Raw genomic sequence first — 72,089 nt, 5'->3', positions numbered from 1 at the left:
AAAGAGCATCCTTTACTCGTTTTGTACATCACTGTGCAATTCATTAGTGCTTGGTTATTAAATATAATTAATTATTGTTAATACTGCTTTGGTTAACTTACCATGCAGGACATTTAGCTTAACAAGCATGTATTCCCATCTGTATTAGATATTAAGTATATGGATGCTACTTTAGGCAGCCAATGAGAACAGCAATCTGTGTACATTATATTCTCCAGCCAAATAGTCATCTGCAAAACAATGCTCCCTCTCACCACAGAGAGCATATAGAGATGCAGAAGACAACGTGGGACTGTGTTGAGAGAATGTTTAATAGCGTTGTTCTATGTATTTCATCAGCTATATGCAGACGAGGAGGAGGGGAGGAGGGGGGCTGTGGAATTTCATTCCAAGAACAAGGCATGTTTCTTAGATTCAGAGATGAAGAGCTATTATTAAAGAGGAGTCAGGATGCAGAATCTTTCTTTGTGCAGGGTTCAAGGAAATGTGCCGTCATTTGAAAAACGTTATATAAAACGCTATTGTGCAACATAATAGGTGAACACACAGCATAAGATGAGTGTACACTTAGCCACCAAAACCCTTAATTCTTTACTGCGAGGCATACCACAAGAAGTTAAACTCACTTTCTCTGCTACAGATAAATCATCTGACAAGAAGATTAGGGATGTCATGGACACCCAACTGGGTCCAGGAGTCCAATGGACACCCCCTCACGTCTGCCACCCCCAGGACCCAGACGGGTGTCTGTGGCAGTGTGACATGTTCACGGGCCCACGAGTCAAGCGCCCACACAGTCTGACAAGTGCCTGGCAGCCATCTTTCCTCATCCAAAGCCTCCATTGAGGCTCCAGAAATTATGCTTGTGATGTTATCGGATCACATGGTTCCGCGAATGGTAGTGGAGGTGGGGCGAGCAGCTGACAAATCAGATCCGGGTGAATTCACCCATCCCTAGAGAGGATTCAGTCCACCACACAGCAACCCCAAACCTGTCATTTGTTATTTTTGCTTTCTGTTCCACTTCTGAACTTCCTTGAATTAAATCCCATTTTATCCTCCTAATAACCCTGTGAAGTCAGAAAGGCTGCATATTTTGTGTAGCTCTCTGTGCCTTTTTTTTTATTAATGGAAACGTGATAATCAAACCCTGTGAAGTCCTATCCAGGAGGACTGAGAGCTGTATTTATGACGTTTTGGTCTAGACCGTAGGTGCCAAACCTCTTTCAAGTCCAATTCAATGCTCAATGAGCTCTCTGTGTTAACATTCATTCCAGAGGCAAAAGAGGTGTGGCCCCAATACAAAAAATACCTGCATACTTTAGGATAACGTTTTCACTGCCGATACATAAATCTTCAGAGAAGCATGACAACCTTTTAGAATGGGAAAACCCCACATAAAAGCCAGGAAACCAACGAACAATTGGTGGTGGGCAAAATAAAGTGAGGAGGTTTCAAATTCTGTACAAACCCACACAACCATAGAAAGGAGAGCTGTACCTTAAACCAGTGGAGGCTGGTGGTTCTGATGTCAGTGGGGCTGTGAATCCATTTCGGGTTTCAGTCGGAAGCAGCCAGAACTCTAAACAAGCTATTTAATAGGGATGTGCTCCACTTCTAATCGGACCGGAGAAGCAGTAGCGGAGCGGGGGGCTTCGCCTGCCCTTCAGGCGGAGGTGAAGAGGATTGGGGGGCCGGCGGAGCGTGGCGAAGAGGATCGAGGTGAAGGTGGATCCTTCGCCTCGATCCGGAGCTCCGCCGGAAAGGTAAGTGGGGTTTACCGGGCCTTGCCGCTGTCACTGTCGCCCATGCAGCGACGGCAGCAGGACCCGGTAACGCCCCCCGCCCTCCTCTCCCTTACCTGCCTCCGTCCGCGGTCCGTCAGCGTCTCCAATTGAGCCCGTGGTTCCAGCAGGAAGTCTGGGCCGCACTTGCGGCCCAGACTTCCTGGTGGAACCACGGGCTCAATTGAAGACGGCGACGGACCACGGACGGAGGCAGGTAAGGCCCCCCTCCTCTTTACCGGGCTCTGCCGCCGTCGCCGCATGGGCGGCGATGGCGGCAGGGCCCGGTAGCCCCCCCTATGGGGGGGGACCGGAGCTCCGATCCGGATCCGGAGCTCCGAGCGGAGCGGAGTGGGCACAGGCGGAGTGGGGGCGGGGCGGAGCGGGCCGATCCAAAAATGGCGGATCTTAAAGTGAAGCGGAGTAGGGGGTCCGTGCACACCCCTACTATTTAAGGTGCTGAACCCTATCCCCAAAATGGGTTCACCACCTTGATAGCTCCTTTAGAGTTCTGGCTAGTTCTGACTTAAACCCAGAATGGAAGCACAGGCCCAACACAATCAAGAGCCACCAGCTTCCACTGCCTTGAACCGCTGCTGCCAGTCGGTAAACACAGTACTGGGCTTCATGAGCTACAGTGCCAGGTGAAACAATGTCATGGACAGGAGGGCTTGCTGTTGTATTTGCCTATAACTCCCGTTGGCCGTGTTCTGCAGGAAGCAGGGAAGCAATGGCTTAAGTCAACGGTTGCCAGCCATTCAAGCTTTGCTACACAGTGATCAATGCTTTCCTTGTACAGTTGGTAGAGATGTTAACTGAGCCAGTAAGTGTGGTGGAGACATTGCATAGTGCTATGCATGGTGTGGCAGCGATTGATGTTGCTGTGTTTATTTGTGCTTCAGCATTATTGTTGCATTGTTCAGTTGCTGCAGATGACTGTCTAGGTCCGGTGGTCACATCATCATCATCATCATCATCATCATTATTATTATTATTATTATTATTATTATTATCCCACCCAGGAGCCCAAGGAGGCATACACAATCCTCCTTCTCTCCATTTTATCCTCACAACGAAACCCCTGTGAAGTAAGTTGGGCTGAGAATCTGTGAGTGGCCAAACATCACCCAGTGAGCTTCCATGGCCGACTGGGGACTTGAACCCAGATCACACTGTGTTTTGATATGCAACATCATTTTCAAGGAAGGAATTCAGTGGGACTTCCTTCTAGGGAAACAGCCATCATATTGCAGTGTAATTCTCCAGGTTAAAAGCCAATGGGAATTTGTGTTGCGGATTCAGGTAGTGCCCTTTTGTGAGCACTACACCCAAATAGTGTTTGTCTCAACAATGGACCTCTGGAAAATGTAAGTAAGCAGGACTCTCCTCATGTTGTCCTTCAGGCGACTTACAGTGCTATAGCCATTTCCAGCCTCCAGCAGGGTTGTTTGCTGTAACTCCGTCTGACTTAACCTCCAGATGATCATATATCTGCACTGACTCTGACCTTCCACAAATCCCCTTGGGATGAAAGGGGATTAAGTCTCCCTGCTAACTTCAGTCTCTGAGGCAGTTTCTAAAATGCTAGCTAGCGGTACAAGATGAGGAGCTACACTCTGACACCAGATATCAGTTCTCATCTGTTCTGACATCAGATCGCTCTGTATATTTGAAATAGCTTTGGGGGATATGACCCCAGCTTAACCATAGATCTCTGTGAATAATGGGTTTCTTTGAAATCATAGTCCTTTAAAGAAATTAATTGAACGTGCTCTAAGGAAGCGTCCGCGTTTGCGAGGTATGCGTATTCAAAATCCCGCCATGCCTGGTTGTAAAAGGCAGTTTTTTAGAGACTACATTGCTCAGTTAATTTATTTCCAATTGCCGGGAGGGAATCCTTGTTTAACTTTGACTCTAGGTATGCTGGCTGGAATTTGTGATTCACTGAGAATGGTGTTCATGAATGTGCAACAGGGTTGCACAGTCTGCATCATGCCATGGGTCTCTTGTACACCAACTCCGTTCCACCATGTACTGCAAATAATCAAGCTGTGTCTAGGGACGTATGGGAATTTTGCTCCCACTCACGATTTATGTGAACATGTTCTATTCACAATCCTAAATGCTAATGTCTGTGTTCGAAAGTGTTTACTTTCGCAAGTATGCACTTCCCAAAAATGTGCACACATGTGCAAATGTGCATGCTTCCCCCCCCCCCACATCTGCATTTTCATGCTTTAGTTTAAGGGGGAAAGTGTACGTTTTGGGTCAGGAAAAAAAGTATGCATTTTTCCCATTAGGGAAAAAATGTGCATTCCCCCCAATCAAAATACACATTTTTTCCCAATAGAAAAAAGGTGCTCAGATTTGTGAACCCACAAGGTGAAACAAGCTTCGAAGAAGAATTTGTTCATCCCTAGCTGCATCCAGTATGGGAGCCAGTGTGGTAGCTAGAGTGTCAGACTGGGAGTCAGGAGATCTGGGTTCTAGTCCCCACTCAGCCATGGAATCCCACTGGGTGACTTTGGGCCAGTCGCAGACTCTCAGCGCAACCCAACTCACAGGGTTGTTGTTGTGAGGATAAAGTGGAGAGGGGAAGGAGGATTATATACGCTGCTTGGGTTCCTTGCAGGAAAAAAGGTGGGATATAAATGTAATAATGATGATGATGATGATGATGATGATGATGATGATGATGATAGTCCCAGCTGTAACACCCTACCTTTAGACAAGTTTGATTGTCAGGGATAGAAAAATATGATCTGAAGATCTCAGCCATATACTCGCATATACTCTAGAGTAAAAATGAAAAACAAAACAAAATCAGGGGCTAGATATGGATTTAAAGTAATGGCCTGTTCTATTGGACTGCACTTATCTTGCATCAAATCTTACCTTATTTATTCAATGCCTTTCTACCATGGAAACAGCACTCATGGTGGCTAGTAATAATAGGAATGAATACAATCATAAAACAAATACATTAAAAACACAATTAAAACCATAACAATAAAAGAATAGAAATGGCACCCAAGCCAACAGAACAGCTTCCATGCCAAAATCCTGCTTGAATAAAAATGTCTTTGCCTGCCAGCAGAGATAAATGGAGAGGGAGCTAACTTAGCCACCTTTGGCAAGGAGCTCCAATGCCTGGGAGCAGCCACCAAGAAGGGCCTCATTCACATCACCATCTGTCCTGCTTAGGCTGTGTCAGACTCAGCATCAAGGCAATTAAAGGGCAATCCAAAGCCTGGTTAATAAATAGACAAAAGTCAAAGGCACATTTTTACCAGGAAAGAGGTAAAGTTCAAAGAAAGATGTCTGAGGCACAGTCAAGAGTACACAGGGGAGTAGTCAAGTAGAAATACAGTCCAAAAAGCAGTGTCAAGCCAAAGTCCAGTAGCATGGGCAGCTCAGTCACAATGTCAAGGATATGGGATGCTGGAAGGTAAAATGTTGTTGCAACTAGAATGAAACTGAAGTCTGATATAGCTAGAGATTCCAGAGCCTCACCCAGGGCTCAGCTGCAGTTCAATACAGGCCCTACTCATGAGGAAGGCCTTGCTCATGAGGAGGTCTTCATTCTTAAGGAGTCTGGTTACCATTCTTGAGACACACACTTCATCTCTGTGGCAGTTTCTGTATCCACCTTCTTGAGAAGGTCTGATTGGGCACTTGGTTTCTTTTTCTGCTACCGCAGGTAAGTTACAGTCCTCAGGGGTCCCACCTGGGAGACCCTGAGAGTCCACTGCTGTAGAACGACCTGATACATCTCCCCCGATGTCAAAGGTGCCTGAGGCCATGCTAATGTCAGGGGCACATGCTCTGCCAGTTTGAGGTCTTTGTCCAATGTATCATCCTGCCTTCTGTCAGGAGCAGACATGACGCTACCAACCACGTGAGGATGCGCGAGAAATTTGTTGAGCATCATTTCAGCTATTTTTCTTCTTTCCCTGTGCCCTCAACTGCCTGTTTTCAGAATGATTTTTTTAAAGAGTTTCATAATAATTTAACACTTACAACAATCACTTTTATCAGTTATTATACTCAAATGAACAACATGCATATTGAGTCATCTATTTACTTTCAAAGTCCTAAAATTCTTACCTCTAGCTGAGGACCAAACCAACCAAACACATATAATGCATTATGAGAAAGTAAAAGCGAGAAGGAGTTTATATATGTTATGTGACAACAATACTTACAGCATATTCCTGCGCAGAGTCTGCAAATCTGTTCCTCGTATTCCTCGGAGTGCACGAGGGAGATGTTTTAAAATGTGTGTTCATTTATGTTTTACTGTTTTAACAACAGGAAGGCCAAATCAAATTCTAGTATGTTTATGTTGTGGAGTAGGCCCCTACAAGAGTTAAGGGATTTAACAAAAAGAATAATAATAATCCTATCTCCGAGATTATTACACAGCACAACATAAAATGTGTGTCCCCTGCTCGTAATTAGATTAGAATCATATGAACAAAAGCAGGGTTTAGTATGTGAACTCTTTCCCTTTGCTTACCGTTGAAACTCAGGGTATAAAATTGTGCAGGGAACCTACACAAAAACCTATTTTTTTTTATCTGCTCTCCATCCCAAAAGGATCCAGGAGCAACTTACATGCAATAAGTAAAACAAGACAGTCCCTGCCTGCAGATGTGCCATCTAAGAGGACATGGCATACAAGGAAAATGGGTTGGTGAGGGATGAAGAAACAACTAGTCTTTCAGCAGGGCTGGTACAATGCATCTCCTCTCATCTCCCTCTGTACAGTTGGAGCAGCTACTGATAGCAGTGATGAAAAGAACAGGATCCCTGCTATAGATATTGGCCTGTCATCTTGTGAAAGGATACAGGGATGGCGACAGAGAGGATGGAGGTAGGGCGCTGGTCCCTGCTCTCCCTCATATGATCCTCTCCCTCTTATTTATTTATTTATTTATTTATTTACAATATTTATATACTGCTCCCCATTCAAAATTTTGGAGCAGCATACAAGATAAAATAAAATAAAAACAGAATAAAACACCTTAAAATAAATAATAATAAACACCTTAAAATAAATAAATAATAATAAATGATATGATCCTGCTGTCTCTGAGGAGTTACCTGGTGCACAAACCATATTAATGATGGCATTAAAATATCTTTTAAAAAAAAAGCAGCCAGAGGTGGGGGGCGGCATTATCCAAATGGGGTCCAAGCTGAGGGAAGCGAACCCCTCTTGGCCTTGCCATTTTCTGAATGAAAATCGCCCACCCACCCAAAGTAGGTATTTGGCCCTAAGGGAAGCTGGAGAATGTGGATAGGGAGATATTTTTCTCCCTCGCCCATAATACTAGAACCCAGGGTCATCCCAAGAAGCAGATTGATGGAAGATTCAGGACAGATAAAATGAAGTACTTCTTCACCCAGCACGTAGTTAAACTATGGAATTCACTACCACCAGATGTGGTAATGGCCACCAATTTGGATGGCTTTAAAAGGGGGTTGGATAAAATCTTGGAGGAGAAGGCTATCAATGGCTACTAGTCCTGATGGCTAGGTGCTACTTCTAGCATCTGAGGCAATGGGCCTATGTGCACTGGTTGCTGGGGAATGTGGGCGGAGGGATGCTTTTGCACCGTGTCCTGCTTGTGGGTTCCTGGTTATCAGCTGGTTGGACACTGTGTGAAATGAGTGTTGAACTAGATAGCTCTTATATTCTTATGTTCTTATTTGTACCCAAGGTAAATAGATGCTTTGGGGGGAGGGTTTGATTTTCACTGGGAAAATAGAGGAGGACAAAAAGGCTAATTGGACTGAACCGGAAGCACCCAGCTCAACTTTTCTAATAAAAAATTACAGATGCGTACGCATTATGGTCACAAATTCAACATAACATCTCATTCAGCCTTGCGAGGCAGGGTGAACAGAGGACCTGTGTGTGCATAGTTCGCATAGGAGCATGCAGCATCATGGCAATGGTACCTTTACTCATTAGTAGAAGAGGGGATTTCAACAGATGCACAAGCAGGTGCCATAAAATCCCAGTTTCAATCATCGGCATCCCTAGTTAAAAGGAAGAAGATAACTGGAAATGCATCTGCCTACAAACCTGGAGAACCCCAGCTAATCACAATAAACAATACTGGGCTAGATGGAGAAATACTCTGACTTAATATGAGCCATTTATTATGCATTGGAAATTGGGGGCTCTGATCTCAGTGGGGTGGTGAATCCGCTCCGGGTTTCAGTCAGAACCCATCAGAACTCTACAGGAGTTCTGACTAAAACCTGGAGTGAATTCACCACCCTACTGAGATTGGCGCGGTGAGCCTCCACTGATATTATGTTCTACGTTTGATTGCCCCTTTTGATTGCCCCTGTATTATGTTCTACCTTTGATTGCCCCTGTTTGATTGTCCTGTCCTGTGTTCTTCCAAAATCAAGAGGTTTCCTAGCAAAATACAATTTCACTGTGCTAAACTGCAGAGCTGGCATCTCAGTAGGACTTTGGGGTGTTGCTCTGAGTTCTTGATCATCAGAAACATCGCTGCATTTCTCAAGGCAACATTCTAGAAGTGGGGGCATGCGTTCTGCATGAGACAATTGGGGGAAAACTTCGGTTCCATTGAGAACTGACAGTGAATTTTGAAATCACCCTAAAACAAGTTATATTCTAGCATGTGCCATCTCCACCATGAAATGCACTTTGGGATCATGCCTCCTCCTTTTTTAAATGTCTAATGATCGGTGCCTTCAAGTAACCATGGAACGAATAGATGTGCAATGCACACACTGCCATTGTCCTGTCCTTAACATTGGATGCTTCTCCCGGCCAAGATTAATTTGCCCTCTCCAGAATGCAGATTGAATACTGTAGAGTTAATTCTGGCTGTCTCTGGAACTCAATAAAGCCCCCAAAAAGCTTTTGAAATATCATACAACTGGAAAGGGGGCTTTAAAAAAGAGTAGTTTTTCATGTTTGCCTCGAAAGAGTAATAATGCCTTTTTAAAAAGAAATAGTTGGTTGCAAGATCTAATCAATACACCATTAAGTTACTGACAGAACTGAGATAAGATTACATGGTGAAGAAATTGTGAAACCTTTTACTTTTTCCATTTGCAGAAAGGAGAACCTAGGAAAGTTTTTTTTAAAAAAACTCCATATCAGCAACCCTAGGTAATATCACTTTTTAGCTCTCATCAGAAGACTCCACCTGGGGTCCAGATGGTGCAAAATGGCCACACTTGTAACAGATTCAATGTATGATGTGCCAGTAGCCTTTGTTATTCATTTAAAGCTCCCAATATATATTTTTTTAAACTTTCCAGCTGGGTATAAATTGTTACTTTCAAGGAAGAAAAACTGGTTTTAGTGCACTCCCCCAGCCCAACTTTCGCAAGGTGAAGATGAATTCAAAAACTTTAGCTGAGAAGAGTATTGTGATGAAATGGAGGGGGGAAGTGCTTGTTTTTAGCTGGATGACCTTAAGGGTCATCCTTACAACTCATTGGACCTGTTCGGATGGTCAAATAACCCACTGAGTCTTTTATTTAAGCCACAGTGGGTTGCAGTGTGTGGTGGCAGCCATTTTGAATATTCAGTCCACAACCATAGCTTGTCATGTTGTCCAAATCTGGCAAGGTGGGTTGTATAAGACCCCATGGCCTGTTTTAGCATTGTGAGGGTTGTTTAATGCTAGCACAACCCACCCCCTCTCGGTCCAGATGACACAACAAGCCACAGCCTTGGCTTGAATTTTCAGGATGGCACCCACAGGTGTCTCAGCTCTTCATGGCTTAAATAAGCCGCAATGACCCACAGTGATTGTGTGAACCTGGTCATTCATTTTTGGTTCTAAAAGTGCACTATGTAAAGCTGGTCAAATGAATAGGACTGCTGGAGATTTCTTTATTGTTTCAGGTACTGTGGCCAAGTACCTTTTCTTTGCTATAGAGATTGCTCTCCCTCCCTTGACTCTTCTGGAAGGAGAGAGCCATCTGGGAATCAAGGTTTGCCTTCATCCTCTTTCTTCCCAGCTCTGGAATGACCCAATTCAGTCTGTGAGAGTGAAACAGGGATGGGCTAAGTCACAGGAGCCCACTTTGTGCACTGCTCGCTGGACCCCGACCATCCACCAAACCCTGTTCTGGACACTGCGTATAAGAATGGTGGATCAGCTATTTATGTTAATCACCATCCATGTAAAATGGTGTTTGTAAATAGCCCCATCTACGCAAATGGTGATTTACCTAAATAGCTGACCTGCCATTCTTATACAAAATGGTGGCTCACAGACAAGCGGGGATTCCCACGCTTGTCCAACTTGGTGTGTTCCTTAGGATCAATCCCAGAAGGAGTTCACCAACCTCTACTTGGGATTGAATGTGTGTGAAGTCCATCAGTTTTTCCTGAGATGTATCCCAAAGAAATAGCTGGAATGTTTACACAGGCAATGACATGTGTATGATGGATTTCTGGCCTTTCTAGAGTGACCAGGTTTCATGAACTTCACACCCACCCACCTAAACGTTTTAACGAGGTCTGTATGGGTGAGTCTGTCAATTTCATTCATTTTTGCTCAGTTTCTCATTTTTTCTGACCATAAGTTTATTTCAGCCATTTTTGCATCAGTTCATGAATTCAGAAAAAAAAAGGTTCACAAAACAATTAGTATGTATTTTTTGAATACATTTCTCCCAATATACACATTTTTGTACATACTTTTCCTAGGCTGCACAATTTTTGTACAAGCGATTTCCGCCAATGTGTTTTTGTGTGTACTTTCACTTAATATATGCATTTGTGGGGATTTTCCCATGACATACACATTTTGTGAGTTGTGAACTACATTACAAAAGCCTAAAAAGTGAATTTTGGCTGCAAGTGCATGGAGGTTTTTATCTAGTAGCTTTCTCCAGCTTGCTGGCTTCCAAATGTGTGAGACTACAACCCCCAACATTCTGGCTGGGGATTATGAGAATTGCAGTCTGACACAACTGGGGGCCAAAAGCTTCAGGAAAGCTGTTGTATAGGTTTGGGAGGTGAGAATTGTGAACATTCGTATAAAAATTCAGACCAAAGAAATGTCTCCTCCAGCCATACCTGCAACCAGGAAATATAAACTACAGCACAATTAGGTCTATAACTGGAGAGGGCAGAAGGTAGATCTCAGTGGAGGCTGGTGGCTCCAATGTCAGTGGGATGGTGAATCCGCTCTGGGTTTCAGCCAGAACCTGTCAGAACTCTAAAGGCGCTATCCAAGGTGTAAAGCACCTGGGATAACTCCTTTAGAGTTCTGCCTGGTTTCAACTGAAACCTGGAGCGGATTCACCACCCCACTGACATTGGAGCCACCAGCCACCACTGGTAGACCTGAATGTACTCATAGATCATTAGGTTGTTTATGTAGAATGGAAGGGTTTGTTTTTTACTCCCAGTTTTTGACGAAGGACCATTTGAGAACGGGGAGGGATTCAAGAACGATGTCCTTTGTCCTCGGTTCTAGATGGTGGATTGATCCCCACCAACCAGCATCCCAGACACAAGGGACTTCTTATACAGTACCACACCAATATAGACATAAGCAAGAAAAGAAAAGAGCAAAGTTATGCTCATCCAAAGCAATAAACATAAACAACAACAACAGCAGCAAACACTTTGTCAGGTTTTTACAGGTTTCAAAATTCAGCTTGAGAAGAAGAAATAATAGACAGAAGCCTGTTTTTTTGAGTCTCACATCTCTGGGATATCATGCTGTGCTTTGGATGAAACTAATTTGAAGCTTATTGAACCTTTTTCCCTTTGTTGCTGTTGGCACATCCAACTTCTGGTCCTACAAATTCAATATTCTGCATCTTCCTAGCAATCACCATTCTGTGCTTTTATTTTTGCCTGGTTGCAGACGTACCAGTATATATCCACCTTGTACCTTTGCTTTTTTTTTAATTCATTGCAATAGGATTCTACAGTATACCAAAGAGTATACCAAAGAGGTATACTAATACCAGGGGCTTTAGGTTCTGCAGAGGTCTCAGTTGCATCATTAAGTCTCTGCTGAGAGTGGACCCTTAGCCCCTCTTCCCACATTATGCTGGTAATGTGGGAACTGTTGCAGTCTTTGGCAGGATCTACACTACTGCTTTATAACAGTATTGAAGTGCACTGACAACTGTTGGGGCCCATGACACATTCCACATTTTCAAACCACTTTCATAGTGTTATATCTTGCTTTGTGTAGATTCAGCTCTGGTCTTTCCTGTATCATTGGATATGAACAAAAGAATAGCCATGCTGGAAGACTGGTGGCTCTACCTTCGGTGAGGCAGTGATTCCATTCTAGGTTTTAGTTATAATCTGCTAGAAGATTAAAGGAGCTATCCAAGGTTCTGGAGCCATTTGGAGATAGGGTTCACCAAAATTGGAGCCACACAGTGGCCAACCATCTGCCCACAGGAAGCCAACATAAGAACATAAGAAGTGCTATGATGGATCAGACCGAGGGTCCATCTAGTCCAGCACTCTGTTCACACAGTGGCCAACGAGCTGTCAACCAGGAACCAACAAAGCTGGAATCCCACCCATGTTCCCCAGCAGCTGGTGCACAAAGGCTTACTGCCTCAGTTACTGGAGGCAGCATATAACCATCGGGGCTAGAAGCCATTGGTAGCCTTCTCCTCCAGGAATTTATCCAACCCCATTTTAAAGCCATCCAAATCGGTGGCCATCATAGTGAATTCCATAATTTAACTATGCGCTATGTGAAGAAGAACTTCCTTTTATTTGTCCTAAATCCCCCACCAATCAGCTTCATGGGATGACCCCAGGTTCTCGTATTATGGGAGTGGGAGAAAAATGTCTCCCCATCCATTTTCTCTCACCATGAATAATTTTGTACACCTCTGTCATGTCTCCCCTTAGCCTCCTTTTTCCCAAACTAAACAATCCCAACTGTTGTAACCTTCCCTCTTAGGGGAGATGCTCCAGTCCCGTTACCATTTTAGGTGCCCTTTTATGCACTTTTTCCAGCTCTATAATATCTTTTTTTTTAGGTGTGGGGACCAGAGTGCAACAGCACCCTCCCTGGTGCACATGAACTAAGCCCAGGCCACAGCTTCTTCCCATAGCAGCATCTCTCCTCCAGGTACTGGGTTAATGTTGGCATGGGATGAAGCCACATGGCCTGGGCGACATGTAGCACAAAAAGGAGCTGCACTACGGTGGCTCTCAATCTGCTGTTGTAATGGGAGAAACCACTCTGAGTGGCTCCCCTCTGCATAACATGCTAGAGCAGCAAGTATGCGTAGAAAGGCATTCTTGGTGGTTGCTCCTCAGCTTTGCACTCTTTCCAGGTTTCTGAAAGACCATTGAGTTTGGACAAGCCTTTGGCTGCTGGGGATGAGGAAGGAATTCCTTTTTATGGTATAATTTTGACATGGCCTGAAACTCTGGGTTGTGTCTGACGCAAACAAAAGCTAAGCAAATTACTTGCAAGGGTGGAGGATGTAGAGGTGGAGTCACCTTCTCTGCTCCTGGTGTCACTGCAGACCTTTTCTGAAAACAAATGACCTGTATGGATACCTCATTCTACATGCCACTTTGCCATGCCACCTGCAGAGTTCATCCAGGCTGGTTCGCACTGCTGGTCTCTCTGTGTTAAGCATACTGATGGCATCATCGTCACCTGCACCTTCACAGATCAATGAATCCAAGGTCTGTGACATGCCAATGAAGGATGCTCGTGCAGCACACAAGGACACACATACATTGTTCCAGCATAGACCAATATAAAAGTTTGGGGTGTAGAACAGGGAGTGAATGTGGAGCCTGGAACAAAAGTTTGCACTGTGGACTGCTCCTGTTCAGTCAACCATAACCTTTTACAGGATATTCCATTCCATGTTCCCTCTTACCTGGTTTCCCAGCAGCACCAGTGTTAATATTCTGTGGTCACTGAGTGCACTCAGTCCTCATCGGGTTAGAGAAACCCCTCCCCATTTTTCCTTCTAATGCCTTCCTCTTGTGCATGGATGGTACCATTTTCACTACATAAGGACTGGCATTGGCCTCTGATAGGGATAATGATGCAGAGTGTGTGTCTGTGGGGAGGGGGAGCAGATTATTATTATTATTATTATTATTATTATTATTATTATTATTTACATTTATATACAGCCCCATAGCCGAAGCTCTCTGGGTGGTTTACAAAAGTTAAAAACAGTGAACATTAAAAAGAAATATGCAAAATTTAAACCATAAAAAGCATAAAATGCAAACAAAAACAGACAACTATTCTGGGTCAGTTAAAAAACTCAGCATATGCTGTTAAATCCCTGGGAGAAGAGAAAAGTCTTGATCTGGTGCCGAAAAGATAACAATGTTGGCACCAGGTGAGCCTCATCAGGGAGATCATTCCATAATTGAGGGGCCACCACTGAAAAGGCCCTCTCCCTGGTTGCCATTCTCCAAGCTTCCCTCGGGGTAGGCACCCAGAGGAGGAGCTTAGATGTTGAGCATAATGTGTGGGTAGGTTCATGTCGGGAGAGGCGTTCTGTCAGGTATTGTGGTCCCAAGCCATGTAAGGCTTTATAGGTTAAAACCAGCACCTTGAATTGGGCTCAGAAACATACAGGCAGCCAATGCAAGCGGGCCAAAGTCAGTCTTATATGCTCAAACCTTCTGGTTCCAGTTATCAATCTGGCTGCTGCATTTTGCACAAGCGGCAGCTTCCAAACTGTCTTCAAAGGCAACCCCACATAGAGGGCATTGCAGTAATCTAATTTGGAGGTTACCAGAGCATAGACAACTGAAGCTAGCTTATCCCTGTCTAGATAGGGGCATAGCTAGGCCACCAACCGAAGCTTGTAGAAGGCACTCCATGCCACCGAGGCCACCTGGGCCTCAAGTGACAGATATAGTGATGTATTTAGAGTATTTGGTTTGCTTGCAGCTGGCAGGCCATTTTGCTGGAGGAAGGGAGTTGCCCCCATCCAACACCTGATTGAAGTGGAGAGCTCTCTGCTTCCTCAATGGCAAGATCAGCTTCCCTGAAAGACCAGCTTGCCTAGTTGCGTCATCGACAGTACATATGAGGTTGGCAGAAGCTACATCTGGATCTATTGCTGGATCTCTGGATGGTTTGCACTAGAGAGGAAAGGCTTTCTGGCTCCCAATTGTTTAATTAGGCTTCTTGAATGGGACTACACCAGATGTAGAACGCTCTTCCAGAACATTTGAGAACTACAAGTTCAATCGCAGCTTTTAAAGCTCAGCTAAAACCTTTTCTTTTTCCTAAAGCTTTTAAAACTTGATTTTGCTCTGACTTTTATACTGCCTGTTTGGTGCATTCTCTTCCCCTCCTTATTGTTTTATTATGATTTTATTAGAATGTAAGCCTATGCAGCAGGGTCTTGCTATTTATTGTTTTACTCTGTACAGCACCATGTACATTGATGGTGCTATATAAATAAATAAATAAATAATAATAATAATAATAATAATAATAATAATAATAATAATCACGGGCTGCTGTAAGAAATTGGTTCTGTTCCTGAGCCGCCATTCATCTCCCTACACTTCCTAAACAGCCATTTTGCATTTAGCTCCACCTTCCCCAAGCCACCATATCCTGAAGCTCGAAAGTCTAAAAACCACCTCCCATTTTGTTCCATAGCCCAATGGCAACTGATTCATTTTGACTCGTTTCCCTTCTTCTCAATGCTTTTATGCAATGAATAGCATAAGATAAATCAAACTCCACCTGTGTTTACAACACTGACTCAGACAGCTCTTTCACGGAGCTCCTTCTGAAGACAGGGATGTGCTTGTTTTTCCATCCATCACAAAGGGAAATTTTTGCTAAGCCTGCTGGACAGACTGCTATTCCTTTTAAGCCACAGGCTGCTCACTTAGCCACCCACAGGATAAGACTTCCTGATTTTGCCAGACCATTTTCAACTAAATATCCCGTTGTGTGGGATTAAAAGCAAGCCCTTCCAGAGCAAACAATCTTCAGAACCCTGAAGGATAAAACCAGGTGTACAAAAACGGAAATAAATCAATTAATATGCAGCCACATAGCAGCCGAGACATTTTTGCTTTATGAAAAGACACGATTTAATTCTATAGGATGCTGTGGAAATTAGGGGGGGGGGGGTTGATAATTGGAACTCCCTCCCCCAAAACCATACAGCTCTAGCAGCTTTTTCTTTTTTTTTAATTATTTTGTTTTTATTTTTGCTGTTTGCTTCTGCAAATGCTCTTATTTTAATTGGCACTAGAGAGACACGCCGACTTTTGGAAAGGCGCTAACATTTCCTGTGCAATGCTTATTGCAGGAATATTTTGTCAGCCAGAAGGTTATGCACCAAATTCAGAAGTCATCTCTGCAACACATGGAGCTTATAGCGGTGAAGCTTGGAGAATCTATTAACATAAATTTAAGCGGTGTTTCGCCTACTTGTAAGGGCTTGTCTGTGCCTCCATGGCTGCCATTTCTTACATTGTTTCGGCACCGAGACTGAAGACAGATGATGGTGGCTATGTGCCCTACCTTAAAGAGGACAGTCCTCTATTTGAACAGCTGTCCAATCCAATTCTGATTAAAGATAAAGAACCATAAGAAGAGAGGACCTTGAATTTGCCCCTCCATAGTTAGTGCTTGGCCAGCACACAGGTTACTTGGTTACAGTGTTCTACTTAATTTATAGTAATTATTTCTAACTCTACATATAAATTAGCGCATGCAATTTTTATGCAAATCAGTGCTCTCTTTTGCAGTGATGGAGTTCCTCTTTTTTCTGCCAATATTTAAGACAGGCATAGGGCTCATCTACACCAAGCAGGAAATTCCACTATGAAAGCAGTATGAAAGTGGTATATAAAAGGCAGGAGCTACACTACTGCTTTGTAGCGGTATTGAAGTGCACGGCAGGATCCATACTACTGCTTTATAGTGATATTGAAGTGCATGGACAACTGTTAGTGCCCACACATCTACACCAAGCAGGATATTTCTCTATGAATGTGGTATGAAAGCGGTATATGTGTCAATGGGCCAGTTGTTAGTGCACTTCAATACCGCTATAAAGCAGTAGTGTGGCTCCTGCCTTTTATATACTGCTTTCATACTGCTTTCATAATGGAATATCCTGCTTGGTGTAGATGAGCCCTGTAGGGTTGGATCCAAACCTAGTTGTGCTTAGAGTAGACCTATCGAAATTATGAATAAGTCTGGATCCAACCCATAGTGAGAGTAGCTCTGTTTGCTGAAATTTCCTTTTATACTAAATTATTAAAAATATGGGATGTTCATCTTCCTTTACATCTGACCAGCTTCTCTTTGTCTTTCACCTTAAAAGAACTATAAACAAAACAAGAAAGTGGCAGTGATGCATCGCTCTGACGCATTTTAGGTTCAGGCACAACATGTGTCTCAACCCAACATTTGAGGCCAATGGCTTAAAGAGCAGTCACACTGGGTTCTTCATCAGCTGTGAGGCAAACAACTCTCACGGTCAACATCACCATTCATAGTTCCAAAAGTACGTAGCAAGAGTTCGACTAGTGGTTGGGCCTAGAGTTTTCCTCTCTCTTTGTGAGTCAGGTAGACGGCCCCTGTGTTAAACACGTTTGAAAGTCCACATTTACTCATCTATACAGAGGAGAGTTTGGATCCACTTACTGGATTCGGAAAAGTCCATTTAAAATTGTTTAGTTTCAGAGTTCATATGACTGAAAAGATCTCCTCAGGCCCTCACCTCCTGCAATAAGGGCAGGTAACTTGTCTTTCTGCTTTGTACTATTCAGCCCTGGCTAAAGAGAAGGTATCCACCCCTCAACTGGCACTAGTTCTATGGAAGCCTTGTTGTGCATGTGTGATACATATAACATATTTGGGCATCACGGGAAGAATTGTTCCCATGGTATTCATGGCCTCCATAGGCTTAGTACCATTCCCAGGATACACAAGATCCTCCCCAATGTCTCCAGTAAGTAGCACATGTGTGTGTGCACATGCACATGCATGAGTAAGGACAGGCACAGGCACTTCCATCCAAGCCTGTAATGGCACTGGGCCTAAGGAGGCCTCTAGTCACTATATTCCTGATTGCGTCACTAAGAGCCAAATGGTCTCTCTCTAGCTCAGATGAATTCTGTGTGTCCTCCAAATTAATCTGCTTTTAGAGAACGTATTCTATATGATACGTGCAGGGTGGATGAGCATTCTTCTGTCATTGATTTATACAGCAGTCATTTTCTTTATAACACCCCCACCCGCAAAAGCTCACTTTAAAAAAATAGCTTTCAAAGTGCTCATGTGACTGGGGTGGTGGAGGTGGGTTAGTGACATCACTGTCCAGAGCATTCTCCTGACACTTATTTAAACAGCAGTCATTTTCTTTATAAACCCCCCCCCACACACACACAACGCTCACTTAAAAATAGCTTTTAGAGTACTCATATGATTGTGGTGGTGGAGGTCAGTTAGTGACATCACTGGGAGCAGCCAATAGACACCCTCACTGGCCAGATTCCCCCCCCCCCCATCAAATCTCTCTGGCCGTTTCTATACCTGCCTTTTCCCATCATCCCTGTGCATTGAAATGACACACAGGGGATCCCGGGAGCAGGCAGGAATGATCCCTCCATTTGCTTGGGATAATCCTTAGGTGTAGAAAGGGCCTCTGTCTCTCTTTGTTTAGAGTTCATCTTGGAACAAGAAATATCCAGTAAGTAAAATGATATAGATGAAATCGTAGGGCACAGGATGTTTCCATTCTAGCACCATTCTGCTTTCTGTGCAGTATGAGTGACTGCCTGGGCATTTACATCTGGCTGCCAGCTGGATCTCCTTCTGCAGCAATGCTGTGTGTACTTTGCTTCCTCAGGAATACTAGCAAAGTGGCTGTGCAGCCGTCCCTAAGACACGGTGCTTTTTCAAAACACCGGGAGTTGATTCCCAAGTTAACTTCAGCGCTGAAGTACTTCACGTCTGTGCCGTTTGCAAACCGCCACTGCAGTTTCAAAGGACTGCTGTTGTTTTCAACATTTAGCTCACCTGCTGTGAAGAAATGTAACCTCTCTCCTACTGCTCTCGTGGAATAAGAGAGCATGATGTGTGTGTGTGTGTGTGTGTGTGTGTGTGTGTGCGCCTGTACTGCCTATGAAAAGAATGTTCTACCCATCAGTTTGTGCCTGGGAATACAGGGTGGAAACAGCAGCAATTTGACACTGACAGGTGGTTCACACATGTACGTATATCACATGATGGCTGAACATGCGATGAATCACTGCTCAATGTATGAACTGGACTCCACTAAAAAGCCACTAGAGATCCTTTAAGCGGGGTTCGAAATGAAGTACCTGTATTATATGAACGTAAGGGATTGTATTGGCAGAAAGGCTGTGTGTGTGATTTTCCCTGATTCCTCCTTCCCAGTGTTGGTGCCTCCAAATCTGGTCTGGAGGTTTGGGAAAAACCTTTGAGACAGTGTAGGAGCTGTTTTGCGGGGATTGCAGGGGAAAGGCAAATTGGCAAAAATTGCTCCCTATCCCTATCCTTCCTCTGGATTGGAGAAGTCCATTCACGGATGTCTGACACAAGCCATTGTGTCATGAGAGGTGGTAAGAATGTTCTGTCTGTTTTGTAATTGTTCCTCCACGAGCACACACACACACACACACACCAGCCACTAATTGATGCTGCATTCATCAGACATATGTGTGTGTGAACCGCCCTTACGCTACCACTCAACATGTGAAAGACTTGCAGCAGCCATGATGTGTTCCAATATAGTTCTAGCTGTGATGTGTGAAAATCCACCCTGCCTTGTCACAAACAGCACAAACTAAAGACAAAATAGCACTGCCTTTATTGAAAGATACCTTTTGAAAACTCCCTTTAGGAGACATAAAATGCCCTGTCATCTCATGTATCCCTGTAGGGTTAAGATCTAATCTCCTCTCTTCAAGGGTTAGAAGAAAAAGGTAGCTGTGTTGGCCATAAGAAAAATTCCAAAATCCATATAGTGTAATGCCTTCATTAGGCCTACAACAGCCAGTCAGCCTCCCCCCCCCCGCCCCTGAGCCCTGCCAACCTGCTTTTAGTAACATCTTTCCTAATGAAGAAAAAATGAAAATGCCTTATATTGGGCCATTGTCTATGGAGTAAGAGTATGCAATCTTTCTAGTGACACTGAACTCTTTATCAAAATACAAAGAGAGATAATTCTTGGCTGCAGTTCCATTTCTGTTTGTTTGAAAGTGGATTAATTCTCCTAAAGCTTTAATTAAAGCTTCTCGGGGCCAAATTAGACTTGGACTTTGGACTTAACATGCAGTTTTTACAAAATGCAAATGGTATACATTGAGGGATTGATCCTCATCAAGATCCCAGCTGATTTGCAGGGGGAATTGTACTTTTTCCTACCTACTGCCATCCTGAGGAAAACCTCTGCCTCTGAATGTGTTGTTTTCATTGGGAAGAAATCCCTCATTGACACCCAAGACAGGATATAAATTGAAATAATAAGTAAAATAAAATATCCGCAAATTTCAAATTGAATTTTGATTTTTATTAATGTTCAAATTTTCCCTTGGAAATTTAACTTTAAGAGATGCTTTAAAAAACAAAACACATCTTAAGATTGATTAAAGGACTAATGTTAAGCAGCAAATGATCAAAATTCACCTCTTTTGCGCCTTGTTTTATTTAAAGCTCCCAAATCCAACACCTGAAATGGGGACTGCTGAAATATAAATCAAGGGTGTCATCTTTTCTTTTCTTCGCAAGCAAATTTGAAGTTCTGACAACTCGCTTTCACATTCCCCACCTCATTCATTTCAACACATCATATACCTGAATCTTGTTGAAGAGAGAAAAAAACACTGCTTGCACAACCAGTGGCATCATTTAACTGGTAGCTTTTATTAACTAGCAATGGGTTTCAGGCCAAACAGAGCAGGGCCGATATTCCAATGGAGGCTGGTGTCTCTGATTTTAGGGTTGTGAATCCATTCTGGGGTTCAGTCGGAACCAGCCAGACCTCTAATTTTGGAGATACAGTTCAGCACCTTGGATAACTCCTTTGGAATTCTGGCTGATTTTGACTGAAACCCAGAATGGATTCACAGCCCCACCAAAATCAGAGCCACCAGCCTCCACTGCTGAAATCTCTCAAAAATATTTTTTATGATAAATTCTCAGACAATGTCCTGGGTTAAAAAAAAAAAAAACTGTTGGAGAATTTCAGTGAAATACTTCTCCTCCTCCAACTTCTCCACTCTCAAATTACATGGAGAATTTCAGGATCACTTGTGGATCCAGTTTTTTTTTTTTTTTATAATTTTTATTTGTTTTCTACACTATATAAACATACATAAAACATTACAATAATAATAATAATAACAAAAAGAAAAACATCAAACAACTGCTTCATACATATTGAATAAATGTTGAGTACATATATGTTGAATAACTATTACCTATACCTTATCATACTACAACAGCATCATTCTTAACATAAAAGTGCACCCCCCACCTCGGGATCATTCCTGAGTCCAAAATCTAATCGTTCCTTCTGCTGGCGGTATCCCACTTCCCTTAGTAAACACAAATATTAGGAACTGTTTCCAGATTCCCTCAAACTCATTTATTTTAGTTACGCCTTTTCTCCACTTAATATTACATGTCAATTTATCATTCATGGCTATATCCCATACTTCTTTATACCATTCTTCAATAGAATATTCCCCTTGAATCTTCCAGTTCCTAGCTACCATCAATCGCGCTGCAACCAGCAAACTCGATATCAGCTCTATAGTTTCTTTTCCACACTTTATATCTTCAAATAGTGACAGCAATGCAATCTTTGGTGTTTGTTCTATTTTCATTCCCACTATTTCTTCAATTTCTGAAAACACCATCTTCCATAATCTTTGTACATATTTGCATTGCCACCACATATGTAAATACGTTCCTTTTTCCCCACAACCTCTCCAACAATTTGCTGAATGCTGATCATTTATCTTATTCAATCTAATCGGGGTTAGGTACCACCTCCATAAAATTTTAAAATAGTTCTCCTTTATTCTCACTGATAAACTTCTCAACACTCTTTGTTTCCATAGTCCCTCCCAGCTCTGTCGCCCTATTTGTACCTTCAAATCTGATTCCCATACCATTTTCTCTGGGTTCTCTCTAAACTCCTTCTCTAACAGTAATTTATATATTTCACTCATTAACCCTTTTAAAACTATACTACCTCCTTTCCCTTTTTCCTTATTTACTATTAACTCTTCAAACTTCGTCATCTTTCTACAAACTTTATTATCTTTAATCCACTTTTTATTCCATTGCTCTAATTGCCCATATTCTAACCAAGATAATTTTTTCTCCTTTAACAATTTTTCCATATCTTCTCTTGTTTTTATATCTCTTAACCAATCCTTTAATTTCATTTTACTTTTCTCTTTTAATATTTTACATAATCTACCCTTCAGATCCTCTGGGAAATTCTTTAACATTATTATCGGCGCTAAGGGAGAGTTGCTCGGAAGCAGCTTCCCTTTAAATTTACTCCAAATTTCCCATTGAGTCCTCAGGAGTGGATTATCTATACTTCCAACCCACTTTCTCCCTCCATCTTTAAAAAAGACATTGTCCAAGTTCATCTCTACGTTACATATAGTTTTTTCCTCCATCCAATATAAATCTCCTACTCCTATAATTGCTTCTACGATATGTCTTAATCTATTTGCTACGTAGTATAATTTTATATTTGGGAGACCCAATCCACCCTTTTTTTGGCTTAGATACCAATTATTTTTATTCACTCTTGCTCTCTTTTCTCCGTTACAATATTTATTAATAATATTTTGCCAACTTTTTATCTCAGTTTCTGATATTTTTATTGGTAACATCCTAAACACAAAATTAATTTTAGCTAATATCTTCATTTTTATTAAAGCTATTCTTCCAAACCAAGATAAATTTAATCTTTTATATTTCTCCAATTTCTCTAATACCTCCTTCTTTAACCTCGTTAAATTTTCCCTTTCAAGATTCTCTAGATTTTTTGTAATTTTAATTCCCAAATATTTAATCTCCTCCTTAACTTTCATTTCTATTCCCTTATGTTCCCAATCCTTTTCTTCCTTCTTAGTATAATTAAACAACATCATCTCTGATTTAGACCAATTTATTTTTAACCCTGTAATTTCCTCAAATTCCCTCAACTGATATTTAATTCTTTCTAATTTTCTTATTGGGTTCTTAATGGTCAATAAAGTATCATCTGCAAACATGTTTAACTTTATTTCCCTTACCTCTCCAATTCCTTCTAACTCTTCATCCTCCCTTAGTGCCTTCGCCAAAACTTCCATAACCATTACAAACAGGACCGGCAAGAGCGGACAAACTGGAGAGTGGATCCAGTTTTAAAATTGCTTAATATAATTGTAATGTTGTTGATCTGCGGGATCGCCTTCCCCCAAACAATTGCCCTGCACACTCAGGTCCTTGGGGAAGGATTTACTCCATTCAGCCAAAACTAGGCTGACAACCATTACCCAGAGGACCTTCTCTTCTGCTGCTTCCAGACTGTGGAATGGCCTGCCAGGAGAGATTCGCTAGCTTAACAGTCTTTCTGAATTTAAGAAAGCCATAAAGACTGATCTCTTCTGGCAGGCCTACCCAGTCGAATTTTAAGATGTCTGGCTGTGATTTTATTAATGTATTAGTTTTATATGTTTTTAATCAGTTTTATGTATTTTATAGTATTTTTGTATTCAATGTTGTTCCCCGCCTCGATCCAGAGGGAGAGGCGGGTAAGAAATATTATTATTATTATTATTATTATTATTATTATTATTATTATTGCTTCGTTCATCCACAAGTATGACCAGGGCTGATGCAAGACATTTTGCTGCCTGAGGTGAAGGACAATATGGTGCCACCTCCCATTCCATGTACAAAAGCTGCCTCATTCTACATGGCAGGTGAATCTTTCTTCAACACTGGTGATAGGACAGTGTTCTCCACCACACCTTAAGGCAGCAGGCTAGTTTAGGTGATGCAGGCTAGGCCCCATGGCACACACAGCTCTCTATTTCAACACCTTGCTGCCACTTCCCAGCATCTTCTGCCTGAGGCAACTGCCTCACTCTGCCTAATGGGAGGGCCGGCCCTGAGTATGAATTAGCATTGTGCTTTCATTCAGCATTGACTGAGCCAATTTCGGGCGGGGTGGTGGTGGGGGGGGAGAATTTTCTGAAGCATTTCCTTTTTCATAGTGTTAGACAATTGTGTCCCTCCCCTGCACAAAATTCAGTGAAATCCTACCCCCCGCTCCCAGTGTCACTGTCTGAAAATAAGGTAGAGAATATTAGGAGGCTGTGTTTGCTTAGTACTAGTTGTAATGATGACCTAAGGTCTTGCCTATTGGATAAGGAGCACAAAATGTAAAGGTACTATATGGGGGGGGGGGCTTGACTTCATGGACCCAGGCCAACACTGTCCCTAAAAGGGGGGCAGAATTGAGGCCCCAGAACCAGTACCGGTTGTTCCCTCTGCTGCGGCGACACTGCCCTTGATCAAATGAATAAGAGCCAATGAGAGAACAGCCAGCAGTAAAATCACCCAGTGTGTCCATTTTAAAGTGTGTGTGTGTGTGTGTGTGTTATCTAGGACAGGATTCAGGTCCCAGCACCGAACTCCTGTTTGTAATTTTCTCAGAAAACAGTGGTTATTGGGTGTATTAAAAAATACAATTATAAATAGATAAATAAGGTTCCTTCCTCTTGCAGAGTTCCTTCCGCTACTGCAGCCAGCAGTAGACCCACTGAACCAGAACTGAGATGATTTGGGCCATGGACTGAACCCAAGAGATCTCTGCCAGATCATCATGACTCTTGCTGTCCTTCTGGGTAATATGGAATTGGGTGTAATTCGAGTGAGTCAGGCAGGAACTCCCAGCAGCCTCGCCTTCCATGAGGCTGGTGAAGGTATTGTAGTGCAATAGGACAGCAGAGACGGGCTGGGTGGTGTTAAAAAATAACAGCTACCTCCCTGAGACTGGGCACAAGGAGCCAAAGCTAGGACATTATTCTTGGCTGAGGAAAGAGTAGCTTTCTTAGCTGTCCCCCTGTCCTGAGGACCATGAAAGAAGACACTCGGGGACTTGCCTTTCTTTAGGGTTGCATTCCTTTCTGTTTTCTCTTATCTCCATATAATAAAATGGGCAGGAACTAGACTTTGTAAAGTCACTCCAGGCACCTCTCCTTGTAACAGGAATTTATCCTCTTAAGGCATTAGATTGAAATAAGCTTGCCCTAGCTCCCTTCTTAAAGGGACATCTCCCTGCTCTTATCTTAGTTCACAAAAAAAGCAGCAGAGATGTAGTTCCTTATCAGAGTGACTACTTCACTGCGGGGGTGAGGTGCGGGGTGGGTAATCTTTAGGACGGATCTTTAGGATGGAATTCTCCTCTGTATACAAAACCTCCCTGTATATACAAAATGAAATGCAGAGCTCCCTGAATATACAAAATTAAATGCAGAACTCCCTGCATGTAGAAAATTAAATGCTGAACCCCCTGCATGTAGAAAATTCAGGTTCGGCAAGTATTCTTCCCAACATGCTAATTCTTTACAAGCAGGGAGTTTCCTACCAACGCTGGGAAAACTTTTACCTATAAGATTTCAAGCTTGGCTCAGCTAATGAACAGTGGTGCCACCTCACCAGCTGACTGTGTGAACTTGGTTTGTCCTGCCTTCTTCCTTTTTCTCAGCGGCAGTCTCCCCAACTTGTCTGTGCACAACGGGACTTCTTCCCCTCCCCCAGCTCCTCCTGTTCTCTTCACCACTAATCCTCATGGAGGTTTCTATATTAGTCTGCATGGCCAGAGTGGACTCAGCTTCCATCTGGGAAGATTAAACCTCATTTATCTACTTAACTCCGTACCCACTCAGACACTTCCAACTCACTTCTCTAACATATTTATTTGGACATGAGCCCCATTGATTTCACTGGGGGTTATTTCCAAGGATGCTTGGAACTCTAGTCTTCTTCTATCCCTGTCTCTGTTTCAAAAGGGGGTTGATGGCTCAGTTGCCAGAATGCCTCATTAGGGCCTAATCCAAGATGTTAAAACTCTGCTGGTCACTATTAAAAAAAATCTTGATGGGTTGAGGTCTAGTGGAACCTCGTGGTAGAAAAATAGACCCCCTAATATCTGGTAAGAGCAAATGAGCTGGGTATTGTAAACACTCTCAGCCTCTACCAGTTTTGGAAGGGTTATTGAAATCTCTAGACTTGGTGAAAATGAACAGATTGACAGATGCAATTCACAGAAGGGATAGATTGCAACAGGCAATTAATGTAGCAGATAAATCTATACATTTTAGAGTTTATTGGAACATGGATTGTGGCCATAGTCAGCTGGACAATTTCTGCAGGTGTGCGTAGTTAAACGTCATAGTATTCCCCCCCCTTCAATAATTTGTGTTTTGTATTCTTGTACATTTTCTGTTGGTGGGAGGAAAAAAGATCAACAGAAGACCCCCATCCCGGTGAAAAGAGCAAGGGACATTCTCCTCCTAGCATAGAATGGGAAAACAAATGATGCTTTTGAGTGACTACCAGTTGAAGTGGAATATTGCCAATAAGATAACAGAGCCAGTTGCTCTGAGTACTGTAAAGAGGCACTTAAAGGCAAACAAGAGATGGGGTGAATTCAGTGGTGAACAACACACAGCAATTGTGATGTGACTTTTCACAGGATCCTATTAAAAGGCTGGAGGTGTGCTTTTGAGCCACATTAGGCTTATACGTTTCCACAATAGGCTTCCTCGGGCTTAGGTGTTCAGAGCAAAGATAAATAAAAGGAGACTTAAATATATGGGCTAGAGGTAACTCAACACTTTCCCTTTATTGTTATTTCACAGCTAACATCCTAAGCATATTTACTTACCAGGTTGCACACCCCGTGGAGCTTGGTAGGACTTATTTCCAAGTGAGAATGTTTCTTATAAGGCTACCAGTGTTCCAATACTACCTGGCAATGAAACCAGCAACAAATCCTCCTGGAAGATAAATCCTCAGGGTTGATCTACACATTCAACCGAACCAGGGGTGGGGGAATAGACTGTACCATTTCACTGCAGGTGGGAGATGCCATTTTTAAATCCCCTGCCCCCCCCACTAGGAAACATCCCCCCCCACCTGAAGTAAAAGCTGTAATATCTTATAGCCGAAGCTCTCTGAGCGGTTTACAAAAGTTAAAAACAGTGGACATTAAAAAAGTATACAAAATTTAAAATCATCAAAATATATAAAAACAACAGTATAAATCAGTATCCATTTTAAACAACAACAGTTCTGGAGTCCATTAAACAAACAAACTTAGCATATGTTGTTAAATGCTGTTAAATGCCTGGGAGAAGAGAAAGGCCTTGACCTGGCGCCGAAAAGATAACAATGTTGGCACCAGGCGAGCCTCATCAGGGAGATCATTCCATAATTAGGGGACCACCACTGAAAAGGCCCTCTCCCTTGTCGCCATCCTCCAAGCTTCTCTTGGAGTAGGCACTAGGAGGAGGACCTTAGATGTTGAGCGCAGTGTACGGGTAGGCTCATGTCAGGAGAGGCGTTCCGTCAGGTATAACTCTTGGGCCACATTACATATTCCATATTCTGCTTTCATGGAGCGTCATCAGATGAGCGTTTTATTGCACCCTCATTACTGCCCACTCACGTTTTTTAAAGGTCGTTTGGACGCCGCCATCCACCTCCCATGCATCTCCTGCTCCTTCTGGCTTTCTTTCTGTCACAAAATAAGACCCCAGTAAGTCCAGTTTATTTTTAGAAGCAAAACTTGCTGTGATCTCCTGCTGTGTGCAGGAAAAGCAGCTTGATAAAAATGCCCGCTGAATGGGCCATGTGGTTGTTTATTTCCTTTCTTCTCCACGAAGAAAGAGGAAGTATTGTGTGACAGCAGCGGGCCAGGGGGTGGGGGGAGAAGCGATGGTAGGGAACCATGATTTTCCTCCCATCTGATGATCCTCATAGTATTATTTACTGTCATTTGTTCCACATTATCCAAAATACCTCAACAAATGCCATTGTTTGTCCTATGAAGTATAAATGTGCAAGAGGGATGTAGTGTTACCATGATGGGATCATAATGATTTGACACAAGGCCCCAGTGCCTGAAGAGATACAGCCGAATTGACCAGCTCAACACCTGTCCATTTCATTTCTGCCTCCTTCGGCTGCTTGTCTCTAGAACAGGTCTCAAATCGAGCCCAGGAGAGATGGGATCTGATTGTGAATCCTCTATTTTATAGGAAGTATTTTATATCAGATCTCCTATAAGATCTGATAAGGGGAAAAAAGAATATGTTGTAGACCGTGACGGATACAAGATTTTAATTATGTCCTTTGGGAAGTGATCTGAGCTTTCTGAAGAGGTGGTATTGGGTAGATTTCTTGGCAGAAAGAATATAATTCCTAGCAGCGAAGGGCAGGTACTTCCAGACACACTTTTTATGTCTCTTATTTTAAGAGAAACTCTCTTATCGCAGAACAACTCTCCTCTCTCTACAGAGTATCTTTATTATTCAGCGTGATTAATTGTCCACAAGATAAACTGCTGGGATTGAAGCTTGTTTAGTTCCATACAATATTGTTCTTTTTGAAGGACGCTTCAATTCTTTTTTTTGCATTGCTATTTACGCATAACCTACCTTGGCTAGCAACTTATTTTAGTTTTTAAAAAAATACATTTCTGCTTTTTGTCCCATTCTAATAGTCATCACAAATAGTGGAAGAGAAACGCAAAAGCATTTTTAATATCATGTGTGATGTGGAAAAATGGCTACAACTTTTTAGGGAGGGGGCGTATGTATGTGGTCTTTTATGTGAGCCTGCCTGGGGAGTTTGGCTTGGCTCCGCATATACATTGACTCTAAGCCTAGCCTACCTCACTGGGTTGTTGTGAGGATACAGCTGAGGGAGGGATGATTTACACTGTCTTGCGCTCCTTGGAAGAAAAGTGGGATATAAATGTAATAAAAGGAAGGGCTTCTTCACACAGCGCAAAAATAAATAATAATAATAATAAACTATGGAATTCACTATCACAAAATGTAGTGATGGCCACCAATTAAAGGGGGTTGGATAAATTCCTGCAAAAGGCTATCAATGGCTACTAGTTTCGATGGCTATGTGCTACCTCCTCTATCACAGGCGCCTATATACACCAGCTGCTGGGGAACCTGGGTGGTAGGGTGGTTGCACCCTGCTTGTGGGTCCCTGGTCAACAGCTAGCGACTGTGTGAACAGAATGTTGGACAAGATGGACCCTTAGTCTGTTCCAGTATGGCTCTTCGTATGTTCTTAAATAAATAAATCCACTTGTGTCATTGATCCCACATGAAGCCTCGGAAAAGTCTCCTTGCTTATCTGATAATGTCCTATCGCAACGGGCTTACTCTGAAGGAGAACACATCGTGCCCATAAAATAAATTAAAATCGGCCTTTGCAATTTGAAAGTTTAAAACGAAAAGGCTGGATTTTAAACTGTTTCGCTTCGACTGGATATGGAAATCTGGTCACTGGGGGACGAAGCACAAATCTGAAGAAGGTCGGACGGCGGAGATCGAGGCAAGAAGAACTCTGGCGGACCTTGCAGCCACAGGAGATCTCCGGCTCCACGAGGGACGAGCGGCCAGCGACTCTGGTTGTCCTCCCTCGAGCTCTGCTGCTCTGCGCGCTAGGAATTTGGCGCCGAGCCGTGCGCTTTGGCGCGACGCGCAGCGCCTGCGCGCCTTTCTCCGGGTCGCGCCGACTGCGCTCCGCAGGGGACGTGGGCCGCGTTTGGCTGGATCCTAGATCCGATCCCCGGGGAAAGGGGGACGACAGTTCGAGCTGCTTCTTCCATTCCTCGTAGTCATTGCGCGTCTTGCATTCTGGGGGACGCGTCTAATCCCATCAAAGGGCAGGTCTCCGCCCTGTTGCGTGTGTAAAAGAAAAGGGAAAAACAACCACCAAACCCCTTCTGCTTGCTCCGCGCCAGCCCCACTTAGTACTGTCTGGCTTCTGCAGACTCAGGATTTGCGGTCCTCTTTGCGCCCCCTCTCCCTGCAAATCACAAAGCTCCTCCCCGATGTCCACAGTCTCTAGGTTCGTCTGAGCGCCGTTGCCTCGGATTGCAAATCCAGCCTCCGCCACGCGCGATTCAACTTGGCCAAACTTTGATTCCAGTCATATTGGGCTGCTGGAAAAGCGGACCGATCCGAGTTGAGCCCAAATGGATTTACACTGCCGGTCTTGTTGCAGCTCCTGCCGCCTGGTTTGGCTCTTGCTGGTTTGTTGCGTCGGGCACTTAACAGCTAACAGAAGAAACATCCCGCGAAGGCAAGGTAAGGGGGTGGGGGAAAGGGGAAGCAAAACTGGTCGTGTGTCACCGGTCGGCAATGCCCTCTCTCCGTGCTAAAAGCCCCTGGCTGTGCAAAGACCGGAAAGTGCCCAGGGGAGCAGGCGGTGGAGAACCGCAGGCAGCGATCCTGCGTCGCGCATGTAGGAATAAAGGGACGGTAAGTAGAAGAGAAAATAAAATGCAGATAAAAGCCATTCTTCAAGTAATGCGCACACGTGTGCGCACTTTACGGAGATGTAATCCTTACACACGTTCTCTCCTGCCACTCTGCTGCTCCGTGTAAATCCCAGCGCTGGATCGAATCCACACTGCCTGTGTTTCATTTTCATTTTAGTCCCGAAAGAACTATCGAGAGTTCAGACAGATTTCATGTGATCTCAATTACTGGGCTCTTAGGAGGAGAAGGCGGGGGTGGTGGTGGTGGGGCGAAGTTAAATCAAAAAAGGGGGAAAAAAGCCTTTCCATGTCTTTAAAACCACCCTTATTTAATCCATATTGTCAAAATAGCTGTTCATTTCCTGTTGCGAAAAGAACAATCGGATGAGTCTTGTTCCACCCGCCTCCTCCCAGCGATTCCGTCGCCACCGGCTCCACTTTAATATGCACAGAACAAATTAAAAGAGACAAATTGCAGGAAAAAACAATCAGTTTTTCTTAGGTCATTTTCCAACATTTGCCCCTTACTACATCATTGGCTTCCATCTCAAGGATGGTTTTATGTATTTAATTGTTTTTTGGGGAACTAATTAGTTTTTCTTTTCTGCCTTAGTTAGCAGATGTGTCTTATGGTATTAATGGTTTATGTGAACAATGGAAAAATAGACTTCCAGTTCAGAGTTTATACTCAGCCCTGAGAGGAGTTGGGGAGTCAGTCTGCCTCCAAAGTCATGATTTGCTTGGAAGAAGAGTTAAAGGTATTTGGCCTCTTTTTCTCCCCTCTTTCAGTCCATAGGGCTTCTGTACTTTTAACAGCTGAGTCTTAGACCAAAATTCAACAAGTGCAGTTTCTCCCCATCATCACATTCCTATGCTAAAAACAACAACAACAACAACCTGTTGAATTTCTGCCTGACACCAGTTGTTAAAGGCATAGGAACCAAGGACTGGAAAGCACTGCTCCTAATGAAAAGTGGCAACCTGAAAAATAAAATAAGTGACCATAATTGTTCATTCTACAGTGCATTTATTTGAGTGGATCTCTTTCTAGCCAGTAGAGTAAATGGATTGTGGTTAAAGTTCATTGGAGTTTTCTCCTTTAATTTACTGGAAGCAAGAGTGCTCATGGTGTTAAGAGTATATTAGTTACCTTCTCTCTGATGGCTGATAAATATTTTATTTGTTGATGATGCTCCATTTGAAAATTAACTTTTCCTCCTGTCCTTCCAATAAAGGCAGGCTTATTATAAGAGCTTTTCTATTATTTGTTTGTGTACTAAAGAGTCTCTGTGTAACATGAGAGATGTAACTTGGGAGAGATGTACCTTATTCTGTTTCATTCATTTCAAACACGATAGCTGATGTGTATGCATGCATGCAAGTTCTCTGTCATCTCATTGTACAAAATGTCAGCATGTTAATTGGATAGGGTCACATTATTGTTCCAGTGGAATTAACCAATCAGCTTCTCTTTCTGCCAATGCTCATAGAAAAGCTCAGGCGATTAGGCAAATATAAATATTAACTTTATTTATATTTATAGAGCTTTAGGAACATGGATTTCTAGGTGAGAAGGGGTTTCATGGATCAGCAGGTCCAACCCACTGTGACTCCCTCTGGTCCCTTGGGAGGAACTGTGAACTCAGTGGCAGATCAAATGGTTTGTGGGCAGAAGGTCCCGTGTTCAAGCTTCCTATGTAATAAGGCTTAGTGTGCTTAAAGATGAGGCTTTTATTGTGCAATCACTCCGCTTCATCCATGGAATTTCACAGGTGGGTGGGGTGGTGGTGGTCCAGGCATCATCGTCTTCCCTTTATAACCGTCCCGTGTTTTACCACCACTTAGGCCCTAGCTAGACCTAAGGTTTATCCCGGGATCGTCCCGGGGTCGTCCCTGCCTGCTCCCAGGATATCCTGTGTGTCATTTACATGAACAGGGATGATCCCGGGATAAACCTTAGGTCTAGCTAAGGCCTTAGTCCAGCCTTCCTCAACCTGGGGCGCTCCAGATGTGTTGGACTATAACTCCCAGAATGCCCCAGCCAGCTCTGCTGGGGCATTCTGGGAGTTGTAGTCCAACACATCTGGAGTGCCCCAGGTTGAGGAAGGCTGCCCTAGTCCATCTTTTTTTCTAACCAGAGAAAATCCAATAAGAAGGAAAAATCGGAATATCTGCTCAATGTCTTTTGATTGGTAACACTAGGAACCATCTGGCTGGAGACACCCTTAAATTGTACCTGAAACATCCTCAGCTAAGATAAGCTCCCAGAGAGCAGTTTTCTGGTGGGATCAGCGTATGATTTGGGTGGTCCAAGGCTAATTTTGAGCTGACACAAGGTTGGTATCTTAGTTATTTATTCAGACTGCCTCTACTTTTGACTCAAACTAGGAATGGCAAATAAAAGAACGGGAAACAATTCCAGCATTATTACCTAAATACTTCCATATGGGGATTCAGACACCCCCCTCACACTCTGTATGTCCAAGAACCACGCCAGCTAATGCTGCTGTCTGCGCATATTGGCACACATGAGAAGGGAGTCTTTGCATGTGCCAACTTTTGTAGAGCTCCCCTCCCAGGGACAGATCCTAATTGGCACAGGATCCTCCATCATGCAGGAGAAGCTCTATGTCTGTACATTGGCATGTGTGTGGAGCTCCTTGTCACCCACACTTAATGCACGGATGGTCTGTGTGTGTGTGTGTGTGGGGAGCTGCCAGGCGAACTGACTTCAAGGAGTGGGGCTAGTCTGTACCGACCTGTGACTTCACCCCCAAATACTTTGAACCGCCCAGAGAGCTCCAGCTATTGGGCGGTATAGAAATGTAATAAATAAATAAATAAATAAACATGTGGTGCAGGTGTGGGTTATCTGTGGTCCTCCAGATGGTATTCGACTCCAGATTACATCACCCCCACCCAGCATGGCCATTGGTCAAGCATGATGGGAGTTATAGTCCAGAATATCTGGAGGGTCACAGTTTCCGCACCTGTGATATATGGCATCTTCTGAATTATGGAATAGAATTCTTCAACTTTCCAGTGCAGCCCCATAGCTTGCCATTCTTATGGTCATCAATGGCTGGCTGATACATACTTCAACTGTGATTTCTTATAACTTGAGATCCATGACTTGTTGCTTTTCTTTCAGTAAACAGCATGCCAATCCCCACCCCCCCATTTCTTTATGATAGCCTTTTAAATATTTGAAAACTGCTCTGGATGCTCGGAAGCGGTCCTTAAGGGAAGGGCACGTGATAAGAACAAATTAAGCATTTCTGCACGTTCTGTTAAGTGACACAATGAGTCTGATAAAACAAACCAACAAAAAGCCAGGCAGCAAATGCTTGTATGGGAAAGGGAAATAGCTCAGTGGTAGATCACATGCGTTGTTTGAAGAAAGTCCTGGGTTCAATTCCAGGTATCTGTGATTAAAAGGATCTGGTAGCAGGTGAAAGGGAAGACTTTGGATTGAGATTCTGGGAAGCTGATGCCAGAGAGAGTAGACAATAGTGGACAAGACGGTCTGAATCAGTATTAATCAGGTCCATATGTCCATAGCCCTATGTTTTCCTTACTGTCTGCTCTCACATATGATCATATTTTGGGAGGCTACACCAAATACCTTATATTAATAGGATTTCCCTTGTCGCCGTAAAATAGCACATTCCATAATACAGGCAATTTAGTGCATTCCAAATGTTTTGGACTACAACTCCGAGAAGCTCCAGCCAGCGTGACCAATGGTCAAAGATTATGGGAGTTGTAGTCCAAAGCTTCGGGGTGGGGGAACCAGGTTGCCTCCCCCTGCCATAAATGCAGTGACAATGGGCCTGTTCAGACAACACCTTAAGCCATGGTTAGGCTGCTAACCCTTTTGCTGCAAATGGTTAGTGAACATGTTTAAACCGTGGTTATGTAGCCACCATGGGTAGGAATGGTTCACACGACATGCTAAGCTATAATGTTTAGATCAAAATGCTTAAGCACCATGTCTTAGTGTGTTGTCCAAACAAGGTGAAAATTAGTGTTATTACACTGGTGAAATCCCAACCCAATAGTGTATGGGATGTTGTTTTAAAGATGGAGGATGCCTTAAATGTCAAGCACACTTGGTTGCGGTTTGCGTCAAACTTTTGGCACATAGGTTCCTGTTTGCCTAAGTTCCACTGTCACTCAGTTGGGTTTCTAGACAGTGCCTATCTGGGACCTTCTGCGTGCAAAGCAGATGCTCTACCACTGAGCTATGTTTCTTGTCAAGATGCTTGGCTTTTTGAGATCAAGCTCGCTCCATCCCATTTCCACCAAGAGCCAGTGACTGATTTTGGAAATCAGCTTGGAAATGTATGGATTTACAAACACAAATTGTGTTTGTTTTGGTCTGAGAGGTATGAATTGGATAAACCGGTTTGATTGTGTGTGTTTTTAAAACAAACAAACAAATAAATAAAATAAACGGAGGGGGTGAATTTCTCACATATCCTTAGGGATGGTTATCTAGGACACCCTCATATACAGAAGCACGGCGTTCCATTTTGCTGCTTTACATGAATGATGGCATTTATTACTAGGTTCTAGTTGTCTGACCTGTGTTGGGCCCTGGCTCAAATTAAGCCCTGCATCTAAACCTCAATGCTTGCGCATAAACTAGTGTACTCACTTCGAGTGTGAAAAGGGCCCAAACTGGATGGTGTGCATATACTTTGGTTTAAGTGACTGATGGCATGAGTGTTGGTTTGACTGCATGGTTGAACTCTAAAGCAGCTGGGATGCTAACACAATGAGGATTTTCATATCTATGAATGTTAGCAGACAGAAGGAACCATCCAGCAATTCCATTAATGCACACTGATGGGCTTTTCATGGGATGGCATTTTTATCTACGTCCTTGGGGCTCTTGAAAGGGAGCACTTAAAATGCATAAAAGCCCTTCAGAATCTTATAGTACTTTTGATCTGTAGCAGAATCCTTACTGACGTCATTGAGACTTTTGCACAGGCATCGAGAGCAATGCTTGATCCTTGATGTTGAAATATTTGAGGGCTAGATTAAAATGATCTTTGCACTCTGTGTAGCCTCCAATCCACTCTTCCGCCAGAATGAATAGATGTAGAGATAAAATGCACACTCCAAGATGCCATCTGAGAATGCTCACTGAGTTAGGTCACCATTCAGTATGGGGACAGCTTTGTAAACTCAACTTAAATGAAAAGGAGTTGCAAAGTGAGCTGCTTTTGTATTTTTTAAAAAAACATCCGTTCATTTAAAATCTTCATTAGAGCTTTGTATAGAGTTGTCACAGACAAGTGGTTCACAGAAGAAGACAACCCACAATCAACCTATTTTCAGGGCTGAATATGGGTTATCGTTGAACTATGGGTTGTTGCTGAAACGTGTTGGGTTGTGTGAATTCAGCGGTGCTAACCAGCCATGGTTTGTTAATCACGAACAATCTATAGTTCACAACCCAACAGCAAACCCGTGGTTCTCTCTGTGGGTTATTTGTGGTTAACATGGCTGGGTTCACACAACACAACATCCCATGTTTGAACAACAACCTATGGTTCAACAATAACCCACACTTAACCCATATTTAATCGAGAGTATGGGTTGAGTGTGGGTTGTCATGTTGTGTGATGCAGCAGACAAAAGCTGATGCTGCAATAAAGCTGCTTGTCTTAGGTGCCACAGGATTCTTTTTTGATCCCTCCTCCCCCATCATAACAGATTATCATAGCTATCATCCTGGTAGAATTAAAATGGTGGTATTCAGAGGTTGTTCTGTTTGCTTGTGACCTGGAGTTACAAGTGCTGGGCTCCCTGAAGTGAGCCAAAAGTATTTATGAATAATCAGCACGATTAATAGGTTCATTAATTGATTGCATATTAAAATATGGCTTTTAATGAAATTCTGTTTGGAGATACATCTTCTGTGAAGTGGTGTTAATGAACTACACGACAGTAGATAATCCGTATATGCATCTTTTGTAATGTGTTTGGGACCATTCTACATATAATAAGCATTTTGCTGGGTTATTTGGTTAAGAGAAATGGTTATGTTTGTCAGGATCTTTAATAAGCTTGACTTGTATTGAAATACTTTAAAGTGCTAATTGGTTGATTAAAAAGAAGACAGTTAATCAATCAGCAGCAGCTCAGTATTGTGATCTACCATGACAATGGGGAAGGAAGGGTTCACCTCTTGCAAGAAAACAACCAGTTCTTACACAGGCTGATGTAGTCCAACGATTCTATAGTTTGTGCAAATGCTGGATTATATTTTTAGGTGTAAATCTTTTACATGTGAATCAAAAAAACATGTATTACGTGTGAATCAAACAAACACATATTTGCAAACAGGTGTGCTTGGCAGGGAGCCAGGATTGGCAGCATCTCAACACGGAGTTAACGGTTGGTGGCAAATGTTTGCCCTGCTTTAACCTTCCCCAACCAGGTGCACTCTAGATGTGTATGCTCTCATCATACCAAGTCAGTATGGCCAATGACCATGGACGGGGATGATGAAAGTTATAGTCCAATGCAACCGGAGGGCACCAGGTGAAGGCTGCCCTAGATAATAGCTCATTCAGATGTAACAAACAGCCATGGTTTACCATTGAGTGAATGAGCCATGAGGTCCCATCTTCCTGCTTCTCTTCAAAAGAGATCAAAAGATTCCATTTTCATATTTAAACTAACTACAGTTCTTTGTGATATCCAAACTCTGGGAACTGGAGTTTATTTCAAGTATGATTTGAGAACAAGCCAGGATTTGAAAGCATGGTTTGATCATGGCTTGTTTTCACTATAGTTTAAATAAACCATGTTTCACTAAATTCTGATGCCTCAGGCAATGCTGGTAAGTTTAAAATTGGAAGTGGATGCTTCTGATCTTTTTCTCTGGAGCATAAAAGGAGGAGAGGGGAGGCAGAGTGTATGTGCCTCATTGTGGATTGTTTTCATGGTAGGAAACCACAGTTCCAGTAATGCTGAACCAGGCCAATGTGTAAAATGGCCACAATATATATATCAAAAAATACTGCCACAGAGACTCCAGGGCTTGAAGTTGGTGTGGGGAAGTTGAATGATCAGACAAGGATCCAAATGGGAGGAGGGGGTACTATTTAGTAGCCTCCAACAAGGCTTTGCCTGCATGCAAAGAAAGCGTTTGGAATCAGGGAAGGTGTTACTACAGTGTAATAGCGTGTAGCAGACAGACAATATATTCTGTTTGCTGGGTGCTGGAGGGGACGTAGCAGGACATAGCTACTAAATGATGCCTTGTCTGTGAACATCTCATGGCATATGCTTAATCATTCTTGGAGACAGAATGCTCCAGATGGGCCCTTGGTCTGATCCTGAAGGCAATTCCGATTGCATTATGTACAGGTACAAATTAAGGTGCTTCCTTCTTCAGCCCAACCACAACTCTTTGCAAATATATCAGGCTTTTTCAGAGGCATAAGAATGGTCATTCTTATCAGTTGCTCTCCCAAGGATTGTTTCTCCCCCGCCCCCCATACCTAACCCAATATAATTATCTCTGGAGCTTGTTCTTTTTCTCTTTCCCATTGTCTGCACCAAGGAAAGCAACAGCAGCTAAAAAGGCTAAGCTCAAACCGTGGAACCGTCACTTTAAATTCCAAGTCCAGTCTATGGGATTACTCCAGAGCAAGAGGTTTATAGGCTGACAGCTGAGCTCATCCTAATTTGGTTTATCCAAATCTTATTCCCAGTCTGGTAAAAATTGCCTTTGCTCATAACGTAACTTGCATGCAAAGGTCACATCCTTCCTATTTTATTTTATTTTATTTTATTTTATTTGGTCAAAATATAGTTTAAAGGGGGATATTTACGAGCCATAGCTTTGCTCCTTTGCTGTTGTGCAAATGGCACATCTGGAGGCATAATACTTAAGAACGGGCTGAGCTTAAAGCTTTTATTGGACAGATGGCTAATTTTACTGGCCTGACCTCAAGGATCTAGCTCAGTGATCCCTGGTTAGCTCAATAGCTGCCAGTAAATACGAGGATAATTGAGATGGACAGTGTTTGTGAATTAAATGTTCATCAGCTGCTTCTGCTTGGAACGATAAAAGAACAATTAAGAAACTCGTCATGAAACAGAAGTGTTACTTTTAAATACTGATGTATTAATTTAATTATTATGTGAGCATCTCCCAGACTTTTTTAGGGAAGGGACTATAGCTCAGAGGTAGAGCTCATGCTTTTCATGCAGGTCACAGGTTCAGTCCCTGACATCTCAACCCCTGGATCAGGTAACCAGTGATGGGAAACACCTCTTTAAGGGAGCTGCTGCAGGCAGATTGGACAACTCTGAACTAGATGGACAAATGGTGTGGCTTGAGGAAAGGCGGGTTCCTATATTTAGGGGTGGCCTAAGCCTATTTACAGAAAGGCTCATTTTTGTCTGTCTCTTCTGCCAAGACGCTTGTTCATGCACTGGTTATTTCACGGTTGGACTACTGCAACCTTCTTCTCTCTGGCCTTCCTTCTTCTCACATCAGTCCGTTGGTTTCTGTTCACCACTCTGCCACAAAGATCATCTTTTTGGCTCGCCGCTCCGACCATGTTACTCCGCTTCTGAAATCTCTTCATTGGCTTCCAATTCACTTCAGAATCCAATATAAACTTCTCCTGTTGACCTTCAAAGCTTTTCACGGTCTAGCTCCTTCCTATCTCTCCTCTCTCATCTCACACTATTGCCCCGCTCGTGCTCTTCGCTCCTCTGATGCCATGTTTCTTGCCTGCAGAAGGGTCTCTACTTCCCTTGCTCGGCTTCGTCCATTTTCGTCTGCTGCCCCTTACGCCTGGAATGCTCTTCCAGAACATTTGAGAACTACAAGTTCAACCGCAGCTTTTAAAGCTCAACTAAAAACTTTTCTTTTTCCTAAAGCTTTTAAAACTTGATGTTGTGCAGACTTCTACTGTTAGTTTTACCCTACCCTGTGCCTGCTTACCCTACCCTGTACCTGTTGGCATTCTCTTCCCCTCCTTATTGTTTTACTATGATTTTATTAGATTGTAAGCCTATGCGGCAGGGTCTTGCTATTTACTGTTTTACTCTGTACAGCACCATGTACATTGATGGTGCTATATAAATAAATAATAATAATAATAATAAAGGGACTGTAGCCGAATCACAGAGCGCATGTATTGCAATTTATGAGTTGACTGCAAATGACCTATCAAAATACACCATCTGAATGGTGGGCAGAGAAATCCGGGGGACCAGTTGATCAGCTTTCTCCAGGGGGAGGAGAAATTCTCCAACAGTTTCTTGGGGACAGTGGAGTGGGGATCAACGTCAATAACACAGGTTCTTTCTCTCTCTGCCTCCAAGGGTATTTTTGTTTTGATTTTCGCTGCCAGTGCAAGGGCCACCAATAGCAAGCGTGTTGGCAGACTGTCCACCATTTTGCATCATCCACAATGCCCTGGGTTTATCTTTGTATTGGGGCATGGTGGGTAGATGGGTGAGAATGGTGGCAGTCATGAAAATATGATGGAAAATATTGGGAGAAAACTGCAGAGTGGCCTTATCTTTCTAGGGGTGAGAAAAAGAAAAAAAGAAATCAGACCTTTTCGCAGCCAAATTAGACCAGCTCTGTTTTGGATGCCAAAGGTCTCAGGTTTAACCCAGGTACATCTCCAGGTAAAAGGAGCAGGGAGTAGGTGATAGAAATGTCCTGCCCTGGACCACAAAGAGCCATTTCTGCCAGTTAGTAGCCAATATTGAGCTAGATAGGAAACAGTCTGACCTGGCTTGAGGCAGCTTGCTGTGTCTCTCCCTTACTCCCCAACTTGAAGTCAGAAGAACATTTTATACTGGGAATGGATGAATCTGTCAATTTCTCAGTTTCCTCATTTTTCCAATCATTAGTTTGTTCTATCCCATTTCCTTATCAGTTTGTGACTTAAAAAAAAAGGCAGCATGGAAATTCATATCTTTCCAGCCCCCAAATTTATATCTTTCAGCCCCAAATCCAGTTTTCTCGTTTTTCCAATCTGATTATATCCGATGGTTTGTGTCCGATTGAATCCAATGATTCCGTCCGATTGTACATATTTTTTTTACATAATATACACGTTTCTGCAAGCAGTTTCCCTGATACAATTTTTAAAAATATATTTTTCACGAATATATGCATTTTTGTGTTCACTTTCCCTTAAACTATGCATTTTGTAAGCATGTTTTACTCGGAGAATTGCATTGCAGACTTCTGAGAAGTGAGAATACCGAAAGAGAACTCTGTTCCAGTTTGCATATTGATTGAGGAAATACAAATTTGGTAAGTTCATATCAGAATGCAAACGGAACATAATTTTCCCCATCTTTAATTTATACCTGAAAAGGTTTGTTTTTAGAGTGTGAAAGAATAAGAATCATCCACCCACAGAAGAGCCAGCCCACGAGCCACTGTTCTGAGACAGTGTCTCGTGAATGGAAGAAGGCAAGTTGATAACAGTGTCTCAGAAAGATGTAACGGGTGAGTTAATTGGGCTTCAAGAGTGATTGGGCTTCAATCACTCTTCTTCAATTGAATGACCCAAGCAAACCTGATGCAGTGATGCACCTGAATTCATAGTTTAGTCTGTCATCGTAGCTGGAGGCCCAAGTAGCCGGGGTGGCTTGGAGTGGCTTTTACTAGATTCAGCTGGCTTGCCAGCAATGACCCCTTCTGGACAGGGATAGCTTGGCCACAGTGGTACAGGCATTAGTAACCTCAAGATTGGATTACTGCAATGCTCTATATGAGGGGTTGCCCTTAAGACTGCTCCGGAAGCTGGAGCTAGGGAAGAACGCAGCAGCCCGGCTGTTGCCGGGAACTGCCCCTTTTCAGCATGTAACTCCTTTACTGCTGAAAAGGATGGGGGGTGTTCAACCGGTTCTGGATGGGGTTGCACTCCCCCTGAAGGAGCAGGTTCGTAGCTTGGGGGTTCTCCTAGAACCATCTTTGTCACTTGAGGCTCAGGTGGCCTCGGTGGCACGGAGTGCTTTCTACCAACTTCGGTTGGTGGCCCAGCTACGCCCCTATCTGGACAGGGATAACCTAGCTTCAGTTGTCCATACTCTGGTAACTTCCAAATTAGATTATTGCAATGCCCTCTACATGGGGCTGCCTTTGAAGACGGTCCGGAAGCTGCAGCTTGTGCAAAATGCGGCGGCCAGATTGATAGCTGGAACAGGGAGGTTTGAGCATGTAACACCGATTCTGGCCCGCTTGCATTGGCTGCCTATCTGTTTCCGAGCCCAATTCAAGGTGCTGGTCTTAACCTATAAAGCCCTACATGGCTTGGGACCACAATACCTGATGGAACGCCTCTCCCGACATGAACCTACCCGTACACTGCGCTCAACATCTAAGGTCCTCCTCCGAGTGCCTACTCCAAGGGAAGCTCGGAGGATGGCAACAAGGGAGAGGGCCTTTTCAGTGGTGGCCCCCCGACTGTGGAATGATCTCCCCGATGAGGCTCGCCTGGCGCCAACATTGTTATCTTTTCGGCGCCAGGTCAAGACTTTTCTCTTCTCCCAGGCATTTTTAACAGCATTTTAACAGCATTTAACAACGTTAAGTTTGTTTTTAATGGACCCCACAATTGTTGTTTTTAAATGGATACTGTTGTTTTTATACTGTTTTTTATGTGTGTGTGTGTGTGTGTGTGTGTGTGTTTAAATTGTATACTTTTAATGTTTACTATTTTTAAATGTTGTAAACCGCCCAGAGAGCTTCGGCTGTGGGGCGGTATATAAATGTAATTAAATAAATAAATAAATAAATTTACTGAGGGAATTGCACTGGCTGCCTATTGGCTACTGGGCCAGGTTTAAGGTTTTGGCACTAGTGTACAAAGCCCTAAACAACTTGGCACCAGGATACCTGAGAGAGCGCCTTCTCCCTTAACAATCTGCCTGGTCATTGCGGTCATTAGAGGGCATGCTCCTGGTGGTTGCACATGGCCCTTTGGCCCGATTGGAGTCCACCAGGAGAAAAGCCTTTAGTGTGGTGGCCTCTTCTCTGTGGAACTCCCTGCCTCTGGAGGTCAGGCAGGCGCCAACGCTATGCTGCTTCTGGCACCTCTCTGGGCGGTTTTGTGAACCGTCCAGAGAGCTCCGGCTATTGGGCAGTATAGAAATGAAATAAATAAATAAATAAACAACTCTTTTCAAGGAAGCATTTCTGAACTGACCAGCCACCGTTTTTTATTATTATTGGTACTTCCTTTTAAATTGATCAATCTAATTTGCTATTATAATATTTTTTTTAAAAGCTTTTTACTGTTTTATCCCAATGTTCACCTCTCTGGGATCTATTTTAGATATGGGTGGCATATAAATATTGTAAATAAATAAATAATAAAATATTTACTCATCATCAAAGGAAGTAATCAACAAAGAGGGGTGTGGCAGATGTTAGATGCAGGAGCACTCCCCCTGAAGATCAGGTGTGCAGCTTTGGCATCCTCCTGGACTCAACATTATTGATGGAGGCACAGGGGGGTGTCAGTGGCCATAAATGACTTTTATCTGGAGAAAGGAGACCTTGCTACAATTCTCCATGCCCTGGTTACACCCAGATTGGACTACAGTAATGTGCTCTATGTGGGGCAGCTTTTGAAGATGTTTTGGAAGCTTCTGTTGATGTAGAATGCGGCTGCCCAGTTGCTTGTGGGAGCAAAGCAACAGGAACATATAACACTGATTCCTGTACTGGCTGCACTGGCTGCTAGTGGCTTTAAGGGACTAACTCAAAGTCCTTGTCATTACTTTTAAAACTCTACGTGGCTTAGGATTGGGTTTTTTGAAAGACCGTCTACACCTATATAAGGCTGACCAGCCGTTAAGATTGGCCTCTAAGGCCCAGCTGCTAAGATCTATCAAGTCAGCAGACACAAGAGATAGGGCATTCTTCGTGGTAGCTCCCACACTTTTATGAGAAAATTATCTAGCTCCTTTGTTGTGTGTTTTTAAATGGATATTAAAGATCTGATTGTTTACACTTGCTTTTCCTCATCCATTTGAATGCAAAGCCACTGTGGTGTAGTGGCTAAGGTGTTGGACTGGGAGCCGGGAGATCTGGGTTATAGTCCCCACTCGGCCATGGAAACCCACTGGGTGACTTTGGGCTAGTCACAGAATCTCAGCCCAACCTACCTCACAGGGTTGTTGTTGTGAGGATAACATGAAGAGGAAGATGATTATGTATGTCGCCTTGGGTTCCTTGGAGGAAAAAAGGCGGGATATAAATGTAATTACTACTACTACTAATAATAATAATAATGTCTTTTTAAAATTGTTGCTGCTTTTATTATCTTGTTATTGGTTTTAGATATCATTGCTGATTTTGATTATATATTTTGTTCAGTGATGATTTGAATGTGTAAGCCACCTTGAGAGGACTCTGTAGCCCTTAGGGGTGATAATAAATACTCATAAATAAAACAAATAGGGTTTTTTATGGCATTCTAATGTTCCCCTGCACAGAGTTTGAGAGTTACTGGGTATACTCAGAACAGCTTACATATATATATGGCTCCCAGGTGGTCTCTCTTCCAGGGAGTTTACAAGGCCGGATAGATCTATTTAGTTTACTTATGTGCCTTTTCAGGCCATTCCATACCAGCAAGCACACTGTACAAATTTCATCTCTTCTGACAGCAGCTTGAGATGTTTCGGCACTTGCAGCCACCCAGATGCACAAGTGCCTTGTGCTTTCATTGGTTACTTCAGTGCAGTGCCCAAAGGGGGGAACATGTACACGCAAATGTTCACAAACCATGGATGTTTCATCTGTGGTGCTGCTGTGTCCAAAGTCACTTGTAAATAGCTCTGGACATAGATAAGGATACATGTGTAGTACATGTTCAAATTCAATGAATATTTTGTTTCAATTGTTTCGAATTGTTTTGATATGCAGCCAATGCGATGCGATGCGCATGGTACAGCACTCCAAACAAACCAAACAAATGACACCCCCCCAGTAGCGCATCCAGTTTATAAATTTTTATAGCTTTAAAAATGTAAAAAATCTAAAAAAAAAAATTACATTTTTTTTATAGATTTAATTTTTTTAAAAAATATACGTATTTAAATGGATTTTAAAATGTGAAACATTTTGGTATCAAACACTAGCATCAGTCACAAACAAGAGTATGCTAGAATACCACTTAGAAGCTGAGCCAGAACCGATCAAGAAAAGGCCAAACCTCAATAATGGAACATGGATTAACAACCAACAATTCAACAGCCAATCAAGCCGCTTTAATAAACACCGTGGCTTGTTTCATCTCGGCCTTTACATTGATATCAAGTTTCAGTTTATCAATAAATTTTGCTTTCCAATGCTTACTGATTAAGCATCTGGTGGATAGATAGCACTTGGACTACATGAGTCCATCTGGCTAAAAGATCTCAGGGCTGCAAGACTCGGATAGACTGGACAGATGAGATGGCAGAAGGTCCATGCTTATAAGTGTCCCCTCTTTGTTTTCAGCAGGTCTTAAACTGGCTAAGGCTGCAATCTCATGTCTGGCAGCAACACAGTGCATCATATTGTAACAGCTGTCTTTCCCACCATTGATACGACGCCACCACTATATTGGACTTTATCTGCCTATGAGAGCTCCCGGGCTAAGCTAGGAGACCCCAGCTATAAGATTACAACACATATCAAGTTCCATGCTTATATATCTCCCATGTTCTTTTCAAAAGTTAAAAGCAGCCAGCCATTTGGGCCCCCAAACTGGATTAGGGCTATGCTATTGTGAGTGAGGAGAAGTGTTTCAACCTAGATATTACCAAACAAGGGTCTCCAGACATTGTTAGACTACAGCTCATCATCCCTGACCATTGGCCATGCTGGCTTGGGACAACATGAGCTATGGTCAGATTACATCTAGGGACCCAAGGTTGGGAAACAGTGTTTTAGCTCTTCTCCCATGTCATTTTCCTAATTTATCTCCTCCAAAGCTGCTATTTGTCTGATGGGAGAAACCTGCAGGAGACAGATCTGCTGTCTTGCCAAGTTTGGATCTTAGACTTCAAGTGGGCAAAAAACTGAGTAGACAATGCTGGTCTAGATTATCTGATTTAGTGTAAATCAGCTCCTTATATGTGATATTGTAAGTGAATTGACATGATTATTCACTATAGGTGGAGACTACAGGGCAGAGTAAAGAAGAAGATACTCTATCCCTACCTTTGCCCTTTCCCCATCCCTCACCCAACTCTGCTAGTAGGTTTGTTTCTAGGTAGGAGACCCACAAACACACATCATGTTCATTGGAGGCTGGTGCCTGCCACCAGCCTCCATGGGCAGTGTTTTGGTGTTGTTGTTGTTTTTAAAGAGGAATATTTAGTTCACAAACTCCACAGCTATTCCAGCAGTAGTGGGGACCACTGTGAGGTAGTTCTGTGGAAACTCACATGGACTAGAAGGTCTGTAGGTTGATAGGATGAGAGCTTATAGATCACTGACAGACTTTTGAGTGGATAATTTCTGCCTGATGCACTCTCTGGTCCTCTAGAAGATAGCAAAAGTTTTGGTTAATCAAGAAAACATGGACAATGGGCTATTTCCATTGCCGAGCCTAACTTGTATAACCATACACCTTCTTCAGCTAGGCCCATTTCTAGTGTATGTTTGCTAGGCTCTGATGCTGAAAGAGTCTTGGTGGCTGGGAGTAGGATGCAAGCAATAGTGGTGGACTACTGTGGAGTGGATGTTCAGGAGTGGGGATTAAATAACCTTGTCAAGTATTTTGGTGTAAACCTATTGGTTTGTAGACAAAGATAATTGTGTACTATTCACATATTCAAAGATACAGTCATAGTATGTAACAAATGGTGCTATACTGAATGTTTGCTCAGGAACGTTCTTGGCATGGAAATTGAACCTTTTATGCCCCTTGAAAAAAACTCCCAAAGATACCTTTTTCATGTTTGTTCATGGCGGATTGCAGTCCCTGTGCTCTCCGTCATTATTCCTGAAGTGCCATTTTCCTTTTCCTCCTAACTCACTGCTTGATCCTAAACAATTAGGGATCATGTAGCAACCATGATATCACAGCTCAAGACAACCAATTAGTTTTGGCTATGTGTACTCATTATTGTGGCTAGTTGCCCTCAGTCTGAATGGAGGGTAAAAGAGAGTACTGGTCGTCTCCGTGTTGCCTAGGTAACCAAATGACAATCCCAGTGTATCACTAGTAGCATTGATCTGATTGCCTGAACTACAGTTAATACATTCACTTCCCGCTCTATTCAAAGTGAGAGTTTGTTTGCCCTTACTCTGAGTGGCAGGGGGGAAGAGGGAGCAATTTGGTCTGTTGCTGAAGCAACTAGATTGATGCTTCCTGTCTTTCAGTGATGCACTGGTTATTTTATCGCCCACTAGTGAAGCACATGAAGACAGAGAACATCAGCATGGTTGCCTTGGCAATAGGCAGGTATGTTCCTGTTCCCTCCCCCCAGAAAACACTGTCATACCTTTTCACGTGTGTCTGAAAAATAGCCCCAAATGGTCTGAAAATGCTTTTCAGAGCCCATGAAAATGTTTGCCTGATCTTAGCTCAGCATTAATAAGATACATATTATAAATACTAGGCTACTCAGGTTTGCGCCTTGAATAGCCTCCTTGCCTATCTGCATGCTCTCTCTATATTATATCTGTATCATCATAGGGTGACCATATTTTGGAAACCAAAAAGGAGGACAACATGGTTGCCCCCAAGGGGGTGTGTCCAGTACCGAGGGGGCGTGCCCACCTGAACATAGCCTTGGTCACATGTCTGATTTTACAGCACACATTTAAGACAAATATGTTCTACATAACATCTTAATGTTAAAATCACTGAAATAAAGAACAAGTGAGAGATTCAATGTATCTGAAATTAACTTCACTCACTCCTGCTTTTGTAAGTTTTGCTGTACTTTGAAGCTTTTGCTATACTCTGTGTGTTACATTCTCCCCTTCCCTCAAATATCTTTTCTGACTGTATCTTCACTCATTGCAAGCTGCTGTTGTTGTTAACAGGGTTTGCTACTGGCCCCAGATCTGTTTCAAATTTGGTATGGCTAAAGCTCTACCTAAAAGCTATCATGGTGCCAACTTTCAGCTCTTTATCTTTAAAAATGACAGTTTTAAAAATAATAATTTTAAAACCTCATTTTTTAAAAAAATCCTAAAAAATCAATGGATGAACGGATCTGTTTCAGATTTAGTGTGGCTAAAGCTCTACCTTAATCCTATCATGATACAAAGTTTCATCTCTTTAACTTTAAAAATGACGATTTTAAAAATAATAATTTTAAAACCTCAATTTTTAAAAAAATCCTAAAAAGTCAAAGGATGAATGAATCTGTTTCAAATTTGGTATGACTAAAGCCCTTCCTAAGAGCTACCAAGTTTCTTGTGCCAAGTTTCATGTCTTTATCTTAAAAAATGATGGAGTTATAAGCATTTTTGTTAATTCCCATTAGAGCTGCTCTTTGGAAAAAATCCGGATTTCCCTTCCCCCTCCCGGATTTGCCATCAAAAATCCGGACAAATCCGGTCATATGGTCACCCTATGAAAAGGCCAATACACCTTAGCATGATCCAAAATGGTATCCAGGATAGGGTGACCATATGAAAAGGAGGACAGGGCTCCTGTATCTTTAACTGTTGTATTGAAGGAAGAATTTCAGCAGGTGTCATTTGAATGCATGCAACACCTGGTGAAATTCCCCCTTCATCACCACAGTTAAAGCTGCAGGAGCTATACTACAGTGACCAGATACTAAAGAGGACACGGATCCTGCATGCATGCAAACGACACCTGCTGAAATTCCCTTTTCTTCACAACTGTTAAAGATACAGAAGCCCTGTCCTCCTTTTCATATGGTCACCCTAATCCAGGACTATGTGGCCCTGGAATGGGCTTTCTCCCTCTCTTCTTATGGTACTTCCAGGGTTGCAGGGAAAATGCAGGAATTCTGTGCATGTTTTCACTTGCAACATGAGAAGACCAAACCGGGGTTGATAGAAATCATATATATAAAAATGAATAAGATTTTTTAAAATTTAAATCTGATTTTTTAAAAAAATTAAATCGGATTTTAAAAATAAATAAATCAGATTTTGATTAAAAAAGCACAATTAGTAAAAAACAAAACAAAGAGATAGCCTAGGTCACCACAAATACTAATTATACAAAACCTGATCAGCCCTATTCTGCACTGCAGGTGAAGTACAGAAGTGCATTCTCTCTCTCTCTCTCTCCCCTTTTCTCTGAAGGCCTTGTCTCTGTCTAAGTACAAACATAGAGAAAGAAGGACAATGAATAGAGAATTTGGGGAGATGGAGCAGCTCTGGTCAAGGAGGAGGAGTCTGGATATAAACACAAGGGATTGTTGAGGGGAATAGAGAGTGAAACTAAAGTGGGCAGAACATATTCATACAGTCCTGACTCCTGAAGAAACTTCTGTTGCAAGTCTCCTCCACCGTAGAAGGGAAATACCTAGGGTGACCATATGAAAAGGAGGACAGGGCTTCTGTATCTTTAACAGTTGTGAAGAAAAGGGAATTTCAGCAGGTGTCATTTGCATGCATGCGGGATCCGTGTCCTCTTTAGTATCTGGTCACTGTAGTATAGCTCCTGCAGCTTTAACTGTGGTGATGAAGGGGGAATTTCACCAGGTGTTGCATGCATTCAAATGACACCTGCTGAAATTCTTCCTTCAATACAACAGTTAAAGATACAGGAGCCCTGTCCTCCTTTTCATATGGTCACCCTAGAATACCTAGCATGGCAGCAGACACAAAAGAGACCCCATTTGGAAATATTTTGTTTCTGTTGGGGTGGGGTGGTTTGCAGCAAAGAATAGGATCGGACAAGTTTTCCCATGAACTGTGCAGCATTTATGCCAGATTTATTACTTCGTTATGTACTCTGTGTATACTGCAGCTTTCTTAGGGATGCATGAAAATTTAATTTTCAAATCATGCAAGCAAGCCCCAAATACGATTGCGAGTTTGTGTCTGCTGAAAATGTTTGCAAATTGTCAGATATGTGCTCGTGTTCTATTTATGCAACTTTCCTTATTTGAGCAAATTTCCTCCTGCAGCCTGAAAGCCCTGCTTTTAGTCTATGGAGGAAAGTTGTGCAAATTAGGAGAATCCTAGCGCTCCCAAACATTGTTCATTCACCCATCCCTAAGCCTTCTGCCACTTTGTGCTCTCCAGATGTTTTCGACGTCAACTCACACCAGCGCATGCCAGAATGGCCAATGGTTGGGAATGCTGGAAGTTGTAGTTCAACACATCCGGAGGGCACCAGATTGGGGAATGCTGGTATAGTGCCACAGCACTTACTGTGTTGGATCTACATTTTACTGCCTACCTGTTTTCCAATATTGGCATTTAATATTGTTGTTCATTTGCAGCAGCCAGGAGACTATGTTTACTTTCTCGGCTATATTTTCAATGAAGTAGTTATGAGTGACAGAAAAATCATTTAGAAGACTCCGTGTAGATGCACAGTGCATGAAACTCCCCCCTCCCCACCATTTGCAGCAAGATTTAAAGAAGTCTAACTCCTGGGAGAGCGACAGTCCATAGCTGTATGCAATTTAAATCCCACCAACACGATGCCAAAGGCTCTTGGAATTGTGGGTTTTCTGAGAAGCTCCATTTGAGTCCATGCTGTGAAATATCATTTTCAATATGCTGAGGACAGGTGTTGTTCTAGGTAGCGCGTAGCTCTGTTTCAGTCCTGCTGTTTATCATATGTTGAGCTGAAAGACGAAAGGCGATCATTTCCTCAGACAGAAGAAAAGAAGGGGCAGCCCCAGAAAACAAAAGTGGAGAGGTGGGGCCCCAAAGTAATAATTTATCGTTTTGTGGAAATGGCCCCGTGTATTTCAGTTCTTCGTCAGGGGCGTTGTAAATAAATGCCATATATGAAAGAGTGCTTCATATGATGAAATGGTTTGTTTTAGCCTTTTTGCATTCTTTTAAACTAAGTTTGTATGATTTTGAGTACCAGTTTATGGCCTGTTTACTGCCCTGGGTTTTTTGGGGTGTGTGTATGTGTGTTTCTTTATAATTTACTCAGACATCAAAGTGAAGTGGGCGAGAGAAAGACAAGACAGTAAGAAGTGTTTCCTTTCTCCCTCCTTTGCTCTTTTAATACTGAAAGACAAAGTGAGTTTAATGCAGGAATTGCATCTGGAAAAGGTCATTTTGAGAGAGTAGTGATAAAACTAGTCCCTTTTCAGTAATGAGATCTGAACTTGAAAGGTCTTCGGGCGGGGTGGTGGGGGTCAGGAGTAAAACGGTAGTCAAACTCACCTTGTTTCATTCCCCCAAATAATTTCTTTTGCTCGGAATCTTGCTGGTATACACAGATCTATTTTGTAACCCCCAAGAAAGAAGTGACTGACGAAAAAAAAATATTTCTGATGCTGGGGAAAAAAAATCAACTGTAAAAATAAATGCCATAAATGCAGCTTGCTAAAATTAAACTTCAAGATCAAAAGCCCTTGTGGGTCCGATTCGAAACCTCTTGATGACTGCTGGACTCATTTTGAACATTTATTTATAGTCACATTTGAAATACATTATGGATGAGGAAAGGGGAAGTCAAGCGCAATTTTAAAAAGGGCAAAATGAAACTATAGCTGTCAGGATCCAGGCTATATCAATAAGTGAAATAGACTTAAGTTCCCCGAAGACTTGAATATTTCTATCATATTTCCACCATGTCTTTATATAATTGCCAGTGCTGTTCATTGCTTAATATTCATGCTGTTTCTCCACTTTTGCTTTGTGCTAGACCACCGTTTTCCGCATTCATTCCAAATCTCATTGGATTGTTTGTTGAAGTCGCTGAAAAACACAGCATTCACCATGTGTAATAATACTCATAATCATAATAAGGAGGCTTAATAGTGCTAGAATTGCATGCAGACAGTGGAGAGAGAAAAGTTCCCTTTGGAGGATTTAAACCAAATACCAGTTTGCATGCCAGCTCATTGCAGTTTCCCCCATAACAAAATATTGTATTGCTAAAAGCACGACAGGGTGTAGTAAAGAAAATGTGAGCGATATTAAGGCATTCAAGGAGGACTGCACGTCGGAGATAATGGACAGACCATAAAGCCTCAGAATGAATCTGCAAGCATCTTAGGCCTTGGCTAGACCTACCTGATCGTCCGTGACAGAGGAGGGAAGATCTCGCGTTGCGATTAACACGAGATCCCTCCTCCATTTACATGTGAGGTGCGATGACCACAAGAAGAGAGGCGTCGTGCCCGCCATTTTTAATTTTTAAAGGAAGAGGAGCGTATGAATGCTTGTGCGCTAAAGCCCGAGACCGTGAAAAACCGGGCCCAAAGGGGAGTGCTCTATCCCGGGGCAAGGGAGGATGATCACTCCCTGATCCTGGGATCCCCTGTGCATCATGTGGGCGCACAGGGACGATCTCGGGTTTTGCCCTGTGGTAAAGCCTGGTCTAGCTAAGGCCTTAGTAATGGAGGCCTCTAGTAGCTAGGATGGTATTGCAACATAGCAAGGGAAGTTCATCTTAGTACAGATACATTCACCTATCTTTGGAAGGATTATTACCCAAATCAGTGTTTGGCTTTGGCCTTTGCATGTACAAGGGATTCCAGGGGATCCTTCTTCTTCTTCTATCACAGCTATAGCTCACGCTACTGAAGAGTAGCTCTTCATTGCAGTTCCATTGATCAGTTCTCACTAGAGCTGTGTAAATCCTCCATCCTATTTGTGGGCAGAGAAATTGAGGGTGTGTGTGGTAATTTCACTGAATTTCTTCACAGGGAGGAGAAATTCTCCCAAACAGTTTGTCAGGGTTGGGAGTCACCATTAGCAGTGGCAGTAGCACAGATTCTTTATTTTTCCTATAGTTCTTTTTTTCATTGTGGTGGATACAAAATGGAAGCCAGGCTACCAACTGTCTATGTGTCAATCACAATGCCATGAACCTAGCATCGTTCTGGAGCATTGTAGGGAGAAAATAGCAGTCACCACCAAAATAAATAAATAAATAAATAAATATGCTGGAGAATATTTGCAGAAAATTCTGCAAAGTGGCCTTCTGTTTTTAGGGTAGGTGGGGGTGGGGGAAGTATTTGATTTTTTCCCAGAAAAAAAAATTGCTGAGAAATTTTGGCTCAGCTCTAATTCTCATAGTGAGAAGGTCCCCTCCAAAATCTGAGATATTTATTCATTTATCTATTAATTGCATTTTATACCACTCAGTAGCCAAAGTTTCCTGGGCGGTTCACAAAAATTAATACTCACATGACTGATTAGTCTGAGGTGACAAAAGAGAAGAGAAATGAGATCCAGATCATGGGGAAAATTCAAACCCTGAGCAGGATTCTAGGTCCATCTTTAATCCTCTTTATGGATTTGGTTTTGGAAAATCTACAAGGTGCAAAATCATTGGTGCTGCAGCAGCTCAACTATCACCACTAGTATACCGTAATGCAGCCTTCCCCAACTGAGTGCCTTCCAGATGTCTTGGACTGTAACTCCCATCTTCCCCATGGCCATGCTGACTGGGGATGATGGGAGTTGCAGTCCAGCACTTCTGTAGGCCATCTGATTGGAGATGGCTACAGTAGTGGCCTCAGGCTTGGACTATACCTGCAGGAGAATGAAGAGGTAGACTGCGGAGGTGGTTAAAATAGATGGTACCACTTCAGACACGCTACAGGTGAGAGAGTCATGTTTTGAATGCTCCTACATTTTGAACAACAGCAGCTCTCCCTCCAAATAGGAAGCTAGGACAGCAGGGAGAAAGGTTCTGTCTCACCCCTTTGCCAGCTGTGCTAGTTTTCTATTTATAGGGAGCCTTAGTGAAAAATGTGAGGTGCCGGGGACATCAAAGCAGGCTCTCTGTGTAGCAGCACCTAGACTGGGGCACCAAATGTGGTATTCGTGGGCACCAATGTGCACGCAGACACCTCTTTTGGTGGCCACTTGGCTCCCTGCCCCTCCTGATTTTTATTTTATTTCATTTCTTAAGATTATTGTTTAATTTAAAAAGATTTTGTTTTAAAACTGGGAGACTGGTTTGCTGCAAAGCAAAATGCTGTCTTCTAGCATCATCTTTATTCGGGTTCAAAAGTGTGGTTTTGTGTTTTCGAACTGAGACTCCTCCTCCATGTTGTACTAAAGATTCTTGGGCAGGTTGGTTTCTGGAAAAATGTTTTGTGACCAGCCATGTCCACTATGGCAGCCATTTTATGAATAGGTAATCCCCCCTACGGCAGCCATTTTGTGAGAGCACCCATGACACACTCAAAATTCCAAATGTGCCCACTGCCCAAAATTTTTTTGGGACCCCTGCCCTAGTCTATGAAACTCACTGCTCCAGGCCATCCAGCAACCCCCTTTCACTTCTTGCCTTTAGGATGGTCTTCTACTGGCATGCAAGTTTTCTATGTGTAATATGAGGAGAGACTGAAGGAACTGGGCATGTTTAGTCTGGAGAAGAGAAGACTGAGAGGAGACATGATAGCACTTGAAAGGTTGTCACACAGAGAAGGGGCCAGGATCTCTTTTTGATTATCCCAGAGTGCAAGACATGGAATAATGGGCTCAAGTTACAGGAAGCCAGATTCCGTCTGGACATCAGGAAAAATGTCCTGACTGTTAGAGCAGTATGACAATGGAACCAGTTACCTAGGGAGGACATGGGCTCTCCCACACTAGAGGCATTCAAGAGGCAGCTGGACAACCATCTGTCAGATATGCTTTAGAATGGATTCCTGCATTGAGCTGGGGGTTGGACTCAATGGCCTTATAGGCCCCTTCCAGCTCTACGATTCTATGATTCTATGATTCTAATATACAGGTTTAAATGGGAGTGTTCTAATGTTCAGCCCTCCACCACCTTAAGTTTGATGTTATGTTTGATTAACAGGAAGGAGGCATTCAGCAAGCGGCACAACCCTGAGCCGCAGTCATTCTAGATACTTAAAAAATTGCATTTGCTTTCTATTCATTTGTTCATTTCTACTGCCTGGCCTTCTGCCTGATGTCTCGATGGATCTCGTGGAGGAGGACTGGGAGGGACCTCTGCCTGTGTCCCTGGAGAACTGGTTTCAAGATGTGCTGCCAATTAGGGTTGACAGTACTGTCCTGGCTGTGCTCTTGGGCGAAATTGGCTTATGCCATGAATGGCCTTAATTTGAAATGGAGAGTGATGGGGGGAACCACAGTGTTTGAACTCCGTAGCACTTGGTAACCCCATCCTCACAGGAGGGAATAAGAAATATGCAATAGGTATTAAATGGAAAGTATATATTATAAAAACAAGCACTGCCAGATTGAGGCGAGGCGAGAAAATGGTCTTTGCTTCAGAAATGTTCAAGACCTTGTGCTAGTGTAAATTCGTCATGCTTCAGAAATTACGGTTCCCAGTCATCCTCCCCTGCAACCTGGTGCCCTCCAGATGTGTTGGCTTCCAACTCCCATCATGCCCAGCCAGCATAGTCATGATGGGAGTTGCAGGCCAACACATCTGGAGGATACCAAGTGGTGGAAGGAGGTGCTAGAAGAAAATACTGATTGATGGTTGATGGTTGCTAGTTAGTAATTTCTGGAGCAGTGTGGTGGATGTGGACAGGGAGACATTTTTCTCCCTCTCTCATAATACTAGAACTCACAGTCATCCCATGAAGCTGATTGAGGGGAGATTCAGGAAAGATAAAAAGAACTGCTTCTTCACACAGTTCATAATTAAACTATGGAATTTGCTACCAGAAGAGGTAGTGATGGGCACCAATTGGGATGGCTTTTAAAGGGGGTTGGATAAATTCCTGGAGGAGAAGGCTACCCATGGCTATTAGTCCTGATGGCTTTGTGCTACCTCCAGTATCCAAGGCAGCAAGCCTATATACACGAGTTGCTATGGAACAAGGGTGGGAGGGTGCTGTTGCACTGTGTTCTGCTTGTGGTCCTTGATCAACAGCTGGTTGGCCATTGTGTGAACAGAGTGCTGGGTTAGATGGACCCTTGGTCTGATCCAGCATGGCTCTTTTCTTAGTGGTGAAACAATATTTCAAAAGTGTGCCACATGTCAAGTCCAAAGTATGAGACAGTCTTATGCTACTACATCTGCCAGAGTGGTGTCGTGGCTAGGTTGCTGGTCTGGGAGTAGGGAGATCCGGCCACGAAGCTCACTGGGGACTTAGGGTCAGTCACTGTCTCTCAGCCTAACCTACCTCACAGGGTGGTTGTGAGGATAAAATCAGCCGCAGCTAGTATGGCCAATGTTCAGGGATGATGGGAATTTTAGTACAATGACATGTCGAGTACTACAATTTCCCCACCTCTGTTCTAGAGAAAGATGGAGTGAAAAGCCCAAAAAGTGATAGAAAACATCAATGGATTGATCCATAAACCAGGATATTTATTTATTTATTTATTTATTTGTTGCATTTCTATACCGCCTGATAGCTGAAGCTTTCTGAAGAAGTTGGACAGCCAACTTCTGTATTCTCTAGGGGTGTTCTGAACTTCAGACAGTGTTCTGGAAATCATAAGTATGTTTTGCTGCACAGGCTCATTCCCTCATGGGAAGTCAGGTTTTGTAATAAATTCAGCACCTCTAGCAGTGAGGGCTTCATCACTGTGGATGACTGCGGTGGCAGGAGCATACAAAATCCAAAGAGAGACGTAACATTTATAATGTGGACTGGTTGTATCTCAACATTTTAAAAAGTAATTTTCTTCACACTATAGTGAAACCGTTGGGCAAATTTTTTTTATGACAACTTAATTAGAATTTGGTTGGGCCTGTGGGACTAGATAAAATTGCTTTGTAGACTGGATATGGCCTTTGGGCTTCAAACGAACCATCTCTGGTATAAAGGGGGGAAAAATAGAAAATAGCTGAAATCTGTGGTTTCTTATGCACTGTATCCAATTAATTATTACGTTAGTTGGGTATATAGCATGCTTTACAGATCTGTTATAGAGGGCGCAATCCTATGGGAACCACCCTTGATAGTCTTCAGCCTATGAACTTGGAGGTTTCTGAGCATCCAGTGCAGAGTGGGAGGTGCGGCCAAAGCAACAATCACTTCCACTGCGCACCCCCCACTCTGCTTTTCAGTGATACAGGCTTCTTTGCCTGTCTAGTTGAGGGGAACAGGAGGGAAGGAGGCTGGGGAACATAAGAACATAAGAAGTGTCATGCTGGATCAGACTAAGGGTCCACCTACTCCGGCACTCCATTCATACAGTGGCCAACCAGCCATCGGCCAGGGATGAACAAGCAGGACACGGTGCAACAGCACCCTCCCACCCATGTTCCCCAGCAATTGGTGCACACAGGTTTACTGCCTTGAATACTGGAGACAGTACACAACCATCAGGGCTAGTAGCCATTGATAGCCTTCACCTCCAGGAATTTATCCAACCCCCTTTTAAAGCCATCCAAACTGGTGGCCATCACTACATCCTGAGGTAGTGAGTTCCATAATTTATGCACTGTGTGAAGAAGTATTTCCTTTTATTTGTCCTGGATGTCCCACCAATCAGCTTCAAGGTTGCACTACAAGGGAGGGATCCTTCTGAGGAAAGAAGACCTAGGGTGCCAATAAATCTTGCTGCCAAAACCAGAAATCTTTTGTTGAGTCACTTCTCTTTCTGTAACACCACGGCAGGATCTACACTACTACTTTATAATGGTTTATAATGGTATTGACACCTGTTGGAGCCCAGGACACATTGCATATAGAGTGTCATCAGAAAGAGGAATTATCGTGGGACATAAGTGGGGGGGAAAGCGACGGTAACGAAACCTGATTTTCTCCCCATCTGATGACGCTCATACTGTTTTCAAACTGCTTTCAAAGTGTTATATCTTGCTTGGTGTGGCCCTGGTTCTGTTCGCCTCATGTCCTTTCTGATGTCTTTCCCAGCCTGCCAGCAACAGCTGGTGATATGGAGTGGGGCCAGGAAAGCGCATATTGTAATGATGTCAGGACATGTGGTAACAAACTGGTAAGTTGAGCTAAATATTATGGAAGGAGTGTGGAGAAACGTGCTGCTAAGTGGCCATTTTCAGCAGCCACACTATTTATTTATTTATTTATTACATTTTTATACCGCCCAATAGCCAAACCTCTCTGGGCGGTTCACACTACGTTCCTTTTGTCCTTATTTTCAAACAAATGAGTTTAGGATAGGGCTGGTTTATTCTAAGGTTGGGAGGCAGTTTAATTATTATTATTATTATTATTATTATTATTATTATTATTATTTATATAGCACCATCAATGTACATGGTGCTGTACAGAGTAAAACAGTAAATAGCAAGACTCTGCCGCATAGGCTTACAATCTAATAAAATCATAGTAAAACAATAAGGAGGGGAAGAGAATGCAAACAGGCACAGGGTAGGGTAAGCAGGCACAGGGTAGGGTAAAACTAACAGTATAAAGTCTGCACAACATCAAGTTTTAAAAGCTTTAGGAAAAAGAAAAGTTTTTAGTTGAGCTTTAAAAGCTGCGAATGAACTTGTAGTTCTCAAATGTTCTGGAAGAGCGTTCCAGGCGTAAGGGGCAGCAGAAGAAAATGGACGGAGCCGAGCAAGGGAAGTAGAGGCCCTTGGGCAGGCGAGAAACATGGCATCAGAGGAGCGAAGAGCACGAGCGGGGCAATAGTGTGAGATGAGAGAGGAGAGATAGGAAGGAGCTAGACCGTGAAAAGCTTTGAAGGTTAACAGGAGAAGTTTATATTGGATTCTGAAGTGAATTGGAAGCCAATGAAGAGATTTCAGAAGCGGAGTAACATGGTCAGAGCGGCGAGCCAGGAAGATGATCTTTGCGGCAGAGTGGTGATCAGTTGATCATAATTGTTTTGATAGAATTTAATTTGATAGTTACAGAAAATAGTTAACTTTGTTTTTTATTTATTTTTACTTATTTATTTTATTAACACTACCTTTATATTACTTAATATATAGGGAAGCTCAGAGGATGACAACAAGGGAAGAGGGCCTTTTCAGTGGTGCCTCACCCCAATTATGGAATGATCTCCCCGACAAGGCTCGCCTGGTGCCAACATTGTTATCTTTTCAGTGCCATGTTAAGACCTTTCTCTTCTCCCAGGCATTTAACAGCATTTAACAACGTGAGCTGAGTTTGTTTGTAATGGACCCCCAGAATAGCTGTTTTTATAAGGATACTGTTGTTTTTATGCTTTTTATGTTTTTAAACTTTGTATGTTTGTTTTTATTGTTTACTGTTTTTAACTTTTGTAAACCGCTCAAAGAGCTTCGGCTATGGGGCAGTTTATAAATGCAATCAATCAATAATATAAAAAACACTTAAGATTGTAAAATCTTTTTGTAATTAGCATAGGTCTTTTTCATTACCATTCTGCTCAATTAATGCTCTCAAGGCAGATAACAACAGTCTTCACACAGTGCCTAGTTAAACTATGGAATTCGCCACCGCAAGAGGTAGTGATGGCTACCAATTTGGATGGCTTTGAATGGAGGTTGGATAAATTCCTAGAGGAGAAGGCTATCAGTGGCTACTAGCCCTGATGGCTAGGTGCTACCTCTAGTATCAAAGGCAGTAAGCTTATATACATCAATTACTGGAGAACATGGGCAGGAGGGTGCTGTTGCACCCATGTCCTTCTTCTGGGTTACTTGTTGACAGCTGTGAACAGAGTACTGGACTAGATAGACCCTTGGTCTGATCCAGCATGGCTGTTCTTATGTTCTTATAAAGAAGCATCTAACTTCAGTTCTAATTTGGTCCTGGCCTTGCTTGTGGGTCCCTGGTCAACAGCCGGTTGGCCATTGAGTGAACAGAGTGCTGGACTAGATGGACCCTTGGTCTAATCCATGCTTCTTCTTATGAAAATATATTGGTTGCACTTATTAGCAGCTTTTCTATTTTAAGGGTACCCAAAGGAAATAGCTGGGGAGCATAGGATTTGTAGTCTCTTCTGCCCTCTGATTCATTTTGGGAAGGAGAGGAAATTGCAGGTCCCATGGCCCCCAGCAACAAATGATATACTAGAGAGCAACCTCAGGAGCATTATATGTAATTAAGGAAAAACTTCTAACTTTAGTGAGCCTTTCCTGCTGATGGTAACCCTCCTCCCTCTTTTCAAGGTTAAGGGCTTGTTTATTTGCTTGTTAAAGCGGTGGGAGACTGGTAGGGTGGGCTATGTACAGCAGAGTCAAAAGCACTGTTAGCTTAGCTGGATCTCAATCCAGAGGGCTCTTGTTCCAACTTGCAATGCCTGATGCTTTCTGAACTGGAGCAGTTCATATTCCAAGTTTCTTTAGTTCAGCTGGATTGTCAGTGGAGGCAGGCTTTCTCCGATTTTGGTGAGGCTTTGAATCCATTCCGGGTTTCAGTCAGAACCAGCCAGAACTCTAAAGCAGCTATCCAAGGTGCTGATAGCTTGGGGATAGAGTTCAGCATCCTTTACAATTCTAGCTGGTTCTGATTGATACCCAGAATGGATTCACAGCCCCACCAAAATCAGAGCCACCAGCCTCCACCGAATATCACTATTCCAAACATGAGGGTTCATGGCTAAATTGCATTTAAGGTGGCTTCTTATATGCAATTCACCACTTAATGCTGCAGCCGCTAAGGGTGGAATATTCATGTGTGAATTAGCCCTAAGCCACATAGCACTGGAGTCCCAGGGCTCTTAAGTACCATAGTAACTCCTTAAGTGTGCGATGTGAAGTCTTCCTCTGTTACGCTCCTTGTAACTGTACTCATGTGAAAAGGGCTTTATAGGACTGGAGGCACTGAATGAAGAAATACATTTCCTGTGATGAATTCATGTCAGTAAAATACTGCTCTATGGGGCCCTATATAGCTACTTCTCATGTCTGTGAAGAAACTCTTTCTGTCAGCTGGTAATCTTATCTGAACCCTTTCAGAAACTGGAGCTTAAAAGATGCATGCCTACAACAGACCCCATCGCTACCATTGCCCGAGGCACGTCTTTCTAGATTTGAAAATCCAGTATCAGGAAGCTCTGAGATATGTTCCCTAGATACATGATTTACCAGCTCTCCCCATACAACAGTATAAGAGATAAACTTTTCTAAGGAGTAATGGACAGTTAAAAGACTAGACATGTCTTCTGTCCTTCTTCACTTGCTTTAGCAGTGTTGTGGTTAGGATGTTAGACTTGGAACAGGGAGGCCTGGGTTCAAATCCCCGCTCACCCACAAAGCTTCATGGATGAATTTGGGCAAGTCACTGTCTCTCTATTTCATAACACTGACTAGTAAGGTTGTTGGGCTTTCCACGGCCCCACTGCTGATGTCATCCAGCCTGTGGAGGGGTTTTGGGGGTGGCAATATGGCCTCTGAATTGAAAACAACAACAACAACATTCCCCACCTCTGTGTTATAGGTGAATGTGCTAAATGCTGTGCATGAGATGTGTATTCCCTGGCTGGATTATATATATACGGAATCATATCTTCTGTCACGGCTGTGGGAACAAAAACAGAGGACATGGGGAGACTTGTTTGGGGCACTGTTTGTTGTCCAAGGGAGTGCTTTAATCTATACTGCTTCACACAGCACATAGTTAAACCATGGAATTCACTCCCACAAGATGTGGCGATGGCTACCAATTTGGATGGCTTTAAATGGGGGTTGGATAAATTCTTGGAGGAGAAGGCTATCAATGGCTACTAGTCCTGATGGCTACGTGCTACCTCCAGTTTCTGGGGAACATGGACAGTAGGGTGCTCTTGTATGGTGTCCTGCTTGTGGGTCCCTGGTCGACAGCTGGTTGGCCACTGTGAGAACAGAGTGCTGGACTAGATGGACCCTTGGTCTCATAGAGCATGGCTCTTTACGTTCTTGTATACCACCCTCTCATTCATTCATTCATTCATTCATTCATTCGATTTATAGCCCTCCTTTCTACCAAAAAATGCCACTTCCATATGTATAACACAGGGGTGTTGGAACTTCTTTCAACCAGAGGGTTGAATTCCATTCCAGAGACGTTTCCAGGGTTCATGTTCCAATGGTGGGTGGAGCTGAAAGTAAAAGGGGGCAGGACCAAAATGCCAAAAATAACAGCCTATTTTAGCTTAAAGCTCTTGCTGCCAGTGACTAAGGGCAGGTCTACACCATCCATTTATCCCAGGGTCAGCTCGAGGCCATCCCTAAGCATCCAAATGATGCACAGGGCATCCCGGGGTCAAGCAGGGACAACCACTCACTTTCCCTGGGATAAAGTGGACAACTTTTATCCTGTTTTTTCCTGCTGTCTGGGGACAACCGCGAGGGCCATGGGCAGTGTGGTGTGGGCTCCCAGACCCTCCCTCCTCCCTGTGAGTAGCAGGGCTCTTTAAACGGGCACAGAGCTGCACAGGGTGACTCCGTACCCATCGGGGGTGGAGGGGGACAATTTCGCCATCCCTAGGATGGCTGCCAGCGCTTTTCGGTGCCGAGTTTAAATGTCTTTTTTTACTTACTTTTTTGGAGGATCAGGGCCGTGCAGTTGTGCAACTGGCTCCTTCTTCCCCCAAAACAAAAAGAACAAAACCAAATGCGCTGGAACGTCCCTCTTGGCTTTCGGGATGTCGGCTGGTGTTTGGACACTGGGGGAAGATTCCGGAAGCTGAAAAGCCTGAGATCCACCTCGCCCCCCCCGTCCCAGCAGGCTCATAGGTGCAGATGAGCCCTAAGCTGTAGGGGAGGCATTTCAACCTTTCAGAATGGGGGAAAAACTGCTGGGAAACCGTTAAACAATTGGTGGTTGGGATGGCAAAGGGGCGAGTCTAGGAGAAGGGGGCGTGGCCATCTGGAGAATCCCAGAGGGCCAGATAGAGGTAACCTTTAAAAAGTGTTATTTAACACTTTTCTTAAAAAATGTTTAGAATAACTTAAATAAAAAGGATTTACATCCTGGTTCTTATACAATGTTGTGCAGTTGTATTGCAAAGCAGAATGTTTTTTTCCAAGAAAACAATGTGTTGAGGGGGAAAAAAGAAGATGGAAATTTGACTAAAATGGCCAAACTTATGGAAACTATGCAAAAATTATATATGTATCTCTGGAAGATGCACAGTTCTGAATTGAATTTCAGGTTCTAATTATACCTCATTAAAAAAGAAAAGTAGTACTTAAAATTGCTACCATTTGTGGTTTTTATAAAGAAATCTCCTGCCGATGTGCATTAGGAACACTAGAAAATCTGTGGATTGGCATATTTATTTATTTATTTATTTATTTATTTCATTTTTGTACCACCCCATAGCCGAAGCTCTCTGGGCGGTTTACAGAGGTTATTTTCTCCAAATGGAAGAACATGCACTGTGAATGTTCAATATGTTTCTTTTCAATTCAAGAGACAATGACAGCAAAAACATTGATCCAAGCATTTTCTGAGCATCATCACACAGGGAAAAAAACATGTTTGCTTACCGTCGCTTCTCCACCCGCACATTTGTCGCTCATTACTTCCTCTTTTGAGAGAGGAAGTAAACAACGTGCGCATGGCCCACTCAGTGGGCCATTTCGATTCTGCTGTTTCTTCTGCACACAACAGGGGATAGCGGCAACTTCAGGCCTTTGCTAGACCTACCTGAAAATCCGGGGGAGAGGAGGGGAGACCTCGCATTGTGAATAACATGAGATCTTGCCCTCGTTTACATGCAAGGCGCGACGAGCTCAAGAAGAGAAGCGTCGCACCCGGCATTTAAATTTTTTTCTTAAAGGGCCAGTTGCGCACGAGCGCTGGAGCAGAAAGGTAAGGCTTTTTTTTTTTAAAAAAAAAATTCCCCGCTCCCCCCTAGCCCTGATGGGCGCAGTGCTCCTGAGGAGCGCTGCGTCTCGTGCACAGTTCCCGGCTCCGCACGAGTAATTGTGCAGAGCTGGGAAAAGCCACGGAAATGGGCCACATGCAGGAAAAACCGAGCCCAAAGTGTAGGGCTTTATCCCGGGGCCAGGGAGGGAAGATCCCCCCCTGAGCCTGGGATCCTCTGTGCGTCATCTGGACGCACAGGGGCAATCCCGGGTATCAGCCCAGGATAACCGCTGGTCTATCGAAGGCCTCCATCTTTAAAAATAAGTTGGACTTACTGGGGTGGGTTTTTTTGTGGTGCGAAGAAGGCTAGAAGGGGTGGGAGAGCTCACGGGAGGCAGACGTCATCATGAGAGGGACCTGTGAAAATCCATGAGTGCCCAATAATGAGTGTGCAATAAAATACTTGTCTGATGGAGCTCAGTGTCATAAAATACACACCAGAGGTGTTGTTAGTTCTCATATTATCATTATCTTAAAAAAGAAAAAAGAAAAAAAAGATGGAGTGAAGTCTTAATTTATCTGGTGTAATGGAAAAAATGCAAGCGATTTCAAGCTACAGAATTTAGACAGTTGAATAGGTAGGTATGATAGGCTTAATGGTTCTGTACAACCATTAAGCCTGTCCACTTTGTGCTTTTTAAATGGAGCTTGGATCACTTTCACCTAGCCTTATAACATTTGAAGACTTCTATTAAACAGCTTTTCAAATAATAGCAATATAATAGCAAAGGGCTTGGCAGCCATGTGAAAGGTTAAAGCGTATGCTGCCCATTATCATGTTCCACATTTTCTAGCTGCACCAAGAATGGAATTATGCGATCATCTTTTTAAGTCAGTGTTTCATTACTGTCTGGCTACCATCACCTTCCTTTGCAATGGCAGCGTCTGGGAGACTTCTGGTTTTTTTTTCCTTTTTATTCATTGCAGCTGAGCTGCGATAGAATATACTGCAAGAAAGAGACAATACATGGATGGCCCAATTTGATTCAAATTTGGTATTTGAATTACTGTGCCAATTTTGGTGTGTTTATCTATAAAGCTTACGCAGATGTAAGCATTTGTTTAAAATCCTGCTCCTGTGCTCACAGCAGCGGCTGGGGCGAATCTTTTGCAAAAGGAGCACAATTAACGCTGGATGCATGGGAGTACTTCACAATCAAAGCAGATTCTAAGGTGGAAATCTTCTGAGTCCTTTGCATGCAATTGTCAGTGATTGCACAGTATAACGTTGGTGTGATTTATCTGCTGTAGCAGATAAGATAGCAAACGGGGCGAAGGAAGGAGAACAGGAAGTGGGCGGAGCAAACCCAGCAGCTCTGAGAAAGGGAGAGGAAAATTACCGGTAGAACGAGGCACATGAATCTGTAGCCACGCTGGAACTAAGAAATAGAACCTGTAAGTACAACTCATTTGCAACTTTGGAGAGCCAGGGTCACGTGACGCTGTGCGTCACAGTAATCCATTCGAAACATTAGAATAACATCAGTGTAGATTCCCACAAGGTTAATTTTAACCTGGATTGGCAATGGTAGTACAAGGCACATAACATAACAAAATACCTAACATAGTGCATGTGATTCCTTGACACTTTTCAGTTTCATAAAATGTGTTTCCTTTGTATGTTTGTGTTAGGGCTGGGTGAGAAATTCATTAGTTTATGTTTGAAATTTGCACTTCCTGAACCTAAACATGGACAGGAACAAGTCTGCGGTTGAAATCCATACATTTCCTAAGTTTGAAATGCAGTTTGCAAAAAAGAAGAAAAAGTGTAGATTTGAATCAGTCTAATATACAGAGTGCACAAAGCACACAACTATGGACAGAGTCAAAAGAGAAGATTGTCTTAGGAATAATTTTGATGTACAGTTTTGTCAAGCAACCAGCCGTTTGCCATTGATGACCGTGTCATTTCACTATGCAGGAGATGCATCATTTATAACCATCAAATCTGTAAATAAACAAGTTTAATTATCACTGTTCATCCTTGAATGTTTACCTTGTAGTTGTGTGCTTTTTGCACTCTGTATATATTCGATTACTCAACTACTGCCTTCATTTTTTTTTTTTTGAATGATTTGAATCAGTCTGCACAGTGCATATATTTCGGATGATGAGCTCCCTAAGGAGGTTCGCTTGGCACCTACATTATATGCTTTTAGACACCAGGTGAAGACCTTTTTATTTTCCCAACATTTTAACAATCTATAAATTTTAAATAACATGGTTTTAAATTTGTAATTTTGCATTGCTGCTGTTTTTATCTGGTTGAGCTTTTATATTGTATTTTATATTATTGTTTTATACTGTTGTTTTATACTTTGAATGGTTTTAATTTTTGTGAAACGCCCAGAGAGCTCTGGCTATTGGGCGGTATAGAAATGTAATAAATAAATAAATAAATAAATAAAACAAATGTATATTTCAAAAAAATGTGCACAAAAGTGCTTTATTCCTTGGGGGGAAATATCTTGAAAAATACATGCATTTGAAAAAGTGTGCACAAAAATACATGGATGTTTTTGTGCACACTATAAAGATAAATAGCAGTTGGGACAGAGTTAACTTCGCGTTGGAAAAATGACAACCTGAGCAAAATCAGGCTTGACAGTTCTGTACATCCCTCGTCTGCACTGGACTGAACCTAACACTGTAGCCACTATATCAGACTTGACTGCTCTAGGAAGGCAGCTCCAAATTCTTACACAGTAATAGTTAGAAGCCTTTTCTAGCTTGAAGTCCCCCAAAGCCCTATTCAGGCGTTCACCACTACAGTTGCACGGGTGGGGAGAAAGGGGCGTGTTTGGATCCCCTGGTCACATCATCAATTCCCGGCCCTGTTGTCCTTCTCATGTTGGAGGAAGAACATCTGAAGAGCTTGTTCTACATGTGGAGGCTGCCTGCACACGCACGATATAGAACCTTCTCCACTTTAGAATTTAGCCTCATTCTTCCCCTTCATGCAGTTGTAAACACATGAAGGAGAATATCTACACAGAACTTTAGATCTGCTGGAAAAAATATGTTGGGAATATCACTGATGTTTCAGTAGGTTGTCTGCTACGTTACCTTAGGATATTAACTTATTTCAGTGAATCAAGTCTGGTGTCTGTCTGACATCTACTTCTGATTCCTAATATCTGTCTGTCTCTTGGTATTACAGTGTCTCTGCTTTGCTTTAAGCCCTTGTGGATGCAGATGGTTTCCCATAAATCCACCCGTCTCCCCGCTCCCCCACATCTAAAAAAGAATGCCATCTTCTCTTTCAGAAATGCAGTTTGAAGCATAGCAAGGTTGCTCTGTCTTGCTTTAATTTAGGAATCTAAAATGTGAGGAGGAAAATGAAATTTTAATAAACCTGGGTGAAATGTTTTCTGTATTTCTTCATAGCATAATGTCTAGTTTGGGGCTTTGATCATGGTTAAACCCCATTGAACTTACTTGGACTTAATTCTTCTGTGTAGACATGTATATGATTGAGCTGTTGGTTTGAAAATTCTGACTTCTAAACTTTGCTCTGGCTCTGAGGTCAGTGGAATCATCAGTAGTGTAGTGGTAAATTTTTGAGTGCATCACAACAATCCCATAGCCACGACCCAAGGAGTATCTAAAAACTCAGGCAGGTAGCTGCGTTGATCCCTATCAGTAAACTAGTTCTAGCACTTTCATCTCCACTGGAGTAGGGTGACCATATGAAAAGGAGGACAGGGCTCCTGTATCTTTAACAGTTGCATAGAAAAGGGAATTTCAGCAGGTGTCCTTTGTATGCATGCAGCACCTGGTGAACTTCCCTCTTCATCACAACAGTGAAAGCTGCAGGAGCCCTGTGTGCCTAGATAGAAAAGAGGGCAGGGCTCCTGCAGCTTTAACTGTTGTGAAGAGGAGGTGATTTCACCAGGTGCTGCATGCATACAAAGGACACCTGCTGAAATTCCCTGTTCTATCCAACTGTTAAATATACAGGAGTCCTGTCCTCCTTTTCATATAGGCCCTTTCTACACCATCGTTTTTTGGAGGGATCATCCCGGGATCATCCCTGTGTGTCCAAATAATGCACATGGGATCCCAGGATCAGGGAGGGATGATCCCTCCATTTCCCCAGGATAACTGAGCTCTCAGTTATCCCGGTTTTACATGCGATCCCCGGACGATCCCGAGGACCTTGGGTGGTATGGGTGACTGCCCCGGCTTCTTCCCTCTTCCCCATGAGTAGCGGTGATCACCAGAGGGAAGGAGCTGGGACAGGGGGAGTCCAGGGCCATCGGGGGTGGGGTGGGGAGCAGGGTCGGGGCTTTTTCTTTAACCTTTTAATTTTTACTGGAGCGCAAGTGTGCTCCAGCTCTGTCCCTTTAAAAAGAAAAAGGTAGGTGCGACGCCCGTGACATCACATGGCCCATTTAGACTGAGGGCGACGATCCCGGAAGCAGGTAAGTCTGGGATCGCCCCCTCTCCCTCCCTCTACACCTGTAGGTGTAGAAAGGGCCATAGTCACCCTACTATTGAGTCTTAATGGCCCGTTCAAGAACAAGCCTTCCCCAAATACTTTGCATTACAACTGGGAACAACATGTTATTGCTTGGAGGGTTGCAGCTTAGCTGAAGAGTCTGAGATGGTGGGATGGATGGCAGATGATGAAAGCGTTTCTGCTCTGGCTCAGCTCCACCACTGGGGATCGTTTTGCACAGCAGCTTTGAAATCAGTAGAAGGATCCTCCATTTCACAAGCCTTTTGAGCAGACCGCAATGTCAAAGCTGATTCCTGTGTTTTTTCCTTGGCCACTTCTTCAAGATCTGTTCACTTCCAATGTCATGCTCAGCTTTGTTTGCATCACCTTGCTGGTGGTGACCACTAGAACAGATGGCTTTAGGGCAGCTTTCTCAATTCCAGTTTCAGATATTGTTTGGCTATAACTACCATTGCTCATGCTGGCTGGGGCTGATAGGAATTGTAATCCCAAAGATCTGGAGGGACCCACTTTGGAAAAGGCTGCTTTAGGATTAGACAAATTCATGGGCGATAGGTCTCTCAGCAGTCAAAGTTTTCATATGAAACTTGCATGTACAGCGCCAGTATTGTGACAATACTGGGGAGATTTTGCTGGGGACAGTCAGCAGGGGAAGGCTGACAGCAAGCTGTTTGGGTATCCCTTGTTGGAATCAAAATGCTTTAATAAATGGATCTTGGTCTTATCTAGCAAGGCAATCCTTATGTTCACGTGCCTTAGTTATTTCCAGGTTGGATTATTGCAGGCTGCTCTTCAAAAGACTGCCTTTGATGACACACCGGAAGCTCTCATTGGTGCAGTATGCAGCTGCAGTGATGTTGGTGGGTACTTATCCATGGATTCACAACTTCACTGGTTTACCAATTTGTTTCCAAGCACAAATCAAAGTGCTGGTGATTACCTTTAAAGCCCTAAATGGCTCAGGTCCAGGATACTTTAGGGATTGACGCATTCCATACCATCCTGCCTCCTCCCTGACATCTGATGGAGAGACCCTTCTTTGCATTCTGCCTGTTGTGGGAGCATGGCTGGGTAGGACAAGGGAGAATGGCTGCACCAAGGCTATAGAACATCTTGCTCGACACAGTACAGTTAGCCCTCTTCTCCCTTCCTGGGTTTTTGTGGGGTGTTGTTGTTGTTGTCTGGTTGCTGAAGACCTTCCTTTTCTGGTGGGCTTTTATTTTGTGAGACAGTCCATGCTTTTTTTTTTAATGTTGGGGTCTTAACTGTTGGATCCTGTCTCTCTTATTACATGTTTTATATTTATGTTTTATGAAATTGTGTGCCTGAGTGTGCCTTTGCACTAGAACAGCAAGAGAAAAATGCTTGAATGAATAAACAGTGGAGGCACCAGAAACTACATAATTCCCCCGCTGCGTAAATGGCAGCTGTAAAGGCCCCATTTACGCAACAGGGGAAATGCACAATGGAGGTTCCGGAATGAGGCAGACGGCTGCTGTTCACTCGTTGGATGCTTGCCGAGCCCTAAAAGAACCTTGCGCAGCTCACGAGCGGGGACAAATGGCAGTAGCGGTGGGGCAAGCATCCCGCAAGATGGACCCAAGTGAGTTTGCCATCCCTAGCTCCAGTCCTATTTGGACTAAGCACCGATTCAGACATTAAGACCAGGGCATACCAGAGTATTCAAACAATTACTTTCTCCCATATGAGCCAGCTCAGGTCCTACAATTTCCAGGAACCCCCCTTCTCTCTTTCCTAACCGTATCTGAGTTTCATATGCTGGGTATTTGAAAGAGGACCTTTTTGGTGGCTACAGACAGACTCTGGGATTCTCTTCCTAGGAAGCCAGTCTACCCACCTCATTGATGACCGGTGACAAGCTAAGACTTATTTTATTTAGATTGGCCTTCGTCTTGTGGGAAGTGTCTTTTTTTTACTCTGCTGCCTTTTGGATGGCTTCTGATTAGCCTAATCTGCTGCTATGTTTTATTTTATTGAAATGATTTTATTTGTCCTGTGCTTTTTGTCTTATTTGCATTTTTTCTTACAATACCATTATATAGTTTGTTTGTTGTAAGCCGTGTTGAATGCTAAAGCTGAAAGGCAGGATAGAAATTTAGTAAACAAACAAACTCTTACAGCCCGACATAGGCGCTACCAAAAAATGGTTCGTCATAGTGGCCATTCCAGGTTGGGGCCACAAGATTAGGAAGCTGCTTTCATAGAATCATAGAATAGTAGAGTTGGAAGGTGCCTATAAGGCCATCAAGTCCAACCCCCGCTCCCTGCAGGAATCTACCCTAAAGCATACCGATTCCACTTGTGTTAGCCAAATTCCATGAAGAGTTTGCACGAATCTTCGCATTTAGCATGGCCACTTGCACATCGCCCCAAAACAAGGAAATGCATCAGCCCCAAAAAGAAGACAAAATTTTACAGCGATTCACTGGAAATGTTGCATATGCTTGTCCGCATGTATAGATTCTTTTTTTTTTTTTAACAATCATTACTATAATATAGTATAGCACAGGGAAATGTGACCTGGTGAGCTATTTGCCTGCCTTCTCAGTTTGCTGAATGCTGACAGGCAACTTCAAAGCCCCTGCTCTGCCTTCTTACGATTCTCTACCTTTAAACTAGACTCCAGTCTTTCAGATAAAGGGTGCTTTCCAATAAAAGACTAACCTTAGATGGCTCTCAAACAGAGGACTGTCCTTTGTAAAGTAGGCCACCCTTGCAGCTGCTCAGAATGTGCAATGTTCATATGGATTGGCACAAAATTTAAATCTTCTTTTTCTTAGCCCCTGTATGGAATTCTAAGTGGAAACGTTTTTTTCAGTGCTTGTGAATGAGTTTGGTATAATTTGGATTAAGTCCTGGGGCATGTCTACACCAGGTGAGGGAGGATCTCATGATATTTTGCTTGCAAGATCCTCCCCTTTGTCCACACGTGCGCATGACATCCCGGGATAAGGAGGAATGTTAAGCCCACCATTTTCTTTTTCCTTTTCCTTTTAACAGAGATGAACACACTTGCGCTCCAACAGAACTGTAAGTTTTAAAAAAACAACACCTCTCCCACTCCCCCCAAATGGGCACAAAGCACCTGAAGAGCTCTGTGCCCCATGCTCAGTTCCCACCTCATCACGATTGCTTGCGAGGAGGTGGGACGAAGCTGGGACGGGCGCCCACACACTTCCTACGGTCTCGGGACGATTCTGAGACTGCAGAAAATTGGGCTAAAAAGCTCCTGGATATCCTGGGGAAATGGAGGGATCTCCCTGCTCCTGAGATCTCCTGTGCATCATGTGGATGCACAGGGACGATCCCCGAGACAAACACTGGTGTAGACATGCCTCTGCGGTTACTTCTCTCATTGTTCCTCTGATCCCATTCATACCTAGAAGTGCCCCTCCCACAAATCCTTCTGTAGCAAAACAAAACAAAAACAGTCCTATAAATTATTTAGAAGTCCCAAATGTCATCTCTTTGTTGGCTTTTTCTAACTTCCTGACATCTTGTTGCTGGTCGATACTGGTGAGTATTTGTATGGTGTTAAGTTTTGTGTTTAGCTGCAGATCAAATGTTTGTGGAAATGACAAGAGCAAACCTGATGGAAGCTTTGTCTCACATTTTCTAAACTGACCTTTAAGATAACTTCATTTCACCTGGCATTTTTGTTAGAATTGGTTGAAAAGCCCTCTTTTTTTCTCGTAGCGTTCCACCTCCATCACAACAGATAAGGTCAGCAATATCATTAGCTTGCAGAAAATAAAAGTGTGTGTGTGTGTATATATATAAAGTCCTTTTGGAGGAAAATTGTTATCAGTTCTTTCTGAAAGGGCTTTATTGAATGTGGTTTTGATTCTGTGATCTGTTCGACTGCTTTGTGGCACAATCCCATGCACGTTTAGATAGAAAAAAAGTTCTACAACTTCCAGCGTTCCCCAGTGAGAATGGCTGGCTGGAGAATGCTGGGTATTGTAGGACTTTTTTTCTGTCTAAACTTACATAGGATTGCGCCTGTAATTACTTCAAAAGAAAGAAAATCTTTCACTGGGTTGTATTGCGCACACACACACACACACACACACACCCCGCAGCTCCTGTGCACCCCAGATTTGCTCAAGAGGGCTGGGGCACTCTCCAGAATATATTTGGGCAGTGTGCAGAAGACTGCAGTGGGAATGAGGAGATGGAAGCTCCTGTTCCAGGTCTGAAAGTCCACTTGTGTAATTTTGGATTTAATCCACTAGCAACACAATCCTCTACCTCTCTTTCAATAGGGCTTACTACCAAGTCAGTTGGTTTGAAATTGCAGCCTTAGGTTTTCCATTCCTACTCAATCAAAATTTCCAGAAAGAGGGATAAATCCTGAAGTCTTCAATGTTAACCAGGAATTCTGT

This window comes from Elgaria multicarinata, chromosome 6 (genome assembly GCF_023053635.1).
Source record: "Elgaria multicarinata webbii isolate HBS135686 ecotype San Diego chromosome 6, rElgMul1.1.pri, whole genome shotgun sequence".
NCBI lineage: Eukaryota > Metazoa > Chordata > Lepidosauria > Squamata > Anguidae > Elgaria > Elgaria multicarinata.
This window is presented reverse-complemented; position numbering follows the sequence as displayed.